Source organism: Dasypus novemcinctus, chromosome 10, assembly GCF_030445035.2.
Source record: "Dasypus novemcinctus isolate mDasNov1 chromosome 10, mDasNov1.1.hap2, whole genome shotgun sequence".
In the NCBI taxonomy this organism is placed as follows: Eukaryota; Metazoa; Chordata; class Mammalia; order Cingulata; family Dasypodidae; genus Dasypus; species Dasypus novemcinctus.
The window spans coordinates 16,467,875-16,528,822 of NC_080682.1; the positions used below are offsets into that span (position 1 = coordinate 16,467,875).

The 60,948-nt window shown below is 39.8% G+C and overlaps 1 protein-coding gene across 2 annotated transcripts; it reads left to right on the plus strand.

Annotated features, from left to right (window-relative positions):
- The first annotated feature begins 19,237 nt into the window (after nucleotides 1-19,237).
- Nucleotides 19,238-60,249, plus strand: PATL1 (PAT1 homolog 1, processing body mRNA decay factor). 2 transcript variants are annotated; one of them, XM_058305391.2, is made up of 19 exons: nucleotides 19,238-19,565; nucleotides 21,482-21,593; nucleotides 28,033-28,250; nucleotides 28,540-28,620; nucleotides 30,930-31,124; nucleotides 32,045-32,146; nucleotides 32,597-32,686; nucleotides 32,906-33,126; nucleotides 36,879-36,968; nucleotides 39,681-39,861; nucleotides 40,290-40,413; nucleotides 40,887-40,984; nucleotides 41,577-41,636; nucleotides 42,864-43,012; nucleotides 44,721-44,880; nucleotides 50,600-50,755; nucleotides 57,907-57,998; nucleotides 58,092-58,241; nucleotides 58,559-60,249. In XM_058305391.2, exons 1-19 carry the CDS (start codon nucleotides 19,551-19,553, stop codon nucleotides 58,578-58,580), a joined length of 2,316 nt encoding a protein of 771 aa, XP_058161374.1. In that variant the 5' UTR covers nucleotides 19,238-19,550; the 3' UTR covers nucleotides 58,581-60,249. The 2 variants fall into 2 exon arrangements, with proteins under 2 accessions (XP_058161374.1, XP_058161375.1); XM_058305392.2 differs by lacking the exons at nucleotides 44,721-44,880; nucleotides 50,600-50,755; nucleotides 57,907-57,998; nucleotides 58,092-58,241; nucleotides 58,559-60,249 and adding an exon at nucleotides 43,169-44,470 and having other exon boundaries at nucleotides 19,274-19,565.
- The last annotated feature ends 699 nt before the right edge of the window (nucleotides 60,250-60,948 follow it).

Here is a 60,948-nt window from a genome sequence, read left to right on the forward strand (position 1 = left end):
CCATCTTCCCTCAAGTGCCAGACCCATCTTCCCTCAACCACAACAGAATAGCTAGAAGGCCTACTCCCCCTAACCGGGAGGAAGTAGCTACAGAAGGATGACCATCACCCTTCAATGCCCCCGTGAGAATAAGTGTATAAACTCTCTGAGGGGAGTGTTGAGGCAGTTTAGTAGAGGGAAAGGGGATATTTGGGTCACAGCTGAGGCCCAGCAGACAACATGGCCAAAAGACAACATGACTGTGAGACCCCGCCCAGAAACCTCCTGAGGGATCCCAAAAAACTCCGTCCACAAGAATCCCACTTGGGGTCAAAGGAAGCCCCAGATACCTTTAAACAAAAGATCACACCATTGTCCCTGAGAGCTAACAGGTTGTGCAACCAATCAGAACAGCAAACAGCTGGGGCTCTGCCCCAACATTATGAAAAGGAGGAGGAAAGATTTTTAAAAGGCCGGATCTGGGGTTCCACTGGTGCATCTCACTCTGCAGCATGCCTGTGGTCCATGCCTCAGACTGTGTACTTTTCTTGATTTCTTGTTTTGTAATAAACTCTTTACTCCCTTGCCTACCCTATGGCGTGTCCTTAAATTCTTTTATGCATCAAAAGCCAAGAACCTAGAAGCCCAAAACCCAGAGCCTTCCACTAACAGTTGTAATAAAACCCTACATTGAACTAGTCCTTACAAAGACCTCAAAGTCTCCCATACTATGTGATATATTCTACCTTTCTCTAGAACAGGGGTTCTTAAGCTAATTTGTTCCATGGACCCCTTACTAAGTCCACACTATACTGTGCATTATTTAATAAACATATCACACCCACACTAATATGTCCCCACAAGAATTTCTTTTTTTTAGTTTTCAAATCAAGCTCTCAGATACCCTTAAATCTTTCCACAGACCCCTTAGGGGTTTATCAACTCCTGGTTAAGAACCCCTGCTCTAGAGCATGCAATTAAGAGAGTATTTGTCCATCATTGTGCATTTATTCATTTGTTTCAGTTTCTTAGCTGCCAGAGCAAATACTATTCAATAAGTTAGCTTAAACAATGGGAATTTTTAAAGTACATGGTTTGTTGTTTTGTTTGTCTTTTGAGGTACTGGGGCAAGGGATTGAAACTGGTATATTGTATGTGGGAAGCCAGCACTCAACCACTGAGCCACATTGGCTCCCTTGAGTTTGTTTTTCTTCATTTGTTTGCTTGTTGTTTGTTTTTTATTTTTAGGAGGCACCAGGGACCAAACCCAGGATCTCCCATGTGGGAAGCAGGCACTCAATCACTTGAGCCACATCTGCACCTGAGCTCACAGTTTTGAGCCTAGGAAAAAGTCCAAATCAAGGTGTTATCAAAGGGATACTTTCTTCCTGAAGACTGGCATTCTGGGGCTGACTGCCAGAAATCCTGGGTCCTGAGCTCCTCTGTCACAGAGCAATGCATATGGCAGCCTCTCTTGGCCTCTCCCTTCTCTTCCAGGTTCCACTGACCTTCAGTTTCTTGTTTCCCATAGCTTTCTCTGTCTGAATTTTATTGTGCTTATAAAGGACTCAAGTAATAGGATTAAGACCCATCCTGGTATTTGGAGGCAAGATGGTGGCTGCGTGAGCTTGCCTGGTAATGTCTCTGCAGGGGGCGGCTGGGCAGTGTTGAAGGCTCTTTGGGACCGCGCTGTTTCGGGGATTTTTGCTGGTTGGAAGGTGTCTGGACGTCAATTCAGTGGGAAGGTAACAGAGAGGATACATCTATAATATATAAACGGAGGTCCCAGCTGGGCACGGGAAGTTCCCTCCTTGGGTGAGCGGAGCCACGGTAGCAGGCGCTCCTGCAGCTCCGGAGCCGCGGTGGCCAGGGTTTTTGTTGTTTTTTTTTTTTTTTCCTTTTTCTGGAGGCTTTGCGGTGCTGAGAAATTCGCGGATACTGGGCTGGCTGGTGAGGGGTTGTTGGGACAAGACTCCTTTGCAGATCGATTTGGGGAGACAGACGGTGTTTTGTTGTGAAGCGGGGGATGTTTTCGTCGCCGGACAGGGGGGGTAGCGCTTCCGCCTGGAGCCCCATCCCCACAGGTCCGGCTGCCGATCTGCAACGGAATTGGATTTTGGGCAATAAGGGGACACAATTGGGAGACTGTTTTAGGCTGCAGTGAGGGAGGAGGACACGTCTGGAAGCTGATTGGGGAATATTTTGCGAAGTTTGGGATTTCGGATCTTAGAGTCTGTTTTCGGCGTTTCCAGCTGAAGCCCACCCCACCCGGCGGGGCTTGGGATCTGGGTCATTGAACTGGCTGTGGTGTAGAGGCACCCTCAAGTGGCCGTTGCGTGGGAGCACAGGGAGGGAGCTGTCCAAAGGCTGAAACCCTGAGGAGTAGGTGAATTTCAGGGATCAGACATTCAATATAGAATTCGCGGATCTGGCTTCCCCCACGGGGCTGGCACCCAGCTACGGGGATCCCTGAGGGCTGTGTTGCACTGCGGGGCTCCTAAGCTTTCTGTGGACCAGATTTGAGGTTGCCAGGTCTGGGTCCCCTGGACTCTGGTGGTCCACACCCCAGACTCACACCTCTTGAGTCTTCAGTGTCTCAGAATTTCCACCCCTGAATCCATCACGCCCTGGGGACTACCTGGGGTCCTTGAGTGCCCTGGACCTTAACGTTTGCATTTTATCTTTATTGGTTCACATTGTTTTGTTTTTATTTTCACTTTATCTTATTTTTTACTCTTTTTGATGCCCTGATTGCTAATATTGCATTAACCCCTAGTCTTTTCTCCTAGCGTGTCCCCCAAAGTCCTTTTTTTTTATACAGTTATTTAGGGGGTTTTTTGGTTGTTGTTTTAGATAGTGTTGCAATTGTGACACGTGTATACCTGTATCTCTCTTCCCCCTATCTGTTCCCCACCATTTGCCCATCCTCTTTTTCTTTCTTCCTTTGTTCTTGTCTTTCTTTTTTTCTTTATTATAATTAGTTTTTTTTTTTCGGTTTTCTCTTTCCCTCTTGTCCCTCATTTTCCACTTATTTTATTTTAATTCAAGTACACAATAGGTGCTACAGGGAACACTTCACATTTGCTGGGCTTTCCCATCCTCCACTGCCTCATTTCTGTGTGAACTGATTTAGGCTACCTACACTATCCCCCTTCCCCTGCATCTTGATATCCACTATCATCTACTGTCTCTCCTATATTCCACCCCCCCACCTCCCGTTCTTTGATCCACAAAGTGTCTAACTCTTAATTTCTAATACCTTTGTTCTGTTTTCTGTCTGTTATCCACTCTTGAAACTATTACCTTTCTTTTCTTTTTCCCTCTCTCATGAAAACAATAGCTTTGTAGTTCATACCATATTCCTCCCATATTCAGTCATCTACTTCATAAAAGGTACTCTACCTACAGCTATAACTCTATACAATCTACATGAATCTAACCTCCATCCTCCCAGATCTCATATTCTTGCTTTGTTAACATACATCATCAATACTGCTTTACACTTTTCCCTTGCTTACACAATTGCCTTTCCCCAACACTAATACTTTCCTCTAAAGTGAACTTAACCAACAACAAGTAACTAGAATAAGAAGAAAAAAGTGACAAAGAGAAGATATAACACCTATGCAAAAATATCAACTAATTAACCTCCAAAATCAGACAAAGAAGCTAAGGAACTGATTAAATTTGTCAAAATAAAGAGATGACCAGAAAGCAACAAAAATCTACAAACCAAACCAATAATCAGGAAAACATGGCTGAATCCAATCAACAAACCAATAATCACGAAGGGGAGCAAAACTTGGCACAAGCAATGAAAGATCTCAGAACATTTATCACCGACAAATTTGATGCAGTAATGAAAGAGGTTAACAACATGAAGACATCACTTGGAGGGGAAATTGCAGACATACGAAAAAACATAACAGATATGATGGGAATGAACACCACAGTTCAAGAAATCAAAAATACACTTGCAGCAAATATCAGCAGACTAGAAGAGACAGAGCAGAGAATTAGTGATGTGGAAGACAGTACATCAGAAATCAAACAGATAGTAGAAGGGGTCAATAAGAAGATAGAAAAAATCCAATTAGGATTTAGGGACCTGAATGACAATGCAAAACGCTCACACATACGTATTATAGGCATTCCAGAAGGTGAAGAGAAGGGAAAGGGGTCAGAAGGAGTGTTGCAGGAAATAATGGCTGAAAACTTCCCAAATCTACTGAAAGAGACAGATGTACATATCCAAGAAGCACAGCGCACTCCACAAGTCATAAACCCCAACAGGCCCACCCCAAGACATATACTTGTCAAATTATCCAATGCTCAAGACAAAGAGAAAATCCTAAAAGCAGCAAGAGAAAAGAAAACCATCACATACAAGGGAAGCTCAATTAGATTAAGTGCTGATTTCTCTTCTGAAACCATGGAGGCAAGAAGACAGTGGTATGATATAGTCAAGGTACTAAAGGAAAAAAATTTCCAACCAAGAATACTCTATCCAGCTAAACTAGCATTCAAACATGATGGAGAGTTCAAAATATTCGCAGACAAACAGAAACTGAAAGAGTATACCAACAAGAAACCTCCCCTTCAAGAAATTTTAAAGGGAGTTCTGCAGGAAGAAAGGAAAAAACAGGAAAGGCAAAGTTGGAGGACAGTATAAGACCAAGAACAACAAAAAAAAAGACAAAAAAAATATATACAAACAAAATATGACAAACAAAAATCCAATAAAAATATGGCTAACACAAATAATTCCTCGATAGTAATAACACTGAATGTCAACGGATTAAACTCACCTATCAAAAGATTCAGACTGGGACATTGGATAAGGAAATATGACCCATCCATATGCTGTCTACAAGAGACACATCTTAGACCCAGAGACGCATGGAGATTGAAAGTGAATGGCTGGAAAACAATCATACAAGCTAACAATAACCAAAAAAAGGCAGGAGTAGCTATATTGATATCAGACAAAATAGACTTTAAATGTGAAACAATTGTGAGAGACAAAGAAGGATACTACATTTTAGTCAAAGGGAAAATCTGTCAAGAAGATCGAACAATCATAAATATCTATGCCCCTAACAAGGGTGCCTCTAAATACGTCAGGCAAATGCTGGAAAAACTAAGTGAAAGAATAGATACATCTACAATTATAGTGGGGGATTTTAATACACCACTATCAACTCTGGAAAGAACATCTCAAAAGAGAATCACCAAAGAAACAAAACATCTGAATAGTATATTAGAGGAGCTCGATCTAATAGACATATATAGATCGCTACACCCAAACACAGCAGGATATACATTTTTCTCAAGTGCACATGGATCATTCTCCAAGATAGATCATATGCTAGGCCACAAAGAAAGGCTGAACGAATTCAGAAAGATTGAAATCATACAAAACATTATCTCTGACCACAGTGGAGTCAAGCTGGAGATTTGCAAGGGACAGAAGCCCAGATTTCACACCACGATTTGGAAATTAAACAGCACACTCTTAGAAAAACAGTGGGTCAAAGAGGAAATCTCAAAAGAAATCAATGACTACCGTGAAACAAATGATAATGATAACACAACATACCAAAATTTATGGGATGCAGCAAAAGCAGTACTGAGAGGGAAGTTTATAGCCATAAATTCATATATCAAAAAAGAAGAAAGAGCAAAAATTGAAGAACTAACTGCACATTTGAAGGAATTAGAAAAACAACAACAAAGTAACCCAACAGGAAGAAGAAGGAAGGAAATAACAAAGATAAGAGCAGAACTAAATGAAATAGAAAATAAGAAAGCACTTGAACAGATAAACAAGACCAAGAGCTGGTTTTTTGAGAAGATTAACAAAATTGACAAACCTTTAGCAACACTAACAAAGAAAAAAAGAGAGAAGATGCAAATACACAAAATAAGAAATGAGAAAGGTGATATCACCACTGACCCCACAGAAATAAAGACTATCATAAGAGGATATTTTGAAAAACTATATTCCAACAAAAATGACAATCTAGAGGAAATGGACAAATTCCTAGAAACATATAAGCAGCCCATATTGACGAAAGAAGAAATTGATGATCTTAACAAACCAATCACAAGCAGAGAGATAGAATCAGTTATTAAAAATCTCCCAACTAAGAAGAGCCCAGGGCCAGATGGCTTCACAGGTGAATTCTACAAAACATTCCGGAAAGAACTGACACCACTCCTGCTGAAACTATTCCAAAACATCGAAACAGAAAGAACATTACCCAACTCCTTCTATGATGCCAACATTACCCTAGTACCAAAGCCAAACAAAGACATCACAAGAAAGGAAAATTACAGACCAATTTCTCTAATGAACCTAGACGCAAAAATACTTAACAAAATACTTGCTAATCGTATTCAACAACACATTAAACGTATTATACACCACGACCAAGTGGGATTCATCCCAGGTATGCAAGGATGGTTCAACATAAGAAAATCAATCAACGTAATACACCATATAAACAGATTGAAGGAAAAAAATCACATGATTATATCTATTGATGCAGAAAAAGCATTTGACAAAATACAGCACCCTTTCTTGAATAAAAACACTCCAAAAGATTGGAATACAAGGGAATTTTTTGAACATGATAAAGAGTATATATGAAAAACCTAAAGCCAATATTGTTTACAATGGAGAAATCCTAGACTCCTTCCCTCTAAACTCAGGAACAAGACAAGGATGCCCACTGTCTCCGCTCCTATTTAACATTGTCTTAGAAGTACTTGCTCGAGTACTGAGGCAAGAACCAGAAATAAAAGGCATTCAAATTGGAAAGGAAGAAGTCAAAATTTCATTATTTGCAGATGACATGATCCTATACATAGAAAACCCTGAGAGATCTACAACGAAGATTCTAGAACTCATAAATGAGTTTAGTAAAGTCGCAGGTTATAAGATCAATGCGCAAAAATCAGTCGCATTTCTGTACACCAATAATGAGCAAGATCAGGAGGAAATCAAGAAACAAATACCATTCACAATAGTAAATTAAAAAATCAAATACTTAGGAATAAATTTAACTAAAGAGGTAAAGAACTTATACACCGAGAACTATACAAGATTGTTCAAGGAAATCAAAGAAGACCTAAATAAATGGAAGACTATTCCTTGTTCATGGATAGGAAGACTGAACATTATTAAGATGTCTATCCTACCAAAACTGATCTACACATTCAATGCAATCCCAATAAAAATCAACGCAGCCTTCTTTAAGGAACTAGAAAAACTAACTATGAAATTTATTTGGAAAGGAAAGAGACCCCGAATAGCCAAAGACATACTGAAAAAGAAAAACGAAATTGGAGGAATCACACTACCTGACTTCAAAACATACTATAAAGCTACGGTAGTGAAAACAGCATGGTATTGGCATAAGGAGAGACACATAGACCAATGGAATCGAATTGAAAGCTCTGATATAGAACCTCACATATACAGCCACATAATATTCGATAAAGCCACCAAACCCTCTCAATTGGGAGAGAGTGGCCTATTCAACAAATGGTGTCTGGAGAACTGGATAGCCATATGTAGAAGAATGAAAGAGGATTACCATCTCACACCTTATACAAAGATCAACGCAAGATGGATCAAAGACCTAAATATAAGAGCCAAGACCATAAAAACCTTAGAAAGCAGTGTAGGGAAACATCTACAGGACCTTGTAATAGGAAATGGATTTATGAATATCTCACCAAAAGCACGAGCAGCAAAAGAACTAATAGATAAATGGGACTTCCTCAAAATTAAAGCCTTCTGCACCTCAAAGGAGTTTGTCAAGAAAGTAAAAAGGGAGCCCACACAGTGGGAGAAAATATTTGGCAATCATATATCTGATAAGAAACTTATAACTTGCATATATAAAGAATTCCTATATCTTGAAAATAAAAAGATAAACAACCCATTTAAAAAATGGGAAAAAGACTTAAACAGACACTTCTCCGAAGAAGAAATACAAATGGCAAGAAAGCACATGAAAAAATGTTCCAAATCTCTAGCTATCAGGGAAATGCAAATCAAAACTACAATGAGATACCATCTTACACCCATAAGATTGGCAGCTATGAAAAAAACAGAAGAATATAAGTGCTGGAGAGGATGTGAAGGAAGGGGAACACTCATCCACTGCTGGTGGGAATGCAGAAGGATCCAGCCATTCTGGAGGACAGTATGGCGGTTTCTCAAAAAACTAGCCATAGATTTGCCATATGACCCAGCAATACCACTGCTGGGTATATACCCAGCAGAAATGAAAACAAGGACACCAACCGATATATGTACACCAATGTTCATAGCAGCATTGTTCACTATTGCCAAAAGTTGGAATCAACCCAAATGCCCATCAACAGATGACTGGATCAATAAAATGTGGTATATACACACAATGGAATACTACTCGGCTGTAAGAACAAACACACTACAAACACATGTGATAACATGGATGAATCTTGAGAACCTTATGTTGAGTGAAGCAACCCAGACATTGAAGGACAAATACTACATGACCTCAATGATATGAAATAACCAAGCTGCCCTAGATAGCAAGAGACTGAACGATAGGCTTACAGGAAATCGGAGGGTGGAGGAAGTATATGAACCGAGGTCTGCAGGGGTGGAATTTAAGACGAGATGGTGGTAAGTATGAACACAAAGAAGAGATAAAAGGGGGGCAAGGGGTTGCCTTTGGTTTGGGCTTTACGGGTTTGAGGGTGGCTGGGGAGGGACGGATGGGTAACGTTGCCCAAAAGTGGGGGGAGGGAGGGGTAGCATACGAACACAGGAGAGGGTCAGGAGTTGGTGGAGAGTAAAATGCCGAGAAAATCATATCAAAATATAATAAAGAAGATTACCTGTTTAGAATGCTCAGAGGGGAGGGTCTGATGCAGGACGGGCTCCTGGGGAATGTCTAAATGCTCATTCTGCCAGAGTGGGTGACACCATGGGGTAGAATCCCAAGTAGTGAGAGTGGGGGTGGACCCACATCCTGGGGAGGACTAATGCCATCAAATAGAGGGAACTGTATCCCTCGAGAGAAAGGGTGGCTCCCAGGGCATTGGGGCAGTTGAGCAAGTTAGGCCCTGAACACTATTCCATCTATCTCTGGAAGTGGCTCCTCAGGAAACGGAGGTTGGCTGTCACTGTGGGCACCAAGGTGGAAGGGAAAATGGACGTTAAATGTGTGGAACCAAAGTAAATGGGGGGTAAGAGAGGAGTTTCTTGAGAGTACACAAGGATGGATATAAAACATGTAATATTACACCATAACATATAGGAGATGACAGACTAATAATGTAAACCATAATGTAAAACATAGGATAACTAAAAATGTAAAGAACTGTGTATCCTAAAGTATGCACCATAATGTAAGCACAGATGTTACCTTGTTAGAAAGCTAATGTCTCAGACTCTGTACATCACCTTAAGTAAATATGATATGAATAGGGCGTAAGAGTATCACTGTGGAAGGGAAAAGGTTTTCTGGTGGATGTGTGGGAGTGCTGTATATTATATATATGCATTGCTGTGGTCTAGGACTCCTGTGAAGAAAAGCTGAATAATTAGGGGGGGAAAAAAAAAAGATAGGATGTGGAATTTTTTCAAGTCAACATTCTTTATCTAAGTTCTTTATCTAACTTTATCCAAGTTCTTTATCTATCCTTTAAACCCATTGCTATATGCCATTCCCTAGTAAGGGACCATGACATTATATTGGGCTTCAAATTTCGGGGAGTTCTGGATCACAGAGTGTTTCAACAATGGTAATGGAGGGATACTGGTATGGGATACCAATGACAGGTGATATATGGCTGACAGGGAGCTGTACAGAACATATGTCCAGGGTGCATGGTAATGTTTGGATATACTCATAGTGGCAACAATTAAAAACCACAGCAGGGGGGGTACTGGGTTCCTGGCCAGTGGTGCTCTGTCGTGGTCCCTAGGGGAGCAGCAACAGTCTCCCAGGTACAGCGGCGGGGACCGGGAGGGAGTGAGGGTTCAACAGTGAGCCCCTGATGCTAATGACTATGCTTGTGAGCTGATAAACCTAAAATAAGAACAAGGCCTAGAGCAACATTGTGCCTGGGAATTTCCTCCTGTCAGCCTTCATGTTACTCAAATGTGGCCAGTCTCGAAGCCAAACTCAGCATGTAAATGCAATGCCTTCCCTCCAGCGTGGGACATGACACCCGGGGATGAGCCTCCCTGGCACCGAGGGACCACTATCAACTACCAACTGATGATGCAACTGGAAAAGGACCTTATACGGAAGGTTCAATGCGGATCAGCAGAATATCCATGTCTACATAAAATAACATGACTTTAAAATGCTGTTTGTTTTCGGGACGTGGAGTTGTCCTGGATAGTGCTTCACGGACAATTACGGGACACTATAGATCCCCCCAGGGCCCACTGGATGGAACGTGAGAGAGTCTGGGCTATGATGTGGACCATTGACTATGGGGTGCAGTGATGCTCAGAGATGAACTTACCAGGTGCAATGGATGTGTCATGATGATGGGAGAGAGTGTTGCTGTGGGGGGAGTGGGGGGCGGGGGTGGTGGGGTTGAATGGGACCTCATATTTTTCATAATGTAATTAAAAAATAAATAAATAAATAAAAGATTAAAAAAAATGCTGTTTGACCTAAAGTAAGGGGGAAATGGAAAGGAGAAATGAGTTTATATGGCTACGAGTTTCTAATAAAGAGTCTGGAGGTTGGCAGAAGGATTGCCCTCATGCACAACTGAGCAGAGTCAGAGAGACAGATAAAGCAGATACAACCCCCAGATATTGGTTCCTTTGAAGGCTAAAGAGACCCATGAGAGTTATGGCCATGGCCGATGGGGTTAACTACCAGGGCAGATGGCCCCTCATTGGAAATGGTGTTTATGTGTGATGAATCTGGACTCAGATGGGATCTCCCTTCATAAGACTTCCATGCTAATGTGCTGGAGGTGCAGTTAATGTTGGGGTTTAAGATATATTTAGGGGATTTGAATCTCTGGACTGACAATGTGATAGCCAGGTCCTGAGCCTCAACAGACTCCAGCACCTACAATCTGATTTATTGGACTTACCACACTCAGCTAAGATGGAGTTGAAGAAGGACAACCACCACACCATGGAGCCTAGAGTGATTACAACTGAAAATGGGAGGATTGCATCCAGCATCCATGTGGAATCTGAGCCTCCTCTTGACATAGAGGTGCAATGGACACAACCAATCCAATGTCCACATAGAAGAGGTGGCATTGGATTGGGAAAAGTGGACATGGTGGACGATAGGTATGGGGAAAGGCAGGAAGAGATGAGAGGTGGAGGCGTCTTTGGGACATGGAGCTGCCCTGGATGGTGCCTCAGAGGTAATCACCGGACACTGTAAATCCTCACAGGGCCCACTGGATGGAATGGAGGAGAGTATGGGCCATGATGTGGACCATTGACCATGAGGTGCAGAGGTGCCCAAAGATGTACTTACCAAATCCAATGGATGTGTCATGATGATGGGAACGAGTGTTGTTGGGGGGGGGGAGAGGGGGGTGGGGGGGTGGGGTTGAATGGGACCTCACATATATATTTTTAATGTAATATTATTACAAAGTCAATAAAAAATAAAAAATAAAAAAAAAGACCCATCCTGATTGAGGTGGGTCACATGTTAACTAAAGTAACCTCATCAAAAGATCCTACTTACAATGGGTTCACACCCACAGGAATGGATTAAGTTTAAGAACATGTTTTTCTAGGGTACATAAAGCTCCAAATCACCATAACATTCATTCTTGTATTGTCTTCTCTATTCAGGAAGTAGGCACTGGGTGTGCAATTGTCTGTACAAGGTAGGAGAGCCACAGCCCCCTCCTTGTTGGAGAATGTGAATTAAGAGGAAATATAAACATAAAATCTATCAAGTGCAATAATTAAAATCCAGAAAGGTAAATATCCCTAGTCAGACCACACAGGAAACTTCTGACAGGATTAGGAATAACTTTTTGGTCACTGGATTCTTTTATGGGAAAGGATTTTCCTGGTTCAAACTGGAATAATAACAATGCCAGGCCAACATAGTTATACTTTGTTCTATGTATATAATCAGGTATAGGAAGACATATTATTGCACAGAGACTGAAAAGCAGGCAAAATGACCGGGGAATTTATACACTGTTATATGAGAAGAAGAATTTACGTTGTTTGTGGCTAGACTTAAACAGGGACATTAGTACAATTTTGGGTTTTTTAAAAAATCAGTCATGGTCATATCTAGTCTTTAATGAATACTTACCAATATGAGACACTATTCAAATCACTGTATAGTCATTACCTCATTTAATCTTTACAACAGCCTTATGGGATTGATGTTAATATCTTACTTTTCAGATGAGAGTACTGAAGTTCCTAGGGATTGACATGCCAAGATCACACAGCTGGTAAAAAGCAGCTGCCAGATGACAGTCCCACATCTCCTCAACTTCAGTACCCAAGTTCTTAACCGTGCTAAGCTTTACCGACAGTTTTGTCAACCAATCAGTCTGAACTGATTTGTGTTTTCAGTAACCAGTGACTGGTGTGTTTGGTGCCTGTAATCACAGCTTTAATTCCAGCTGTATCTGAACTCCTTGCACGCTAAGTCAGATCTCAACTGTGCAATTTTAATTTGAATCAGTAAGAGTTTTAAAGTAGCTCCCAATACTATAGAAACCATGTGAACCCAGGGGATTAGCTAGGAACTGGGTGGAATTCTTCTTATATCCTCCTCTGCATGATTAAAGTCATTCTTCCAAGTTTGTAATACCCATGACCTGGGTATCGTAACTGCTACCCATTTGCTCATTTATCCTGAGTTCACTGGGAGTGTCCTGAGGCCACAGCTTGTTCATGGTCCTGCGACAAGATTCAAGGCAAGGTTTGTGTAAGCATTGGTAAGTATCAGGAATGTTAGCCTCTCTTCTACCTCTTAATCACGATGAGATAAGTGGTGCGTTAATTACCTTCTCTTTGCCTCAGCTACAAAACAGAGATGTTGGTATCTAGCTTCCTACCTGCTGAGCATTTTAAGAAAAGCAAATGAAATATTATATCACTAATACACTGAAAAAGTATGAAGTGGTCTATAATAAGTTATCTTTGAGTTGCTGTTAAATATCCAGTCCCTCTCCAAGGTTTATGCCCAGATCATATCACTCTCTCTTCCCATGTGCATGGTGCTCTAAAATTTCTGCTTTCCAGGGCATGGCAGAGAAGCTGATTGACTCTGGCTAATAAAATCAGGTAAAGTGTTATCTGACCCTCTGAATTTACACTCCTCACTCCCAGGCATCCTTGCTCACATTTTCATTTTACTTTATTTTATTTTGAGGTAACCAGGGCCAGGTATTGAACCCTGGACCTCATATGCAGGAAGCCAGCACTTAATCACTGAGCCACTTTGGTTTTTTTTTTTTGTTCACATGTTGTTTGTTTTTTGATTTGCTTTGTTTTTAGGAGGCACTGGGAACCAAACCCAGGACCTCCCGTGTGAAAAGCAGGTGCTCAACCACTTGAGCCACATCCACTCCCACATTTTCATTTTAACTGAGTACATTTTCATTTTATTGGGGGGGAATATTTTTATGAATGTAGGTCTTTACAAGATCCTTCAGATCCTACACTAAGGCAAATGTCTAACCTTCCTTCTCATAAGAATGGGCCTGGCCCAGATCCAAACATAATTAACAAAGTATATGAGACTTTGGTTGCCTCTTGACCTGCTGTTTGTTGGACAGAGGGAATGTTCATGAGTATAACAGCAGCTTCAAAGCAGCTGAAACAAGATCCTGGTGGTTTTAAATTCTCTGGTTTACATTATTATATTATACAAGAACCGAGAGTAGCCTGCACATAAATTCGTCTCCATAATTATTAAAACATCATCATGAAGGCAAAATGTCATCACCTTCATCCTAAAGACACAGCACTTTCTTTTCTTTTGAGGGTCTGTTCTAGATTGATCTGCTCCCAGTAGCCCAGAGAAAGCTCTGCATTCAATGTTCAGTCCCTTTTGATGGTAGACTGGCAATTCACATCAGTCTGATTCCTTCAAGCAGAGTTGCAGGGAGACGGAGAGAAGATATTTTCCTCATTCAGAAAAAAAGCTCGAGATTTGAGCATTCAATTATTTAAAGTCAAATTAATAAGAACTAACAAGAGGGGTAACATTACAGTGACCATGCATTCTAAATCACAAAGGACACAGGCCATACCAGGAGGTAAAAGGGATGTTTTCCTTCCATTAGACCTTAAGTGACATGCTACAAAACTGTATAATCTGGGAAGCGGATTTGGCCCAGTGGATAGGGCTTCCATCTATCACATGGGAGGTCCGCGGTTCAAACCCCAGGCCTCCTTGACTCGTGTGGAGCTGGCCCACGCACACTGCTAATGCGTGCAAGGAGTGCCCTGCCAAGGAGGGGTGTCCCCGTGCAGGGGAGCCCCACGCGCAAGGAGTGCACCCCATAAGGAGAGCCGCCCAGCACAAAAGAAAGTTCAGCCTGCCCAGGAATGGCGCCACACACACGGAGAGCTGACACAACAAGATGACACAACAAAAAGAAACACAGATTCCCGTGCCGCTGACAACAACAGAAGCGGACAAAGAACACGCAGCAATATAGACACAGAGAACAGACAACTGGGGCGGGCAGAGAAGGGGAGAGAAATGAATAAATAAATAAATCTTAAAAAGAAAAAAAAAGACTGTATAATCTGCCCAAATAAAAGCTTACCCTGGGGAAGTAAATGTGGCTCCAGCAGTAGGGCGCCTGCAGGTTTGGTTCCTGGTGCCTCCTAAAGAAGACCAGGAGAACAGCAAGCTGAAGGGACAGGCTGGCATGGTGAGCTGATGCAACAAGATGATGCAATGAAGAGATAAAATGAGGAAACACAATGAGAGACACCACAAGCAAGACCGGAGATGGCTCAAACCATTGGGCACTGCCCCCCTCCTACATGGAAGGTCCTGGATTCAGTTCCTGGTGCCTCCTAAAAAGACAAGCACACAACCAACAGGCACAGAAAGCAGACAGCAAGCACAAACAAGGAGGAAGGGCATAAAAATAAATCTTAAAAAAAAAAAATTTACCCTGGTTCTGAAAGAGACTTCTTTCTTTATTCTTCATTCAACATTTATTGTTCACCATAGTAGGCATTAGAGAGAGAGGAATAAGATACAGTCCTTGCCCTGCAGGAGATTATGAGGAAAATAGAATATATAAAAAAAAAATTATCATAGAAATAGAAAAAAAGATAGTTTTAGGAAAGCATAAAAGATATTCTATTTAATACTCTACCATATATAAGAATGTGTGTGCTGAGATGTGATGGAAAAAAGATTTTCTCTCTATAAACTGCCTAAAACAAAGTCTATATTGTTGCTGTTTATAAAATTGCTGTACTTCTCAGCACTCTTGGTTAGCAGCATAGAGAAAAGTTATAAAAGGTCTGGGGAGGTTGTGAATATAACTAAGGGCCAGTGTACTAGAAGACTCAGAGCTGAATCTGCAATCACAAGCCAGCGCTGGGGTCATCACGCTTAGTGCTGTTGAATTGGCACTAGCTGACCCTTTTTCTAAGATGATGACCCTTCAAAGAAAAGCAAAGAACCCTTTATATGGTACAATGTGACCCCAATATATATTATAGTTGATGGAATCTGGATCATTTTGACTTCATATTTAATGGCCAGTAGATTATTGCCAGCCAGTGTATGGGTTTAGAAGCTCTGGGGTTATTAGTTCAGCTGGTTCTTGCAAAATAAAAATGAAGTAAAAGCCCTGAGCTCAGTTGTCACATGGGGCAAATTAACTTATCTTTTATTCATGTCATAGGCATTACAGTTAATTCCAGCTAACTCTCTTGAAAATGTGAGCTGACAAACACAAAGAATAGAGACTGTCTTGCACAGCATATATTTATTCCATAATTAGAAAACCTCTAAGTGGCAAAACGCCTGTATTATCATCCCCTTCCTCTTAAAGGCAGAGCACATTCTTTACTAACATATTTTCTCTTTGATCCTATAAAATCCAATATGTCACGTTTATGGGGGATGAAAACCAAACTGGATAGATCCAGTTCCATTTTCACTCATCTTGTAGGTGCAGAAGTTTATTTTTGTGGTTTTCTTGCTAATGTATATTGGCAGCCTTGTTGGTGATACCACAATCTTTCTCATGGTCTGGACTGAGCATTCACTCCACACCCCCAAGCATTTCTTTCTGGCTAGTCTTTTACTCTTCCATTCTTGCCCCTCTGGCCTTGGTGACAAATACCCACTGGCACACAGATGTTCTTCTTTGTCTTTCTGGGTAGTGCTGACTATATCCTCTTGGGGATCGTGGCTTATGATCAGTTTGTAGCTATTCAAGATTTCTTGGATTAAACCCTCATGAGTGGGGAAGCTGTGTGCTCAGTAAGTTGTGGGAGCCCCTGGCCTTGTAGTTGGCAAGGATGGAGAGTGTGGAGCAAGTTCTTACATGGTGCATCATGGGAACACAGGCTCAGGCACCACAGAAATTAACCTAAATACAAAACTGTTTCCACATTTTAGTATTTGCAATAGTAGCACACCATTTCTGGTACCACAATCTGTTTTAGTTTGCCAGCTGCTCAAAGCAGATACATTAAGTGTGTTGGCTTTAGCAATGGTAATTTATTAGCTGACAAGCTTGCGATTCTGAGACTGAGAAAAATGTCCAAATCAAGGCATCATCAAGGTGATGCTTTCTTTCCATAAACCAGCTGCCAGTGAATCTTGACTCTTCTGCCACACGGCAAGGTATATGGTGGCATCTGCTGGTCTCTCCCTTCTGGGATCCATTGGTTTTAGCTGCTTCCTTGGTTTTCTATTTCTGACTGAATGTCATTATCTTATAAAAGACTCCAGTAAAAGAATTAAGACCCATCCTGAATGAGGTGGGTCACATCTTAACAGAAGTAGGCTCATGAAAAGATTCTACTTACAACGGATCCACACCCACAGAAATGGATTAAGTTTTAAGAACATGCTTTTTTGGGGTACATGCAGTTCCAAACCACCACATCACTCAAGGGACAAACTCTAGTAGAGTTATTCTTTATTTCTAAAGAATCATTTGTGAAGAAAAATTGTCCCCTTTCCATCACAATAATGGCCCTATAATACAACTCAAAAACTATATTATTCTCTTAAAGCTACTCTCATAATCTCCCTCATTGGCAGGAGTTACATGAGAGAAAATGGGAATTTTGTTGATCCCTTATAGTACACCTTATTTTCTATTTCTTTAATTTCTGTTCTTAACTTCCTATTTTCTTTCCTTTTTACTTTCTTTGGCTTTATCCTATAGTTTACTTATTTTCAGACTTTCCTATTTTCTTATAGAAGCTACCTTAGCTGTATCCTACAAGTTACCCAGAACCTTGTGCAGGCACTCAACCACTGAGCTACACCAGATCCACTAAAAGTTTTGATATTTTTTATCATTCAGTTCTAAATGTTTTCTACTTTCTATTTTGATTTCTTAATTAATCCATGAATTCAAGTAGTGTTTTTAAATTTCTCAATGTTTAAGTTTTTTCCTAATTTTTTACTATAGATTTCTAACATAATTTCTAATGTAATCTGCAAAATCAGGGATCAGTGAACTTCTTCCTGCAATGTACCAACAGCAAATATTTCAGACTTTGCCGGCCTATCACATCCATTGTAACTAAATCGACTATCATTGTAGCTCAAAAGCAACCAAAGACTATATGTAAATAAGTAAGAGTGGCCATGACTTTATTTACAAAAATAGAGCTGGTCAGATTCTACCCATGGGCCATAGTTTGCCAGTATCAATTATTTAATAATTAACACTTGATGTTACCTAGTATATGAAGTTTTATCATATTCCATGCATGCTTAAATACCAATTATCATCTTATTCCTGGCCTACTCCACTTCCTTAAAGTTTAGGCCTGGCCCATGTAAATATTTGCTTTTGTTACTTTGGAACAGTGATTAAGAGACCATCTTAGGAATCAGACAAACTAGTTTGCCAGTTTCATTACAAGTTGCTTTGGAGCAAATTACTGAGTCTCTAATCCTCAAATTCTTTGACATAAGATTTCAATAAAGTAATCCATGTAAAGTATTTAGCAGAGTGCCAAACAGGCTTCAATCTTTATTACCACTATTACATAATCAGGTCATTAAACCCCTACTTTAGGAGGCAGGTATAATTACACCCATTTTACAATCAAAGAAACTAAGGCTCAGAGACGTTTAGATAAATTGCCCGCAGTCTCATGGGCATCATCAAAACACTGACTCCCACCCAGAACTTTTTTCCAAATGCAGTGCTTTCAGTATTCAGTGCTCTGACTAATCCAGGCGTGTTAACATGTGAGGAATTCACGGTATGCCATTCCTAGGCGAGGTTGCATCAAAGGTCACGCGCAAAAAGGGGTTACGAAACCCAATTCTTCGCAACCTTACGCGGAAAATTCGGGGAGCTCAAACCTGATTAAAAAGAGATGGGAGATGGTAGAAAAGGTAACATCACAAAACAGACTCCTCGGATCAGGGTGCCGAGGCAGCACAAATTCTTTTCTGGGCTTGATATCATGTCCCCCAGCGGGAACCCAGGCTGAAGCTCCAGATCCTCGCTGGCTTGGCTTTGCTGCCGTCTGTCACTGGGAAGGCCCGACCCCGGCTGTGCTGCCTTTGCGGCTTTCCAGCTCCACGTGCCCGAAGCACCTGACGCCTAAAGATACCATACGAGTAAAAACTCCCAGAATATGCCTTCGGCTTTTAAAAAAAAATGTCGCCGTCACCACTTTGAGGCACCTAAATCACAGCCATGACCTACTGTTGTTTCAGCGGGTTACGTCCGCTGAAAGTGGTGACAAATTCTGCCCCCTCCCATGACCATGGACTTTTCTATGCTTGTTTGTTCCCCTCCACTACGCGCGGGTCATCACACGAGGAACTCCGAGCAGCCTGCAGAGTGTGTAGGACGCTGGAAAAGTAGCCCAAGAATCACCCCTTCTCACATCCCAGGAAAAGGCCAGGACTCTTCAAAGCTATATCCTTCGGCGATCACAAGTGTTTTCTCCGCCCCGCAGCTGACGGAAAACTCGTGACTTGATTCTCCGCTACGACCTGAGCGCGGGGCGGGCACAGACAAACCGGAGGCGGAGCTGTAAAGCGGAATCGAAAGGAAGGTCTAGACGGGCAGCGCGTGCGCAGTCTCTCGCCACGGGACATCCTTCCCGCCGCTGAGAGTAGGAAGCGGGACGCCAAATCTATCCCCGCGCAGCCGCCGCCGCCGCCAGGAGCCAAGCGGTACGGCCGCCCTCCCCAAGGCGCGCCTGCGCACGCTCCCACGCACGCTCCTGGCGTACGGCGGCGGCCAGGGGTCGCGAACCGGTGGAGGACTCGAGCGCGGAGGAGCCCGGGGAGTCAGTGCTTTTTCCCTCCCTCCCCCATTCCCCTCCCCGCTCCCTCCCCCCCTCCCCAAGAATGTTCCGCTACGAGGTGAGCTGTTGCGACCGGAAGTGACCCCTCCCTCTCTCAAGCGCCCTTCTTCCTCTCACACCCCTCGCGCTTCTGTCCCGCGCTCCTGAGGGGTGAGGGGTGGGGGGTGGGCGCTGGGAGCCGCGGGACAGGACGGAGCGCGATGGGCCTTGAGTCTCTGGTGTAATCCGAGGGCTATGAGCTATCTTTGGGGGGCGAGACTGTCCCATCAATTGCCACTGGGAAGAGCTGGCCTCTGTTTTGGGGTGGGAAAGGCCCGTTAGCCTTAAGCAGACCACTACCACTCCACTCCGGGAGGAGTCAAGTCGTGGGCCGGATTGCACCGACCGGCGGCCTTTTATTAGAAGGAAGTCACGCGGGGATGCTCAGAGACGCGTTTCCAGCTCTGGACCCTGCAACCCAACCCCCCAATCCCATTACACAACACGCACACCCTACACACATAAGCACCTGGTCTTGGGAGCCTAGATTTGCCCTTTGAATGAGTACCCTATTTACTAAAGAGGATTCCGAGTTGAGAGGGGGGCGTGTCCAGCAGAAGTTCCTTCTGGGTGAATGGAAGGAGGCTTGAATTTGGTTAAGGTCCTGTGTATGGAGCAGTCACCGAGAGTCCTGATTGTCACTAACTCTCTGGGTGACCTTGAACACTCCTAATTTCTGGACATAAGTTTCTGATTTGTCAAATATAGAGACTAGTCTCCTTGATTCCTAAGTGTCTTTCCAATTAAAACAGTGATTTGGTTAAGTAGAGCTCTGATTTGGAAGGGAGTGCTGCTGAACTTTGTGAGGTGCAGTCAGTCGCATGCCTGCTTTATGTAAGTGTGGGAGGACTTAGGGGTGGGTCGAATTTCCTTTGAGAAGAGGTAGCCAGGCTAGATATATCACTATCCTATCTACTGAGGGAGTGTGACATTCCCTTTCTAAGTCTCTGGAAATTGAGAACGCATGTACTTGGTGCAAGTATAGCAGATAACTCGCTAAGAGTGGTCCAAGAGCAAACTGGGTTTGTGTAAACATTAAGAAAAATTGTGGAGTACCCTGGGAAGAAGTTGGGCAAAGAAAAAACTTGGAGAGTAAGCCAATGGACAAGAATGAAAATGTTCAAAATAGAGCACAACTAAAATGTTATGGTGATATCTAGCATTTGTTCAGCTATCCATATTTGTTCCCTCCTTTGATCCTCACAACTCTATGAGGCAGGTGGTATTATCCCTGCATTACAGCTTGAGTCCCTGTGTTACAGCTCTAAGCCTAGCACAGATCCATAGACAGAGTAGGTGCTCAAGAAGTATTCAATAATTAATCAGAAAAAAATGTGACTTGCCTGAGTTCATACCACTTGTAAGTGGTGGAACCAGAACTTGGACTTGCCTTTTAACAGCTTTTCCATAGTTCATTTAACTGGTTGAAAAATTAGCTTTCTGTTTTATCCAGAGTTTGGGCTTATAGGAAAAAAGTGGGGAAGAATGGAAAATGAAGAGAATGCTTTAAAAGGAGTTATAAAATAGCTGAAAAGGATGAATGATTCTAATGAGGAAGATGATAATTTTGTTGGAAAAGATGCATGTAACTCAGGCAAGATAATTGTTTATTTTCAGTTCTCATTACTGTTGCAACCAGTAGTGTAAAGGAATTTGCAGACCTAATGTCTTGGTTGCATGAGGAAATGCAGTTATTAGAGTCTTGATAAATTAGAGAAATAAAATGCTTGGAGAAAAAGATTCAATAAGGAATAAGAAATAGTAACCAAAAGAAAAGATACTGAAATCTTCGAGCGTCAGACATACTGGGAATGGAGAAAAAGCCGTCTTTTTACAAAACGTCAAAAAGAAATTATGTTCATTGGAAAGGTAAAATGAACATTTTTTAGAACCCTTTTAAACACTAAATAGCTTATCTCTTTTCTCCTGTGTTAGTCTTTAGAGGATTGTCCTCTGGATGAAGATGAAGATACATTTCAGGGCCTGGGAGAGGAAGATGAAGAAATTGATCAGTTCAATGATGATACATTTGGATCAGGTGCTGTTGGTAAGTGGTATCCTTGTCTCCTGATATATCTTGGTCTTAGAAGTAACCACATTCTCTTTTTCAGCAAGATAATTCTTCTGATCTTATTCTCAGTCAGACTAATTCAGTCTTACTGGAAGCATCTACCCTCCCCCTTTGGGCCTCTTTTTGCTTCACTTATAAAATCAGGTATACTCTAAGCCTGTCTCTTCCAGCTCTGTGACCTATGACTCTAGGTTGACACTATAAAGAATTAAAATGGCAGTGAAATAGACATTTAAAAGAGGTTTGAAATAATCCTAGAAGAGGTGAATTTTTATATTTAGAACATAAGACTAAAGGAAATAGAATATATAGTGTACTAGTATAAAATTCAGGTCCTGGTGTGTGTATATGTGTATGTATTTTAAAATTCAACTCTGGGAAGGGGATGCGGCTTGAGCAATTGAGCTCCTGCTTACCACATGGGAGGTCCCAGTTTTGGTTCCTGGTCCCTCCTAGAGAAGACAAGCAAGATAGCAAGCTAATGCAACAGGCAGGTGCAGCAAACAGATGCAACAAGGCATGAGAAAAACATAATGAGAGACACAGCAAAAGCAGGGAGCAGAGGTGGCACAAGTGATTAGGTGCCTCCCTCCTATAGCAGAGGTCCCAGATTCAGTATCTGGTGCCTCCTGAAAAGACCAGTGCACAGCAAACAGATAAAGCAAATGCATACAACAAGGGGATGGGGAGAAATTAAAAAACCTTTAAAAAAATTACAGCCTATCTATAGTATATTGCATGAATCTGCTATTGTCTTATAGTAGTTTCAATAAAATAAGTTACTTTATTCTAAAGAATTGTGGTGAGAGGAATTCTTCATGAATTAGAAAAGTACTGTGCACAGATGAAAATTTTCCCATCCCTGGGTAGAGAGAGATATTCTAGGAGCTGGAAAAAGTCAAAATCAGACTAAACTTGCAGACCACTGAATAATAATGACTGAGATGGGAAATTTAGGGAGCAAGCTTACATGAATAAGAATTGATGCAGGTACTTTTGCTTTGACTTTTGGTGTTGGAAAGCAGTAGCAACAGTGCTTATGTTGGGATGTGTGAATATTTGTGGATATTTCTTTGCAAATTTAAGTAAGGAAGAAGTAGTTTAGTGGTAGTGGGTAATCACAAGATACTGAATGTCAAAAACAAGTAAGAGGGAAGCAGACATAGCTCAAGCAATTGGGCTCCCATCTTCCATATGGGAAGCCCCGGGTTTGATAGCTGGGGCCTCCTGGTGAAGGCAAGCTGGTCCACACCCGTGGAGGCCTGGTGCAGCAAGATTATGCAACAAAGGGAGTCACAGAGGAGGGACAGTGAGAGGCGCAGCAGACCAGGGAACTGAGGTGACTTAAGCAATTGAGTACCTTGTCTCCCATGTTGGAGGTCCTAGGATCGGTTCCTGGTGCCTCCTAGAGAGAAGATGAAAAGACAAGCAGACACAGAAGAATGCATAGTGAATGGACAGGTGTGGGGGGGTGGGTAAATTAAATAAAATAAATCTTTTAAAAAAAAATAAATGAGAGATCTTAAATGGTTACAATGATTACTGGTTTTGCAGTGTCCTGAACAGCTTAAATTTATTAAAACTTAGATTGTGTTGAATGAACTGGCAAAAATGAAAAAGTATATTCTCGTCGGTCAGGTTTACAAAATTCAATAGGGAAATAAAACTTCACCACCATTGGGCGCAGGGAGAGAGGTTTTTAAGGTAGAAGGTAGAGCCATTTTAGAAAGGAACCAAAGACCTTTTGGATTATAGCCATAGTTGAGGAGATGAGGTCATCCAAGAGAATGACACACTCCAAGATGCTGTTGTCTCTCTCATTTCTCTCCACAGAGACAACAGAGAAAGAAATATAAAATAGAATTATAGAGCAAGGAACTAAAGTGGATTGCAAAAAGTGTATTTAGAAATTACGGTAATAACCTTTAGGACATTGTAGAAGCACAAAACTTGTGTACTTGTTTCTAGAACTCATTTTCTATTAAAATACTTTACTGGATGTTACCTTTTCTCACCAAGTTCCTCAATATTAAAAAGAAGTGGAGTTCATTTATCAATATTGAGACAAGACAGCATAGCGTTGTGGCTTCAGTTCTGAACCTGTACAGAAGTATAATCTCACCTTTTCATTGATTTCTAGAATTGCTATAGACAGTGTGTGTTTTTTTCTACGTTTTATGTCTTTACAAGATGGGAGTAATATTGCCTTATAAGGATATTAGAATGTACATAATTCTGTATGAAGGGAAAGCAGAAAAGTGCACACACAGTGAAAAAACTCCTATAGATGCACAGTAAAAGAACAGGTTATAGAAAGTAAAAGTAGTCAAATAGTATATGGTTAGTCACTTTTGTACCCTAGGACAAAAGGGTGATTAAGAAGGACTTTTTGGTCAACATCCTTTATAATGGAGAAAAGATTTCCAAAGGTGAGCCCTCTCCATTGAGAGCATAATATACTTGAATTGTAAAGTTTAAATCTTAATTCTTCCTAACATCTTAGCATAAATATTATAAATGTGTATAAAAAGAAAACTTGCTTTCTAAGTCAACCTGTGGCCTGTTTGATACACCTTTACAGGAAATTTTATAAGTAGTGTAGAAAAGAAGTTAAACTGGGAGGTAAAATGTCAGAATTTTGACATTGGTTTAATGGTTTTCAATTTAAGGACAGAGATCTTGAATAAAACCTTTTAGTACAGTGGGTATTTTAGGTTTTTAGTTACAGGTGCTGTGATGTCACCTTTCCCCAAGAAACTAGTCACTGTCTTCCATGTGAATAAATGTTTGCATTATCTTAGAGCAATAAATGGTACTATAATAACCCCAACTCATTCTTTAATAATAAAAGCTTAGTCTTATTACGTGCTAGGCACCATTCTAAATGCTTTACATATATTATTTATTCCTCACAGCAACCTTGTGAGGTAGGTGCTATTATTATCCTCATTTTTCAAATGGAGAAGCAGAGCCACAGAAGAGGTTAGGTAACTATAAATACAATCAGTGAAAACTACCAGTTATGTTAAAACATCTTTGGGGAATCTTTGGAAATCTCCTTCCTCCATCTGGAAGGTTTTTCCGTTCTTTCTACTCTTTCTTTTCTTCTTTTCTTTCTTTATATAATAAGCCTTATTTTTAGAGAAGTTTTAGATTTACAGATACCAAAAGTATAGGGAATTCCCATATAACCCACACACATAGTTTTCTCTATTACACTAGTGTGGTACATTTGTTAAAATTGATAAACTATTATTGAAGCATTGCTACTAACCAATGTCTGTAGCTTATATTGTGGTTTACAGTTTGTTCAGTACAGTTTTATAGCCTTTGACAAATATATAATGTCATGTGTCCATCATTACATTATCTACTTCCTTTTTATTGATAGCTACTATACTCTTCAGGGATAGGGATTGGCTTCAAATGAAATCTTCCTGTTTTTATTCACAAATATCCCTAAGGTGGGCTTCAGGGGAATTACTACAAGTAAAAGTTTGTAGAAGCAGCCAGAAATGCAATTAGTTGAAGGAAAATAGATACCTCTTTGCCCTCATTTTTCCATTATTCCTTTGCCCATACTTTATCAATTTCGACCGATATGAATTGATTCACAAGAAATCCATTCTAATAGAATATGGCTATTTAACCACTGGTTTTTAAATGTTATTATTAAGAGTAAATAGACTATCCATCTTTGGTATAGAATCTGTTAAAGTTAGCAAGCATTAAGTATGGAAAGGGTGAATGAAAACAATGCAAATTAGAACTGGATCAGAACCAGTCTGTTGGGGAGCAGATGTAACTCAGTGGTTAAGTGCATACTTCCCATTTACGAAGTCCTAGGTTCAATCCCCCTTATCTACTTAAAAATAAAAATTAAAAATATTTCTGTAAGATAAGATTTCAGAGGAAGAGTGCCTTTGACTCAGATGAGGAAGTTGTTAGGTAGGGAAGGGAATCCCACTTGACAAGAAAAAAGATCCATATTCTTAGGTAAGAATATTTTTATAGCTCTTGCCCACAGCCTTTATCCCAGTGAGGACAGAGTCATCCATGGCTTAACAGATCCCTTTACCAGAACTAGTCTGTTCAAATCTACCACAGTGCCCAGAGGCTAGACACTGGTTTTGATGATACCAAAATTATTAACATGAGAGTCTCACTGCCTTTGCTTTTTGTATCACAAGTGTAATGTGGTACATAGTACTATAATAATAATAGCAAGTTTTACATGTTTATAATATCACCCTGAAAGGGACTTAGAAAGATTTGCTTAAGGTATCAAGATGAGTAATGTTTACTACAGTATGAATCACTATATTGAAAAATTGTAAATAATCCAAATATTCATCGGTAGAGGATGTTAAATTACAGTTGATCAATAGGATGAAATCTTTTATAGGTATTAAAAAGAATGAGATAATATCAATAGTTATATGTACCTAAGATGGATAGTTTAAATAGAAAAGTGAGTTAAACTTTATAGTTTTTGCATTTAAAAAAACTGAGGCTGATGGAATTATGGAAAACTTTCAAAGTTATGTATTTATTTGATATCATTTTTTAAAAACATGTATTTTCTTTCCAAGCAGAAAAAAAAGAATAAAGATAACTTATAGATGTGCACATGGACCCCTCAGAAAATTACCAATAATCTAAATCTTTTTTTTTTAAAGTTATCATTTATTATACCTTTATTATGTAACTTTTTTTTACCTTTTAATAGTACCTTCAATTCTTCCTTTCAGTCATTTCTTTTAATGAGGTATATAGAAATATTAAATCAGAAGAATTGTCAATGAAGACAGTTTTTCAGAATTTTATGTTAGTTATAAAGGGATTTATAGCTTATCCCTGTTGAAATATATAGGGCATATGAAAGATATAACTTAAAATACATACTATATACAAAAGAATGCATGGATTTTTTTGTAGCTTAGGAAGTATTCCATGTTTAGGTGAGGGTGGAAGTACAATTAAATTAAAAAGAGTATTTAGCAGAAGCTTCAGTGAGGAGAAAAAAGACTTCCAAATTTGACATCTGAAATAAGCAAAATTGTGAGTAGAGCTTTTATGATGGAAGCAGAATGGAATGATTAGACTGCGGAGCACTGGAATGAGAGAAATGTGATGGTAGTAAGAAGGTCTAGATCTGGAGAAACTGATAAAGGGTTCTGAATATTTTAATCTGGGCATGTGGTAATACTCAAAAATAATGCTATTTCTGCATAATAAATGAGGAAGCAACCCTCATGTCAGTGCTACAGACTGTAGTGTAGTATTTCAGAATAGCAAAGACATGTTTAAAATAGAAGTGGAATTGACCCTGTCTTGTCCAAGTCACCATTACCTTTCCCTGACTTACTGCAGTAGCCACCTGACAAGTTTCCATGCTTTCAAAATTGCAACCCCCCCCCACACACACACTGTTTTCAACACAGTAGCCAAAGTGATCCTTTTTAAACATTAAGTCACTTCCAGAGGTACCCCAAAATAGAGTGGCCCAAAATGTCCTGAATGAGCTCCCTTTTCAGCCTTCCTTGACCTATCTTGTATTCTTCTCCTCTTGCTTTTCCTGTTCTCAACACAGTCCTCTCTGCTATTCAAAACCATCAGTTTCTCGCCTTAAGGTCTTTGTACTAACTGTTCCTCTGCCTGGAAACCCTCCTTCCAGATATCAAGTGGCTAATTCTCTAACTCATTTGAATCTTTGCTCAAATGTCACCTTGTCAATAAGGGCTACCTTTGATCTTCTATTTAGAACTTTCAATCTGCTCTTTCCCCATACTCCTGTTCATTTTCATCTTCTAATGTAGTATCTAATTTATTTATTCATTATGTTTCTTGTTGATTTCTCTCTCTTCCTCACTTGAATGAAAGCTACAGGAGGGCAGGGATTCTTGTCTGTTTTGTACATTGATGTATATGAGAATGGTGCTTGACATATAATAGATATTCAGCAAATATTAATTGAACAAAATGCATTCAAAAGCTTGTAAATAAAATGACAATTATAATCTGAAAGAAGATTGTTTGCTAATGCAATGGATATTAACTTTCCTTTAAAGTTCTGTCTTAAAATGACATAGAATGTCCAAACCAAGAGGTAGTATGCGTATCTATCACCAGTTTAGAAACCAATTTCAGAATATATTTAGACACTACTAATAATATATTAAACTACTAATCCATTGCTTTAATTTTATTCTTTGTTGGGTGTTACTTGTTCTTAATAATGAAATGCTCACTTTAGTTCGTCCTGTAGTTTAAACTTTATTTCATATCTTTAAGCAGAAACTCAAATTTCTACCTGTTTTCTGGAGTTGGAATTGTTCATTTGGTTAACAAAGAATTTTATAAAACTTTTTAGATCCAGTATGAAATGAACTTCTTTGTTATGAATTTCATATAGATGATGATTGGCAGGAAGCACATGAGCGCCTGGCTGAAATGGAAGAGAAACTACCAGTGGCAGTTAATGAACGAACAGGCAATGGAGAAAAGGATGAGATGGACTTGTTGGGTGACCATGAGGAGAATCTGGCAGAAAGGCTCAGTAAGATGGTGATTGAAAATGAACTAGAAGATCCAGCTATCATGAGGGCAGTGCAGACCAGGCCAGTTTTGCAAGTGAGTAAGTTACTCTGATTTGAGAACTATAGCAGACTATATACTTAAAGTGAAGTATTGAGCATTGCCTTTATATTTCATCTAATATAATGAAAGTTACATTTGCCATAGAAAACTGATAATTCTGATGATAGCAGATCTAGAGATGAAGTTGGGGAATAGCATATATTCTAGAACATTATAATTTCTTATTTTCAAGCAGTTGAGGCTCTTTTGGAGCCTTTTTCACCAACAAGGCACCCAGAGAGCCCACACTACTCCAGATGTATGTGTTTTCTATTTTTGTTAGCCCCAGCCAGGAAGTCTCAATTCCAGCATCTGGGATGGATCTGAAGTTCTGAGGCGAATCCGAGGACCACTGCTTGCTCAGGTATTGAACATTTTTTCTTCATAAATGAATTCCTAATATTGGAAAATGTCAAGTTGGCGCTTATTGTCTCATCCTTTCCTAACTGAAAGAATGCATAGATATACATGTTTGCTAGCTATTATATTAATTACTGCATCCAGCACTTAATACATATTGATTTGTACCCTTTTTCAGCCTCTAGTAATAATCACTTGACTATGCTTTACTTTGGAAAGGCTGAAAGGGAACCACTGAAACTCATTTGTCAGTTTACAATTTGTATTACTTAAAAAGTCATTTCTTTATACATATGATGGAATACTATGTTGCCATAAGAAGAAATGAAATTGGGACACATATGGTAACATGGATGAACTTTGAAGACATTACACTGAGTGAAATAAACCAGACACAAAAAGACAGATATTGTATGGTCTCTCTAGTATGAACTAAATATGAAGAATAAACACATAGAGTTAAAATCTGGAGTATAGGTTACTAGGAGATAGGATGAGGGCTGAGAAGGGGTACTGATGCATAATTTATGTAGAATTTTTAATTAGCTTGACTGTAAAAGTGTGGTAATGGATGTAGTTGATGGCAACACATTATAGTGAGTATAACTAATACAGTTGGTTTGTAAATGGAATTGTGGCTCTGAGGGGTAGTATAGGGATATAAATGTCAATTGAAAAAAATGCTAGAGGATAATCTAGGGACTGAATAATACAGCGAACCTGGAAGTGGATGAGGATTGTGGTAAAGAGTACAAATACAAGAAACTAGAACAAGTGTATGCCACTATTACAAGGTGGTAAGAATATGGAGATTTTTTTTTATTATTATTAAAATAATGAAAATGCTGTAATAATTGAAGTGATGAATGCCCAACTATTTGATTATACCAAATACCATTGATTATACACTTAGGATGGATTTATGCTTTATTAATATCTATCAATAAAATTGATATGTTAAAAAATATGAAGATACATGGGGAAAATAGGATTAATATAACTTACAGACTATAGTTAATGACAGTATTATAGTATTCTTGCATCACTGTTAGAGAAGGTACTGTTAATAATGGGGGGGTATAGAAAAAAATATACTAAATGAATGCTATAGACCGTAGTTAGTGGTAATAGTCTGATGATGTTCTTTCATAATCTGTAAAAAATGTTCCACAATAATATAAGGTGTTGGTGGAGGGATATTTGGGAATTCTGCATTTTTTTTTTTAAGTATTTTGCCAAAACAATCTCTTCATGTTTTTATTTATTTATTTATTTCTCTCCCCTTTCCCTGCCCCCAGTTGTCTGCTCTCTGTGTCCATTTGCTGTGTGCTCTTCTGTGTCCACTTGTATTCTTGTCAATGGCACTGGGAATCTGTGTCTCTTTTTATTGTGTCATCTTGCTACGTCAGCTCTCCGTATGTACGGCACCATTCCTGGGCAGGCTGTGCTTTTTTCGCACAAAGGGGCTCTCCTTGCAGGGCGCACTCCTTGCGTGGGCTTCCCTATGTGGGGGATACCCCTGCCTGCCAGCACACTCCTTGCATACATCAGCACTGCACATGGGCCAGCTTACCAAACAGGTCAGGAAGCCCTGGGTTTGAATCCTGGACCTCCCAGGATGAGGTAGGCAGACGCTCTATCCGTTGAGCCAAATCTGCTTCCCAAGGGAATTCTGCACATTATGATGCATGATTGTTTTTTAAGTTCACAACCTCTCTAATGAAAAGTTTATATAAATTTTTAAAAAGTCGTTTTTAGGCAAAAATTTTGGAACTAAGAACAGACTGGTGTTTGCCAGTGATTGGAGTGGGAGGGGAGGGAGTGTGACTACAAAAGAGCAATACAAAGGAATTTGGGGGAGTTATGGAACTCTTCTGTACCTTGATTGTGGTGGCAGATCCATGCCTCTGCATTTATCAAAACTGAAAGAACTGTGCACCAGGAAGAATGAATTTTACTGTGTATAAATTAAAAGTAGAAATTTGAAAAGTAATTTGTTGGTTGGGGAGTAAATGTAGCTTAAGTGGTTGAGCTCTTGCTTCCCGTGTACGAGGTCCTGGGTTTGATCCCCAGTATCTCCTAAAAACAAAAAACAAACAAACAAATGAAAAAACCATCTCTCATTGGGAAGCAGATGTAGCTCAGTGGTTGAGTGCCTGCTTTCCAGGTACGAGGCCCTGGGTTCAATCTCCAGTACCTCCTAAAAAAAAAAAGTAATTTGTCAAGATATTGTAGCATCTTTACAAATTATTAAAACATTTCATGTTAACTCATTTCTTTTTTTCTTTCTTTTTCAACCACTTCTTCAATTAGGACATGCCCACAGTATCTGTATTAGAATATGCCTTGCCTCAGAGGCCCCCACATGGCCCAGAAGATGATCGGGACCTTTCTGAGCGTGCTTTACCAAGGCGGTCAACTTCTCCTATCATTGGGAGTCCTCCTGTTAGAGCTGTCCCCATAGGCACCCCACCTAAGCAGATGGCTGTACCCAGCTTCAACCAACAGGTACCTCTCATTAACAAGCACTCAGCCCAGGATATTGGGAAGCTGGGCAAAATTGTTTGGAAAATTTGGTGGTGCTGGGAGGAGGGTGGGAGTTTGGGATAGGTATTAGGTTAGAAAGAAAACTAGTCAATTAGAGAAGTTAGTATAAATAAGAGACACATACCCTAATACCCGTTGCTGCTGCTGCTGCTGCTGCCTTTTAATTGGGGGAGGAAAAGGGTAGATAACCATAGGTAGTATACATATTCTTTTTAAAGTGTTTTGCTGGCTGCCCAAAAACATTGGCAAGAGAGATAACTGAAAGCTGGGGGGAGTGGGAACACACAGTATTGTCCACATCCCTTTTTACCTTTAAGATATCCCTGCTTTCCCTAGAGCCTGTGCAGTCCTGTTCCATAGACTTTCCTCCACCTGAAACCAGCAGCTGAAAAGGAAGGCCAATTTGGAAGGTATGGGGGGAGGGTGGTGTTGGTATGGCCTAGGTAGGCTCAATATTCTATGAAATGGTATCACAACAGTGCTGAGGATGGTGGCCATATCACAGGGGCTTCAGAATAGGACTTAGTTAATCCTCCAGCTTTCTTATCATTCCTTCTCCCTTGCTACTACCAAAATATTTCCTCTTGGAGAGAATTTGCAAGTCAGAATATCTGCTGGTACCTCCCTGAGATAGCATGGAAGGGTGGGGATAACTGGAGAATTAGCTAAATCTTCCTCAGTTAAAACTGGCATTTTATTCCATATTTGTGAGAGGAAGTAATCAAAGGTTCCCTGTATTTGAACCCATAGCCATAGCAATTTGCATAGAAATAGGGCTTTTATTGAGTTTTGTGTCTCTACCAGTACTTGAGGGGAGGGAGTGTAGGTGGAAAAAAAACTGATTTCATTGAATGTAGCTGCATATATGTTTGTCTTGATAGATTCTGTGTCCGAAACCTGTTCATGTTCGGCCCCCAATGCCACCACGTTATCCTGCTCCGTATGGTGACAGGATGTCTCCAAATCAGCTCTGCAGTGTCCCAGTAAGTCACTTTATAATTTAATAGAAGAGGCAGTATATAATTTCTGATGATACCTGTATGATCACTACCATGTGTATACATCTTGAAAAATGTACATAATTGATATAATCTATATACTTTGAGTTTAAAGTTCTGATGTTCCCAGGTCCAGAGGACATAGGCCATCATACACAATTGTTTCTTATCTCAACTCTTTCATATCTTTAAAAATCTAACCATTAGTGTGGACATGTCATCTGCTATTTCAGTCTCTCATTCTATTGCTTGTTTTCATGTTACATGATCAGAGTGCTTCATAATTTCTAGCATTCCTTTTTGTGATATTCCCTCAACTGTCTGTAATTTAAGAATTTTTATGTTCAAGTTTATTTTTTATTTTTACTGAGTTATTATATTGATTTACCTGTTGATAGTCTAATTTTTTCCCTTTTTTTTTTTTTTTTTGCTTAGAACTCTTCTCTCCTAGGTCACCCTTTTCCTCCTAGTGTTCCTGCTGTTCTCAGCCCTCTTCAGAGAGCACAGCTTCTTGGAGGAGCTCAGGTAAGCCTTTGATTATCTTGACGATATAGAGCCTCCTACTTTCCTCAGAGTCATTAGATGATACCTGCTTTTTTTTTTTTTAACCATTCACTACTTCTTCTCATTTTTTTCCTTTACTTTTTAAAAACATAGTTAAGAGAAACAGGATTCACTTTTCTGTGGATAAAAACAGAGGTGTTTGCTGATTAACTTAATCTAAGGTCTTGCCCCTTTTTGTAGCTACAGCCTGGACGGATGTCTCCCAGCCAGTTTGCACGGGTCCCTGGATTTGTCGGTAGTCCGCTTGCGGCTATGAATCCCAAGTTGCTGCAAGGGCGAGTTGGGCAGATGCTTCCCCCAGCACCAGGTTTCCGTGCCATCTTTAGTGCTCCACCCCCCACTACACCACCTCCTCCACAGCAGCACCCTTCTGGCCCAGGACCTCACCTGCAAAACCTAAGGTATATAATACAAATGCTTCTGCTCTCATCCATCTTGAGCCAGGTTTATTGGTTGTTAATGTTTAGTTTTATAATATTGAAGTCTCAAGTATATTTTGAGATGTTATTGGATCCAAACATGGAAATGTTTGACAGGTTCTAGGCTCTCTTATGAACATTTCCCTTAAGAATTGTATGCTTCCTATGGATGTTCTCACATTATAAATTAATTACTTCTTTTATTTTTTCTAAAGTTATGTCTTCATTCCATTTTACAGAAACACTAACATATATACATAGTGCTTATCACTTAATAAGAACTACTGTATTCTCAAGGAACAGAAATACAGATGCTGAGAAGGCAGCTAATCTCAGCACTAGCTAGCTTTTTTGCTTCTACTCGATGGCTTTATAATTAGAGGGTTCAAATTCCTGCTTCAGCAAAACTATTTTTTACTATGTATCATATATTCTATGTCATTCTCAAATAGTTGAAACTGAGCAGGTTGGATCTACTTAGATACTTTTGTTAAATAATGTGATAGTTAAGTTCATGTGTCAACCTGTGTAGGTTATGATATCCAGTTGTTTGGTCAAGCAAGCACTGGCCTGATTGCTACTGTGAGCCTGGCTTGATAAATCCAATCTAACATTCCAATCTCTGAGCCTTTGGATCACCTCATCTACATTATACCAGGGCAATTCTGGCATTTTGACTTCAGGCATTGTAGGCCACCATTTGGTCCATACTTCAGTCAACCACCAGAATAAACTGTTAGAGCTATTTCTGACCCCTCAAACTACAACATTGACTACAGAATTTCTGCTTATTGTGTCCAAATCAATAAATTCAGTCTGATCCAAGTTTATGTTCCTTCTACCAATATCCCATGCTCTAATACTCATTCCCACACACATGCTGGATATGGATTTGCCTTCCGTCCATGCAGTGATTGTGCCAAAACTATCCATTCCACACAGCATTGCTTCTGATCAAGGAACCCACTTCACATGCAAATGAAGTGTGGGAATGGGCACATGCTCCTGGAAGTCACTGGCCTTGCCATGTTCCCCAACATCCTGAAACAGCTGGATTGACAGAATGGTAGAATGGCCTTTTGAAGACTCAATTATGGTACCAACTGGATGGCATTACCTTGCAGGCCTGATGTAGTGTTCTTCAGAAGGCTGTATATGCTCTAAATCAGCATCTACTCTAGTGCTATTATTCCTATAACCAGGATTCAAGGGTTTTGGAATCAAGAGATGGAAACAGAAGTATGCCACTCACTATTACCCCAAATGATCCACGAGAAAAATTTTTGTTTCCTGTCCCTGAAACCTTAAGCTCTGCTGGTCTACCAGTCTTAGTTCTAAAAGGAGGAGTGCTTCATCAGCAGACACAACAATGATTCCACTGAACTGGAAATTAAGACTGCTACCTGGCCACTTTGGGCTCCTCATGCCTCTGAATCAACACACAAAGAAGGGAATTACTGAACTGGCTGGGGTGATTGATTCTGATTATTAAGGGAAACTAAGACTCCTACTACTGCACAAGGGAGATATAGAAGAATTTGGGGAAGCGGACTTGGCCCAATGGATAGGGCGTCCACCTACCACATGGGAGGTCCACAGTTCAAACCCTGGGCCTCCTTGACTTGTGTGGAGCTGGCCCATGTGCAGTACTGATGCGTGCAAGGAGTGCCTGCCACGCAGGGGTGTCACCTGTGTAGGGGAGCCCCACACACAAGGAGAGTGCCCCGTAAGGAGAGCCACCCAGCACAAAAGAAAGTGCAGGTTACCCAGGAGTGCCACCGCACGCATGGAGAACTGACACAGCAAGATGGCTCAACAAAAAGAAACACAGATTCCTGATGCCACTGATAAAGATAGAAGCGGTCACAGAAGAACACACAGTGAATGGACACAGAGGGCAGACAATGGCGGGGGGGGGGGAGGGGGAAGAAATAAATAAATAAAAATAAATCTTTAAAAAAAAAAAAAAAAAGGAATTTTCCTGGAATACAGAAGATCCTTCAGGCACCTCTTAGTACTATCATGCCCTGTGATTAAAGTCAATGGAAAACTACAATAGCCCAATCCAGGCAGGACTACTAGTGACCCAGAAACTACTAGTGTCCCAAGAATGAAGATTTGGGTCATCCTACCAGACAAAGAACCATGACCATCTGAGGTACTTGCCCACAGTAAAGGGAATATGGAATGGGCAGTGGAAGAAGGTAGTTATAAATATGAGCTATGGCCACAGGACCAGTTACAGAATGAGGACTTAATGGTTATAAATGCCTTCCTTGTTTTATTATGTGTTTGTATATATACATAAAGCAGATATCTTTGTTTTCTTCCCTGACTTATCCCCATATCATACAACATAAGTTGTATGTATTATGTCATAATATTTAAGTTATAGGATACCAAGTTTAAGACTATTACCCAAGAGCTTAAACCTTCTTCTGGGGAAAGAATTACTGCATTTCCTCTTGTGCACAGGACATTTGAGTATTGTTAGGCAATTGTTTTTGTTTAGAGATTAAGTAAGGTTTAAGGAGATGTGTATGGGGAAGCGGACTTGGCCCAATGGATAGGGCATTCGGCTACCACATGGGAGGTCCACAGTTCAAACCCCAGGCCTCCTTGACCCATTGGAGCTGGCGCATGTGCAGTGCTGATGCACGCAAGGAGTGCCGTGCCACGCAGGGTGTCCCCCACGTAGGGGAGCCCCACGCACAAGGAGTGTGCCCCCTAAGGAGAGCTGCCCAGCGCAAAAGAAAGTACAGCCTGCCCAAGAATGGCGCCGCACACACAGAGAGCTGACACAGCAAGATGATGCGACAAAAAGAAACACAGGTTCCTGGTGCCGCTGATAAGGATAGAAGAGGTCATGAAAGAACAGGCAGCAAATGGACACAGAGCAGACAGCCTGGGGGCAGGGGGGGGTGGCAAGGGGAGAGAAATAAATAAAAAAATTAAAAAACAAGGAGATGTGTATGGGTGCCAAGTTGACAAGGGATGGATTGTGATGGTTAAGTTGATATGTCATCTTGGCTAGGTCATGTTGTCCAATTGTTTGCTCAAGTAAGCAGTAACCTGCTTATTACTGTGAAGATGTTTTGTGGATTTAAATCATCAGTAAGTTGATTGCATCTGTGACTGATTACATCTACAATTAACTAAACAGACTACCTTCAACATTGAGAAAAGTCTCATTCAATCAGTTAAAGGCCTTAAATGGAGAGTTGATGGTGTTTTCAGCAGTTAGAAGGAAGAATTTCCATCCCTACTTCAGCCAGCCAGCTTCTCCTAGGGAATTCATTTAAACTCTTCATTTGTTTTCCTAGCTACTGAATTTGATTTGCCCATCCCCACAGTCACATGAGTTAATTCCTATAATAAAGCTTCTAATATTTATGATATGTCTTCTGTCATTTCCATTTCCCTGGAGAACCAAAGTAATGCAAATGTTAGGAACAAAAAGAAAACAAATTATTCTTTTTTATATATTAAAAAACATTTTTTTTAATACTTTACTGCTAATTCACTCAGATTTTATGATCATACTTTTAATATTGGGAATTGACTTTTGTGAAGACATAAAAATATAACTGTCTTTTGTTTCAAAGCCAGATCTCCTTAGAATAGACTTTAATGTTCCCTTGGTTGAACCTCTATAAAGTTAACTTGTACTGACAACATTAAAAACTTCAGATCATCAGGATAACATAATTGGTACCTTTTTTCTTTTTCATTAGATCTCAGGCTACAATGTTTAGACCAGACACAACTCATCTTCACCCACAGCACCGTCGACTCTTACATCAGAGACAGCAACAGAATAGAAAGTAAGTATTTATTGTATTTCTTTGTGGTTTCTTAATTTGGCTTTTAATGTTGACAGTGTAACAAGATGCTACTAATTAGTAATTCAGTTTATTTTTTTAATAAATTTAATTAGTATGAGATTATTAAGTCAAATCATAAATTATGTCATTTTGTTTTTATACATTAACTTTTTCTTTTTTTTTTTTCTCTCCCCTCTGTCCCCCACCATGGTTGTCTGTTTGCTGCATCTTGTTTCTTTGTCTGCTTCTGTTGTTGTCAGCAGCATGGAAGTCTGTATCTCTTTTCTTGTTGCGTCATCTTGTTGTGTCAGCTCTCCATGTGTGCGGCGCCATTCCTGGGCAGACTGCACTTTCTTTCGCACTGGGTGGCTCTCCTTATGGGGCGCACTCCTTGCTCGTGGGGCTCCCCTACGCCGGGGACACCCCTGCGTGGCAGGGCACTCCTTGTGTGCATCAGCACTGCGCATGGGCCGGCTCCACACAGGTCAAGGAGGCCCAGGGTTTGAGCCGCAGACTTCCCATGTGGTAGACGGACGCCCTAACCACTGGGCCAAGTCCGCCACCATACATTAGCTTTTAGCAACTAGTTTCTAAACTACCATAATTTTGTAGATCATAAATCTGAATTAAAATTTATATCTGATTTTTTTTATATTTATATCTGATTTTATCCTCACTCCTTACAAAGTTCTTACCAAACTCTTAACTCCATTTTGTTTACATTTCAGCTCAGAGGTGATTTTGAAATATAGTGACTAACCTTGCATTTGGATCTTATGTGAAGCCAGTCATCATTCTTTATTTTTGCCTTTAATTATTTAATCTTCATTCAGCAACTGTATTAAATATTATGATATACATATCTCCAGGTATATATCAAACACTGTGATAGGTTTTGGGGATAAAAAGAACAAGACAATGAAAGCCCCTGCCTTCATGGAGCTAATAGTCTATGGCCATTTATCTATATAAACTGAGGAAACTAAACGTAATTATTAGTTTTCTTCATCCTTTCTATTTATGGTTCTGTATGAGTAATTCCTTCTCACTTTCAAAGATGTTCCAGGATATTTTTGCAGGGAAAAGAAGCCAGTATGGACTTATAAGCAAGACATAGAAAGTACAAACCATTAAAGAGACAATTAATGCATTCAACTGTGTTGAAATATTAAGTTTCTGTGTAACAAGAGACTGCATACACACACACACACTTCCCAGTAGAGGTAACCCAAGTGGCTCATAAACCTGAAAAGGTTTTCAAACTCACTTGCAATCAGAAAAATACAGATTTGGATGAGATAACAATTTTACACTATCAGATAGGCAAAACTTGAAATGTCTCAAAACTGGCATTGTTGGCATACATGGTATGTACAGCTTCTTGAGAGATAATCTGGCAATAAATAAGGTTGAAAATATGGATACACTATATCCTAGCAGTTCTATTTTTAGGTATATGCCTGGGTATATTATCAAAATGGATAAATATGAAAAGCATAATGTTGAGTGAAAAATGAAAGGAATAGAAATATATATAAGTCTAGGGCTATTAATGTAAAACTCAAAGGCATACAAATTAATACTGTATATTGTATATATATACTATATATTTAATAATATATATATACTATATATTTAAAGATGCACCCACAAGTAGTAAAAGTATAAAAAAATTTCAGGGAGGATACATACCAAAGGCAGGACAGTGGTTCTTCTAGGAAGGATACTGGAATGCTGGGGTAAAAACAGACCTTCAAAGAGTTAAAAAGTATATAGACTTTGGAGTCAAATTGGCCATGTTCGAATCTCTTACTCTGCCACCAGATGTACAATTTGGACAAGTTCTTTTTTTTTGCGCTGGGTGGCTCTCCTTACAGGGCACACTCCTTGCGTGTGGGGTTCCCCTACGCGGAGGACACCCCTGCGTGGCAGGGCACTCCTTGCGCACATCAGCATTGTGCATAGGCCAGCTCCACACAGGTCAAGGAGGCTCGGGGTTTGAACTGCGGACCTCCCATGTGGTAGGCAGATGCCCTAACCACTGGACCAAGTCTGCCACCCTGGACAAGTTCTTTGATCTCCGTTGACCTCCATCTTTTTGCCTTCAGGGAGAAAATAAAACTACCTACCTCATAGGGTTATTGTAGAGCATATCCAACGCTTATTAGTGAAATTACATAGCATATAGTACATACTTAAGTCTTAGTTTGTATTCTTTTAATGAAGGCAAAAGGAAATATTTTCTTTTAATTAGCCCTGATTTACTCCTGTATATAAGGCATAATTAATTAATGTAACCACTTAGAACAATGGTTCTTAACCAGGGGTCCACAGGCCCCCAAGGGATCTGTAGAAAGATTTCAGGGGGTCCATGAGCTTGAATTGAAAAAAATCAGCTTATCTTATTTTCTCTGACCTCTAACTGAAATCTAGCATTTCCTTCACTTAAGAATGTAAAAAATAAATTACAGTAGTATTCATTTCATATCACATTACAGTTGTTGCTTATCTCGAAAAATCGCTTATGCTTATCCATACTTTTAAATTCTGGTAGTTGTTAAACCTGACGCTGGTTGAGTGTCATAAAACTGTCTGCTGATACATTCTGAGAAGGGTTCCATGGTTTTCACCTGACTGGCAAAGGGGTCCATGGAACAAAAAACGTTAAGAACCACTGACTTAGAGTGAATGTGGCATATGTTTGTTTTTCAGTCAGCATCGTAATCTCAATGGGGCAGGAGATAGGGGAAGTCACCGGAACAGTCATCAAGATCATCTCCGCAAGGATCCATATGCCAATCTCATGTTGCAGCGAGAAAAGGACTGGGTCTCTAAAATCCAGATGATGCAACTGCAAAGCACTGATCCCTACCTGGATGATTTTTATTACCAGGTAAATGCTGTATGTTAGTTTTGAGGATAACACTTGGTCCCCTTGCTCTGGTGAGGGCAGTCATTTGCATATTGGTAGAATTTTTTGACATAGTCTACAGGTAGGTAAGAATCGACTAAACATATTCCATCCTGTTTTCAACCTGGTGAGCTTCTCCTCGTCACTAAAAAGTATGCTTGTGTTCTTTTTACTTATTGAATATAGAGGCCCTTTGGCATCTATAATATGATTCTTTCGTTTAAGAGTACTGGCAGTCTAGCTTTAAAGACATTTTTATAAAATAAGCTTATTGCAGTCTAACAAAAAGTGGACATCAGTATATTTCCAGAATTCAAGTTGTGTTGCTGCTGCTAGTATAAATCAGTTATTTAATAATAAAGAGCAGCCATTATGCATGTTTCTATTCAAATCATCTTCTCCTGTTATAGAATTACTTCGAAAAACTGGAGAAACTGTCAGCTGCTGAAGAAATGCAAGGTGAAGGCCCTAAAAAGGAGCGCACCAAGCTCATTACCCCTCAGGTGGCCAAACTGGAGCATGCCTATAAGCCAGGTGAGGCCCTTAACCCCAAGCCCATGATAAGAGAAACTTGAGATACTGCCAATAAGATAAAATTTAAATAACTATATATATAGATAGATAGGTAGAGATGTTTGAAACTGACTTGCAGAGTAGCTTTGCCCTTAATAAATGCAAAGATCAGCCTTTCTTTAAGCGTGGAATGAATGGTTTGACAGATGACCTTTTAGTATTTACGCTTCCATGATTTTTTAAGACCTATTATAATTTCTAGTGCCCCTAAAATACATAAGGAGGAAATACTTCAGATTTTGGTGATGATTACAACAAAAAAAGGAGGAAGGATACATCTTATTTTAACAAAGGATTGCTTTGGATAATGCATAGAATTTCATGATAAATTGCCAGACTGTGAGTAAAGAATAGAGAATATAAAGATCTTTGTTGAAAACTGTCCATCTGCATTGTTGAGTTTTTATTTTGTTGGAAATTTTTTGTCCTTTCAGTGCAGTTTGAAGGCTCTTTGGGAAAGCTTACCGTCTCTAGTGTTAATAATCCCCGAAAAATGATTGATGCTGTTATGACATCTCGGAGTGAGGATGATGTAAGTGTTAGCCAAATTGTGTGCTTGAGAAAGTCTGGGTTATCGCCACATCTTTAGGAGTCATCGAATGGGATCAGGGATGATAGAGTTTTTTGTGGTCTCTCCTGGAGATTCCCAGCTGGTATGTCCTGGAATTCTCATCCTGGCATTTCCACAAATGTACTGAGATATTGATAGCCTCATCTGTAAGACAGCTAGGCAGAGTTTGGGGTGGCTGGAGTCCTTGGACTATGTAACTGATTGCAAATAGCATCATCTGTTTATTCCAGTTTGCTATTTGAAAAACTTACCTTTTTCTGTGTGCTTTAAGATTTTCCTATGGTTAGCACCATCCTTTACTGCATTCCATAATTACCTTTTTCCTGCGTATGAATTCAGTTTAATAGTTTCTATGGGAGCTGATTCAATTATCTCTGTGACCCTGTCCAGATTAGTGTTTTAGCTTATTAACTTTGAGAGTCAAGATTCTCTTCTCAAAGTATTGCTAGACATGAACCTACAGATGCACATATAGTGAAAAAATTTTTCATAGTAAATTATTTTTTACTGTGGTAAAGAGTTCACATTGAATAGGTTTGTCTGTATTTTTTAGGAGACGAAAGAAAAACAGGTTCGGGACAAGAGAAGAAAAACCCTTGTAATAATTGAGAAAGTAAGTTTTAGGATATGATGCTTTGGCTAATTTCACATAAGGAACTATCATATGTATGTGTATGCAAGGAGTAGAAGAGTAAGCAAGTAAGTCAGTGGTCCGTGATTTTTAATTCATGAATATATTCCTGCTTAGTGCCTGATGTATACCAGAGCATTTTAGAAAAAAACTGCGGTACAGCTCACTTAGGTTATTGTGGACAGAACACTGCACTTAAAGCTAGAAGTACTGGATCTTTGTCCAAGATGTTGAGTTAATATCTGAGTATCTTCGGGCAGATTACTTTCCTAAGCCTAGTAAAATGGGACTAAAATTTTACATTGTTACTAGAATTAAGTCATTTAGTCCATTCATAGATATTTGCTGGGCACTGTGCATGATGCTAAGAAAATTGAGGTATTAGATGTACGAGTGGTTTGTAAAGCATAAACACCTTTTTGCAAGGCCGTAGAGCATAATGGTTCAGAGCATAGACTTTGGAACCAGGCTGTAAGTCGTGTCTTTTCCATTTCTAATTGAATATGTCCCCTGGGGCAACTTATTTAACCTTTATGCTGTCCTCAGTTTCTTTATCTGTAAAAATGGGGATGAAAATAGTTCTTTCTCAGTGGATTGGGGTGAGTATTCAGAATGTGTACATGCGAAGTGCTTAAAATAGTGTCTGGTACCCAGTAAAATTTACTATGAGTAGTTTTATAAATATAGGGCATTACTTGTGGCAGAGATACAGATTGTTTATTTTTTTGAGGTACTGGGGCCAGGGATTGAACCCGGGACATGGTATGTTGGAATCCAGTGCTCAGCACAAACACTGAGCCACATCGGTTCCCCTGAGTTTTTTTGTTTTTGTTTTAAGGAGGCATCAGGTACTGAACCTAGGACCTCACATGTGGGAAGCAGGCACTTAACCACTTGAGCCACATCCACTCCCCCAGATTGTTTATTAAATACAGTGCTACTGTTGCTGCTGGAAAACTTGATCCATGTGTTCATTTTACTGTCACTATATTCTGAATTAGAGATCAAGGAGAGACTTAAAAATGGTGTTGGAAAAAGTTATTCTATGATGTTTCTGGATTTTAAAAGAGTGCTTTTTTTCTCTTGATCTTATTTTAAGTGAATGTTCAGTCTTTTGTCTATATCTAGTTGTCCTAAACTGTGAAGTTGCTTATCTAATACTGTGATCCTGACCTAGTATGCCATGGCGGGCTTTTGTGTCTCACTTAGACATACAGTTTACTCCTTGATGTGGAGGATTATGAAAGGCGTTATCTCCTCAGTCTAGAAGAAGAGCGACCTGCTCTGATCGATGAAAGAAAGCTCAAAATCTGTAGCATGTATGACAACTTAAGGGGAAAATTGCCTGGACAAGAGAGGTAAGAATTGTGTAATCTGAAGTAAATATGAGACCAGCTAGACTCCTTCCACTGCTAAAATTGAGCTTTATACAGCTCTGCCTTTTTAGATACTGTAAGTTCAAAGTATGCTTTGGCCTAATCCAAATGGCACTTTCCTTTTTTTTTTTCTTTTAGGAGGTATCAGGGGATGAACCCAGGACCTCATACATGTGAAGCAGGTGCTCAGCCACTGAGCTATACTTACTCCCCATACTTGACATGCTTTTATTTCATAATCATCCCAAGACAGGGGGAAAAAATCTCTTTACCCTGAGTACCTGTAGTATTCATTTATTCAGCAGTACACATTCATTGTCTTCTGTGCATTGTTCTAGGTATTAGAGATACAATGGGGAAATTATTGGGTTTTTTTAAAAGACTGTCTTTTTCTCTGTATCTCTGTCATCTTCCTCCCAATATCTGAAACAGATAGTTTAAATTGACAAACTATCAGTTATGTGAGAAATGGTTTTCGAACAAATGGTAAATGTTCTGTACAACACAAATATTTAACAAAGGCAAGGAGATTATGTCTCTTGATTATTCCCTTTTCTTTTGCCCATTCAAGAGAATTGTTTTTATGCATGACCATTCTATAAACCCAAAACTTCTCTAAAAAAAAAAAGAGAGAGAAAGAATTCCTTGTTCTTCTAAACCAAGATATGCACACACACAACAGAACATAAGAACAAGCACCTTCTTTTCAAATAGTCTTTTTTGGAGTTGCACTAACAAAAGGGGACTGGCTGAATAAATGTAGTTTACCATAGATTGGAATGCTGTGCAACTATTAAAACATTTATAGTTTGATGGGAAACGGACTTTGGCCCAGTGGTTAGGGCGTCCGTCTACCACATGGGAGGTCCGCGGTTCAAGCCCCGGGCCTCCTTGACCCGTGTGGAGCTGGCCCATGCACAGTGCTGATGCGCGCAAGGAGTGCCGTGCTACACAGGGGTGTCCCCCGTGTACGGGAGCCCCACGCGCAAGGAGTGCACCCATAAGGAGAGCCGCCCAGCGCGAAGGAGGGAGCAGCCTGCTGAGGAATGGCGCCGCCCACGCTTCCCGTGCCGCTGACGACAACAGAAGCGACAACAGAAGCGGACAAAGAAACAAGACGCAGCAAAAAGACACAGAAAACAGACAACCGGGGGAGGGGAGGGGAATTAAAATAAATAAAAATAAATCTTTAAAAAAAAAAACATTTATAGTTTGAAGTGTGTTACAAAGCCAAAATGAATTTTATGGGCCCATTTTTTATGAAAGAAAAAAAATATATAATACAGAGCAAGAATATTCTTTCTAAAATAATGCTAATAAAATTATATCTGGTATTATGATCTTTTTCCTTTGTTCTTATATATATTTACAGGTTTTGCTACATTAACCATGTATTATTTGTGTAATTACTTAAAAGTTAATAAAGGAAATTGATGCATATAGTTTGATCAAGTTTTTTAACATAGAATTTATGAAATGATATTCTACATTTGTGAAACTTAAAAACTGACTTTTTATTACTTGATTGAGAGTTGGGGAAGTAATTCTGACCATTTTTCATAGTACAGGTAATTGTAGTGTAAATACAAATGCAGTATGTTCATTCACTAACATCTTAAGAGGTAAAAAAAAATGAGAGTTTCTTATATTTCTCTTGCTGACCTAAGCCGACATTTTTATTCCCCTGCAGGCCAAGTGATGACCACTTTGTACAGATCATGTGTATCCGAAAAGGGAAGAGAATGGTTGCCCGTATTCTTCCTTTCCTCTCCACAGAGCAAGCAGCTGACATTCTCATGACAACAGCCAGGAACCTCCCTTTCCTTATCAAGAAGGACACGCAAGATGAGGTGATTCTCCATGCAGGAAATTTTCCTTTGGGTCCTCATAGTTGTTAAAATTTCTAGAATCCAAACTTCTTTTTATCCCTCTCCTCCCTTTTCTGTTGTTTTATCTAATGTTTGGCAGTATGATTTGATTATTTAAAGAAAATCTTTACTCCAAGTCTTGTTTTTAATCCTATTTTTTTTTTAAGTCTTATTTATTTATTCCCCTCTTTGTTGTTTGCGCTCGCTATCTGCTCTCTGTGTCCATTCCTGTGTGCACTCTGTGTCTACTTGTCTTCTTTTTAGGAGGCACTGGGAACCAAACCTGGGACCTCTCATGGGAGAGTGGTGCTAAATCACTTGAGCCACCTCCACTCCCTGCTTTGTTGTCTTTCTCACTGTATTTCCTCTTTGTGTCTCTTGTTGTGACATCTTGTCTTCAGTTCACCATGCCAGCCCATCGCACCAGCTTGCTGTCTTGCTCGTCTTCTCCAAGAGTCACCGGGAACTGAACCCGGAACCCTCCCATGTGGTAGGCAGGAGCTCAGTCGCTTGAGCCACATCCACTTCCCTAATCCCACTTTTGACTGAACAGACCTAGTAAACTAAAAATGAGGAAAGCAAGACTTCGGTCATACTTGACATAGTTATGAAGTTGTGATTTGTGTCAATATATATATCAGAATTACTTGAAAGCACATAATCAGTCTTATCCCAAACATGCTGGATCCAAATTTGCAGAGAAAGGATCAGGGCTGAATCTGATACTCACTGAAGTTTGAAAATGTCTGGTCTTGGTCACTTTGTTGGCTCTAAAGTATCACTCATTAGGCTGTTACCAGTAGCTTCATACTAGCCTGTAAAATTTGTTGAGTGTTGTCCCGCAGGAATCTGGCTAGTACTTTTTTTTAAATCAATTTTATTTATACATATTAATAAAGCATACAATCCATCCAAAGTATATAATCAATGATATTTGGTATAATCATGTAGTTGTGCATTCATCATATCAATCATTGTTAGAACCTTTTCATTATTCCAATAATAATTAAAAAAAGACAAAAAAGCTCTACCCTTTAATAGTCATCTCTCAATAGTAATATATTAATAATCTTCCAGTAAGGGTTAAAAAAAAAAGGAAATATACTAAGTGAAAGAAATTAGACAAAAAGTACCATATATTGTTTGACTCTTCCTGCACAAAATATAAATACTAATAAATTAGAAAGGCAGAAAGAAAATAGCATCTATGTATGGCAGGGAAAGTATTGAGAGATTGGCCAGTGCTTTTATTTTATTTTATTTTATTTTTAGATTTATTTATTTATTTCTCTCCCCTTCCCGTCCCACCCCGGTTGTCTGTTCTCTGTGTCTATTTGCTGCATCTTCTTTGTCCATTTCTGTTGTGAGCAGCACAGGAATCTGTGTTTCTTTTTGTTGCGTCATCTTGTGGTGTCAGTTCTCTGTGCGTGTGGCATCATTCCTGGGCAGGCTGCACTTTCTTTCGCACTGGGCGGCTCTCCTTACAGGGTGCACTCCTTGCGCTTGGGGCTCCCCTATGCGGGGACACCCCTGTGTGGCAGGGCACTCCTTGGCGCACATCAGTACTGCGCATGGGCTAGCTGCACACGGGTCAAGGAGGCCCGGAGTTTGAACCACGGACCTCCCATGTGGTAGATGGACGCCTTAACCACTGGGCCAAGTCTGCTTCCTGGCCAGTGCTTCTAAATAATTTTTATCCTGCTCTAAACTAGACTGAAATTTGAAACATGATTAGCAAGTTTACAAGTTAACTCTTGCTTGGAGTTGCTCTTTGCATTCCCCTGTTACAGAACTTGAAAAATTAGCAGAATTTAGAATAGTTTTGGGAAATTCAAAGCAAGAAATTGACAAGAATAGGACAAAGGGGTAATATTAATGAGTGTCAGTTTCAGAATAATCAGCCTATAGGAGGGAGCTGGTGTGGCTCAAGTGGTTGAGTGCCCACTTCCCAAATGGGAGGTCCTGGGTTTGGTTCTCAGTGCCTCCTAAAAACAAACAACAGGCAAAATAGACAGAGGAACCAACTTGGGGGATCTGGTGTGGGTCAGTGGTTGAATGCTGGCTTCCCACATGCAAGGTACCAGGTTGATCCCTAGCACCTGGTACCTCAAGGGGGGGGCGGACTATGAGTGTATACCTGAGGAATTAATAGTAGACTACTACTTGAGTAATAGCCATTTGATAATAGTCCCCAGAAAACATAGGATGCTGGGACACCTTATAAGTAGTGCAACATGAAAGAGTTGGAAATTATTCCTTCTGTAGACCTTGAAATTCTAGGATTTGAAGAAATGAATAAAAAGTTTATGTCTCCTCATAGAAAAAATGAAGTGGGATGAGAAAAGTACATTTTTAAAATATTCAAAAAATCAAAAATATGTTAGAACAAAGTTTAAAGATTTGAGGTTTTTCCTAGAAAACAGAAGACCAGATTAAAATGTAACTGCAATTTCAGAGCATGTACATTGTTGCAGGCAATGGGGCAGAGGAATTAGTTAGTAGAAACAAGTTGGAAGAGCATCATTCACACAGCAAATATTTATTAAACTCTTATGTACCAGGCACTGTTTTTTTGTTTGTTTTTATTTATTTCCTCCCCCCCCCTTGTTTGTGCTCGCTGAGTTTTTTCATTGTGCGCTCATCTTTTTAGGAGGCACTGGGAACTGAACCTAGGACCTCCCATATGGAGGGAGGCACCTGATTGCTTGAGCCACCTCAGCTCCCTGCTTTGTTGGGTCTCTTGTTATGTTTTCCTCTTTGTGCCTGTTGTTGTGTCATCTTGTTGTGCCAGCTCTCTGCATCAGCCCACTGTGTCAGTTTGCTGTCTTGCTCATCTTTAGGAGGCACCAGGAACCGAACCCAGGTCTTCCCATAGTGGTAAGTGAGCTCAATTGCTTGAGCCACATCCGCTTCCCAGCAGGCACTGTTTTCAGTGCTAGAAATACAGCATCTAGTTTTAAGTGCTAGGGAATTAAAAAAACATCTAACTTTGAGTTTACCTGCTAGTGAAGAAAACTTTGTTAAATGTGGTAAGGAAGTTCTTAACTATATGTGTGAAAAGTAATAGACCATTTCCTTGACGTAATAGCTGGTTCCAGGACTGAGACATGTACAATATAATCCTAGAATAACATGTGCCAGAAAGCAAGGAAGTTAAAAAATTACTAGAGTCCTGTCTGAAGGATGCAGACACCAACCTGAAAGGGCTCCTATTGGCCAAAAATGGGGTAGTTTGCATCAGAAAGAAAAATTACTACAGTGGATTGAAACCTACCAAATATATTTAATGAGTACATAATGATACCAAAAAACTTACTGGTTACCTTTGGAGATGCTAGGCTATCTGCTCATTCTGAAAATTGAAAAGAATTATGTATTTGTCCTGCCTTTCCATTATGAACCAAATTTCATGGTAACTAGCAAGTTGATAATACAGAGTTCTTTATAGAAGAATTCCAGCTAACAAGTGCCAAAAAAAAGAATGATAAAATTAGAAAATCACCATTTTCTAACCCATAATGGAAAATCAGACCATCACAGATCACAGAATCAGTCTGGACAGTGATCATTACTGGCTGCTAAAGGCAGTAGATAAAAGATTAATAGAGAACTTTACAGTGGATGGAGCAGAGTGCCAAAACTGAACCCAGTGATCACTCACCACACCACTAGGAATGGAACAACCAGTCTGTGGTGTAATGCAATAGAAAGCACACGATTCTAGCCATAAAATTTTCTTATCTCCCTTTCCCTCAAAAATTGAACCTGGGGAAGCAGATGTAGCTCAACCGGTAGAGCATCCACCTACCATAACGGAGGTCCAAGTTCAAACCCAGGGCCTCTTGGCCTTTGTGGTGAGCTGGCCCACGTTGCACTCCTGCCGTGCACAAGGAGTGCCATGCCACGCAGGGATGTCCCCCGCATAGAGGTGCCCCACATGCAGGGAGTATGCCCCGCAAGGAGAGCTGCCCCGTCCAAGAAGCGCAGCCTGTCCAGGAGTGGCACCGCATGCACAGAGAGCTGATGCAGCAAGATGACGCAACAAAAAAAGAGATTCCCAGTGCTGCCTGCACCTGATGAGAGTGCAAGCAGACACTGAAGAAAACAGAATTGACACAAGAGAGCAAACAACGGAGGGGGGCAGAAATAAGTAAAAAATAAATCTTAAAAAAAAACTGAACCTCAATCTAATCAAACTTCTAACTCTTGTCCGTTTATGGGGTAAACAGGTTGGAGGAACCTATTAAGTGATACCACAGAGGTGCAGTTAGCAGATCCAAACTGTGAGACAGATGAGCCAGTTTCAACAAATGAATGGCATGAGAAAAGGGGATGGGCAGTGGCAAAGGATCTCTTACAAATTTTAAAAGCCTTATCAACCAAATGCAATATATGGACCTTGCTTGAGTCACAATTAGAACAAATTAGCTGCCAAAAGATATTCTTGAGACCACTGGAGAAACTTAAAGTAGATATAAGATAGTATGAAGGAATTTATATTACTAATTTTGTTACCTGTGATCATATATTGAGGTTTTTGGGTTTTAGTCTTTTCTGCTAGAGATAGAGGTGTATTTATGGATGAAATGATATGATGTGGGAGGGCCACAGATTTAATAAAATTGGCCAAATGTTGGTAATTTGATCATAGTTGAAATTTGATGATGAATACATTGGCTTCTTTTTATTATTCTTAGTACTCTTGCACATAGTTTAAAATGACCATAATAAAAACTTTATTTCTTTATAGTAGTAAACCACAAAAGTGATCTACTTTCCATCCTTAGATCCCACTTATAGTAAACCAGTAGTTATTTTTTATACCACAGGTGTGTAAAGTTCCTGGAAGCACACTTGATTTCCTTTCATATGTTATAATCCAGTTATATTGGTAGCTCTGTATTTTAACTTTCCAGTTTGGGCCACACTAGAAAGGTGTAGAATTCAAGAACGTTGGCTTCTGGTTCTAGCTAATTAGTTATGTAACTCTGAATACATTATTTAGCTTCTCTAATAATCTATAAAAGTTGAGTAATGATTTCCCCATTTCCTTGTTGAATTTTTTTTTTCCTTCTTTATTTTTTTTTTAACATTACATTAAAAAAATATGAGGTCCCCATATACCCCCAACCCGGGGTTGGTGTATACTCAGGGGACCTGAATCCTTGTTGAATTTTTATAAAGATGAAACATTAACAATTAAGTCTGGAAATACTTCTCAGTTATTCTTTAAAACTCTGAAGTTAATCTTTGAGTATTCATAATGTATTGAAATTGCCAGTTTACTCATGTCTTCCCCATTATACTTTAGATCCCTGAGGGTCTGTGTCCTGTTTACCATTTGCTTTTAGCCCTCAGTGCCTGGCACACTATTGACATTTAAGTATTTGTGGAATGAGTTAAAATGTTGATGTTTTATTATGAGTCTTGCTGTGTATTTGAGAAATGATTTGACACTCTTGTTTCACACAAATCATGATGTTTCTGGGGAAAATTGAGATGAAAAAAGCTTCTCAGTAGATGTCTTAGAATCCATTGTTAAGATCTCCAGTATCTGCTAAACCTATTACCTTTTTTTGTTAATCTTTTCTTAGGTGATTACCACTGAGCATACTTCCATTCATGCCCTGAGATGGAGGATATTTACTGTCTTATGAAGTAGCAATTGCCATGATAATAATGACCTTTTTATTTTTTGTAGGTGCTGCCATGCTTAATGAGTCCCTTCTCTCTCCTTCTCTATCATCTTCCATCAGTGACTGTCACCAGCATCCTGCAACAGCTAATGAACCTACCTCAGAGTGCAGCTGCACCAGCACCTTCTAATCCTCACCTCACTGCTGTGCTCCAGAACAAGGTGGCCTTACCCTTTACGTTCCTGAAGTTTGCAAGACTTATACATTTATAGATTATGTGTAATAGCTGCAATGACTATAATGACTTGTTGTGGTTTTTGTTTGTTTTTTTAAAAGATTTATTTTGGTCAGGAATGGCATTATAATCCTATTAACAGAGACTAGAAATAACAGTGATTTCAACAAAATAGAATTTTATGTATGTCATTCAACCTAGTGCTGCTTGTATTTATTTGTGTTTTCATTCTGTGCCCTTTTAGACTACATGTTTCCTGCTTTTACTGTTCACTGAGTAAAACAACTTGTGTGTTTCAAGCTTTAAAACATGTTGCTAAATTTTAATAATTTTATATTTGGAGAATCCATTTGTTTATCCTTTTTTTTTTTTTAATCCCCTCCCCCTTGTGGCTTTTTGCATGCTGTTTGCTCTCTGTCCATTCGCTGTGCGCTCTTCTCTGTTTTTGCTTTTTGTTGTTGTTGTATCACCTTGCTGAGTCAGCACTCTGCAGAGTCTGCAGGCCGGGCAGCTCTCCACAAGGTGCTGGCGAGCCTGCCTTCACAAGGACGCCCCAGGACACAAACCCATGGCCACCCATATGGTAGACAGGAGTCCAACTGATTGAGCCACAGCTGCTTCCCTATCCTTTCTTTTTATTTTTCAGACTCCTCTTAACATCCTCTCCAAGCATTTATATTTCCAGATAGAAATGTTATTTTTAAGGAGACTCTGTCTTTATAGTATGGTCATTTCATTTACCTCTTCTTCGTACATTTTCCTGCAGTTCTTAACACCTTTTTTCTTAATTCAAAATATCCTACTCTCAGTTTTTTTTCTTATTTTTTCCATGAACTTCACTTTTCCATATCAAAGTTTGTCTTCATTCAACTTTTCCCTTTTTCATTTGTTTTTAAATTTATTGTAGTGTATCACTCATACATAAACATTCATAAACAATAAGTGTATAGAAATAGTTGTGAACATACAAAACAAACATATATAGTATCATACAGGGCTCTCATACCTCACCCTACCACCAATACCTTATATTGTTGTGAAACATGTTTAACTAATGATTGAAGAGCATCTTCAAAATATTACTACTAACCAAAGTATTCTTCCCCCAACCCACCCTATTATTATTATTTTTATATCACTTATACATGAACATACATAAGCAGTAAGTGTATAGTAAAAGTTGTGAACTTACAAAGCAAACATGCATAACATCATATGGTGGTTCCATACGTCAACCCATCACCAACACCTTGCATTATTGTGAGAAATTTGTTAAAAATTATAAAAGAATATTGTTAAAATCTTACTACTAATTATCCTTATCTTACATTTGGTATATTTTCCCCCCAACCCACCCTATTATTATTTTTAAAATATATTTTTATGACAGAAGTTGTAAACTTGCAAAACAGTCATGCACATGTGCAAAATTCCTAAACAGTACCCCTCTAGCGACACAAACATCATGGTGGAACATTTGTTACAGATTATGAGATTATATCAGATTATTACCGGGTCCATAGTGTACATTTGGCACACTTTTTCCACACTCTCCCGTTATCAACACAGTACATCTTTGGCATAGATGCATGAATATTACATTATTACTGTTAACCACTGTCCATAAGTCACTCCAGTTATATTTTTCCCATGGTTTTCGACATTTCCACCACCCTGCAGTAGGGATGTAAATCTCTTCTAGCTTGCAAAGGACCCTTTTGCATCTCTACCATCAACCACAATTCTCATCCACCTCTGGGTTTACTGTGCTATTCAGTTCCTAGATTATTCTCTAGCTTTGTTTTAATTGGCATTTACATCCCTAGACTACCATTTTCAGCCACATTCCCATTTATAAATCAGCTGTTATTCACTATAATGTGTTACCATCAACTCTGAACATTTTCACACTTTTACAGTGAAGCTAATTAAAACATCTACACACTTTAAGCATCAGTAGTCAATCTTAGTCCTTCTGTTATCTCATTTTCTTTTAGAAGCTTTATGGTTCTTGCTTTTATATTTAGGTTATTGATCCATTTTGAGTTAATTTTTGTATAAGGTGTGAGATAGGGGTCCACTTTCCTACTTTTGGCTATAGATATCCAGTTCTCCCAGAACCATTTGTTGACTGGACTGTTCTGTCGAACCTGGGTGGGTTTGACATGCTAGTCAAACCATAGATGTGAGGGTCTGTTTCTGAACTATAGTTTGGTTCCATTGGTCTATGTGTCTGTCTTTATTCTAGTATCATGCTGTTTTTACCACTGTAGCTAGGTAATAACGATTTAAAGTCAGAAATGAGAGTCCTCCAACTTTACCTTTCCTTTATAAGATGTTTCTGGCAATTCAGGACCCCTTACCCTTCCAAATAAATTTGGTAATCATGTTTTCCATTTTTAAATTGCTGGTGGATGTTTTGGGTGGGTGGGGGATTGCATTGAATCTGTATATTCATCTGAGTAGAATTGATTTCTTAATAGTATTTAGTCTTCGAATCCATGAGCATGGAATGTTGTTCCAATTATTTAGGTCTTTTTTTTTTTTAATTTCTTTTAACAGTGAGTTGTAGTTTTCTCAATATAAGTGCTTCACATCATTGGTTTAGTTTATTCCTGAATATTTGGATTTTATCTGTCATATTTTAATTTCACCACTCTTTTGACACTTTCAGTTACTTTTCCTGATATAATCTTCATTTCTAGATGCTCTTCCAGGCCTCTCTCTCCTGTCGTTTTTTTCAGGCTGTGGCACAACATTTAGTATTTCCTGCAAAGCCAGTCTCTTGGTTACATACTGTTTTAGTTTCTGTTTATCTGTGAATATTCTAAACTCACCCTCATTTTTGAAAGACAGTCTTCTTGATAGATAGAAGATTTTTGATTTTTGGCTGGAAGTTTTTCTCTGTAGCATCTTAAATATATCATACCACTGTCTTCCTACCTCCATGGTTTCTGATGAGAAATCGACCCTTAATCTTACTGGGTATCCCTTATATGTTATGCATGGCTTTTTTCTTGTTGCTCTCAGAATTCTCTCTTTGTTTTTGGCATTTGACATTCTGATTAGTATGTGTCTCGGAGTTGGTCTATTCAGATTTATTGGGGTGAGACCACATTGTTCTTCTTGGATATGGCTATCTATGTCCTTCAGCAGGGTTGAGAAATTTTCTACCATTATTTCTTCAGGTATTTCTTCTGCCCCTTTTGCCTTCTCTTCTCCTTCCGGGATACCCATGACACATATGTTTGCACCTCTCTTGCCATCATTTAGTTCCCTGAGACCTTGTTCAGTTTTTTCCATTCTTCATCTGTTCTTTTGTATGTTCACTTTCAGAGGCTGTTTCCTCAAGCTCACAATCCTTTCTTCTGCCTCTTCAAATCTGCTATTATATGATTCCATTGTATCTTTAATTTCATTTATTGTGCCTTTCATTCCCATAAGATCTGCTATTTTTCTATATACGCTTTCAAATTCTTTTTTGTGCTCATCCAATGTCTTCTTTTTTTTTTTTTCTCCTATTTTTTTTAAATGTTACATTAAAAAAATATAAGAGGTCTCCATATGTCCCCAACCCCTCTCATCCCACTCCTCCCACATCAACAGTCTCTTTCATCATCATGGGACGTTCATTGTATTTGGTGAATACATTTTGGAGCACTGCTGCACCACATGGATAATGGTTTATATTGTAGGTTACATTCTTCTTCAGTCTACCCAGTGGGCCATGGTAGAACATACAATGCCCAACATCTCTCCCTGCAGTACCACCAGGACAACTTGAAATCCTGAAAATGCCCCCACATCATATCTCTTCTTCCTTCTCCCTACCCTCAGCAGCTACTGTGGCCACTTTCTCCACATCAGTGCTACAATTTCTTCCATTACTAATCACAATGGTTCCATAGTAGAATATCAGTAAGTGCCCTCTAATCCATACTCTATTCCTCAATCCTGTGGACCCTGGGATGGTTATGTCCACTCCACCTCTATATCAAGAGGGGGCTTAGATTCCACATGGATAATGGATGCAATTCTCCTGCTTGCAGTTGTAGGCACTCTTGGTTCCTTGACCTTCTTCACCTCCCTCTTAGCTGGCAGGGGTAAGTCCAATAATCCAGAGGGTAGGAGTTGCAAGTCTGCTGAGACTCAGGGCCTGGCTGTCACATGGACAGTCCACAGATTCAGGTCTCCTGAGTATACACCAACCCCAGCACCAACCATAGGTCAAGTAAAAGTCACAGAAGAGGCATGTGTAGAAAGGTCACATCTGAATCCAGCTCCATCATATTCAGGAACACAAACTCCAAAGTAGGGCCAACTAACATGGCACTGAACTCCAGAGCCATCTGCCGTGCCCATAGAACCTGCGGGTCTCTGTAGCCCTCAGGAGAACCAGTACCTGGGGTTGTATCTACTTTGGCTGTCTCTGGGACCCTGCTGAGGCATGCGTAAGCACAACCCTTCTGATGACCTCCTGGGGAAGGGACAAAGTGTTTGATGTTGGATATGTGGGAGTACCCTATATTGTTATATGTGAATTACTGTGATCTAAAAGTTTTGTGAAGACAAACTTAATAATTAGAAGAAAGAAAAAAAAAGGGATGTAGACACTGAGGAAGAAATGAAAGAAATTGCCTTGCTACTGTACATACAGGGCAACACCTATTGTAGTGATGAAAGGCATAACATCAGAAACAAAGTTTTTTCATTTTGTCATTTTTTGACACACCAATTTTTTTTAATTTTTCTAAATTAGTATGTATCCTGTATCTAACTTTAAACCCATCACTATATTACATTTTACTATTAATGGAATTTGGCAATATATTAGGCTTCATTTCTGAAGAAGTTTTGGATCACAGAGAGGTTCAACTATGACAGGGGAAGAACACTGGCGTGGGGTGTTATTGATGGGGGCCACATGGTTGGGAGGAAGTTCTCTAGGGTATGTGTACAGGGTACATAAAAATGTTTGAATATTTTCTTGGCAGTTATAGTTAAAAATGACAACTGAGGGAGTGCTGAGTTCCTAGCCAGGGGAGCTCTATCACATTCCCCAGTGGAACAGCAACAGTCCCCCAAGTGCAATGGCAAAGACCAATAAAGAAGGATGGTCCAACAATGAGCCTTTGATGCTGATGACTATGCTTATGAGCCTGTGCACCTGAAATGTGAACTAGGCCTACAACTGCAGGGTGCCTAAGAGTTAACCTCCTGAGAGCTTCCATGTTACTCAAATGTGGCCACTCTCTAAGCCAGTGTCTTCTTAATAGCCTTAATCTCTTTAACCATCTCATTTATTAAGGAGATTTGTTTGAACATCTGTGATTAGTTCTCTCAAATCCTTTGTCATTTGAAGGCTTATCTTGTTCTTTTAACTGGGTTATATCTTCCTGTTTCTTGGTGTGGATTGTTACTTTTTGTTGGTGTCTTGGTATCTGGCTTACTGGAGTATTTATTCTGGGTGCAGTTTCTTTAGTTTAGGTCTTTCTTGCCTTTTCTCCCCAGTTGATTGTGTAGTAGGAGCCAAGGATGTAGTTGGTGCTACAATCTGTGGAGCCTCAAGCTGCCCTTATTCCCCCAGAGAGCAATGAAGCTTCTCCCATCTTTTTCCTTTGCCAGGGATAGGGACAGAGCCACAGCCGTGTGTAATAATCCAAGTCATCCAGGCCTAGGCTCTAGTTGCCCAGAGAGATTGATGAACCTTCACACCCCTTTCCCCTCTGCCTGGGGTGGGAACGGACTGCAGGTGTGGTCAGCATTCTATGCCATGTGTGTCCAAAATGACCACAGTTTCCCCAGTAGACTTCCTACTGTTGCATCTGTGCCAGCTGAATGTACCTGCAGTTACTTGGAGAGACTGGTGCAGGGCCTACAAACTTCCTCCCTGCTAGAGGTGGGGCTGAAAACTAGGCTAGGGCTGCAGGCCGATCTGGGTGAAAGAAACAGGTCTCTACTGTCACTGTGATTTTCAGTCAGCCCAGCTTTCCCTCATGCTGGGGGCAGAGTCAGAATGGCAGCTACCAGCCTCTTTCCCACTTGGACAGTTTCAAACTTTAGCTGTTCTTAGAGTTATACTTATAGGCAGCCTAATTATTAATCAGTAGCTGAAGTTGGTGGCCGTCTCTTCCTCCCCTGTTTTTGGGAAATGGAGCTTCCAGCTCCAGCCACAGAATAGCTCCTGAGGCAACCTGTACTGCCAGAGTAGGATGATCACCGGCCTCCAAAGCATGGCCTGTATTTTCCTGGAGAGGCTAGGGCTTGTGCTAGAGCTGCAATCTGACCTGGGTGGAAAGAAGCTGGTCCCTACCAGCACTGTGATTTTAAGTCAGCCCCGTTTCCCCTCATGCTAGGGGCAGAGTTAAAATGGCGGCTACCAACCTCTTTCTGACTTGGACAGTTTCAAATTTTAACTGTTCTTAGGATTATACTTTAGCCCACTGAATTTACTAATCAGTAACCGAAGTTGGTGCCCAACTGTCTCTTCCTCCCCTGTTTTAGGGAAGCGGAGCTTCCAATTCCAGCCGCAGAATAGCTCCCCAGGCAGCATGTGCCACCAGTAGAGGATGGGCACCAGCCTCCAGGGCGTGAAGGGTTCTATCTACAAATCTTCTCTGCAGATGGGCAGTCTCCTCCTTCCATTCTTTCAAGGATGTTGCAGGATGTTCTTCTGGTCTCCTGGAGCCCCAAACAGGTGCCATAGATAACTCCAGGTGATTACTAACTGCCCTGTAGCACAAGCTGACTCCTGGAGCGCCTTATTCTGCCTCCATCTTGCTGGTTATTACTCGGCTTTCCCTTTTAATCCATTTCTCTGCCAGTATATAGTAGAAAAGCTAACTGTTATGACAAGGAAAAATCATCTTTTCATCTCAGGGTAGGATGAGAAAAGGTAGAGTTAGACATGGTGACTTTGACTTTCCATTTGCTACCCTTGGTCACTGCTATACTCAAAGCCAGAAGAAAGACAGCTTCTTGGTCATGGTACCCTGGTCCTTGCCTAATTTCACAGAAAAGAACAACATGGGGTCATTTTGATTTCATACTGTTCTCCACCTACCATGATCCCTTCAGCAGTAATGGAGGAGGATTAGATGCAGTGTTGAGTTTGATTCCTTCTGTCTCCTCTTATAGTTTGGCCTGTCGCTGCTCCTCATTGTCCTGAGCCGTGGGGAAGACCTACAGAGTTCAGACCCTGCTACAGAATCAACGCAAAACAACCAGTGGTCAGTCTGAGCTGCTGCTTCTCTTCTGTTAAATTCTTTTAGTTAATCTTTCATTTTTTTTCTCATGTTGTTGTTATGGGTTTTCCCTATCAGGACAGAGGTGATGTTCACGGCAACCCAAGAACTTCTGCGGATTCCCCAAGCAGCTTTGGCCAAGCCAATCTCTATACCCACAAACCTAGTATCCCTCTTTTCTCGCTATGTTGACCGACAGAAACTGAACTTGCTGGAGACGAAACTGCAGTAAGTTTGAAACAGGAGAATTCCACATCTCACTAAAGTTAGCACTTTATAAGTTATGATGAGGAAGTGGGTGGGGATAAAACAATCTGGTGGAAGAGATTAAAGACTATTACCAAATATTTGAGTATCTACTAGATATAAAACACTATTCTGGGAGTAGGAGCGCCCCCTCCCCCAAAAGTTGATTAAATGTCAAGGATAGATTTCTTCTTTGTTTTGAGAATTCTTATAAGGATTTAACTTTAATGCAAAAGATAACCTTCTGTTTGGACTTATTTATATAAACATGTTTCCTTTCTCTCTTTCTTTACCCTTAGGCTAGTTCAGGGGATACGATAAAAGAGCTCCATGTGTGTCCTGTACCTCCTTTTGGCTGCCACCTGCACTGTTGCCATCACCAATGGAGTGTTTTTAATGAGGGAGGGAAGGTAGCTTATTTCCCAAAGCAAAGTCTTGTGGGATTGATTCCTGTTTACAGGGATTGTCTCTAAATGCCAGGTATTTCCCCACTGCTCTATGAAATTTGGCTGGGCGATACTTCTGCTGGTTTCTTCTTACTTTCTGTTAAAATCCTGCATGCCCTATTTTAACTTAATCCTCCTTAATTTTGTGTTTTCTTTGCCATAAAGACACAAATATAATCTCTCCTTTATTCCACTGCCACTACTCCAGTTCAGAGTAGATTGTAGCCTACCAAAGGATTTCTTCCCTCATCTTTTTTCATTGCCCCATATTAATATAACTATAGGGGAGCCAATTTCATAGAAATATATATACATACACACAAATGTGTACACCCCTATACGTAACATTTATATGGTCTCCAGAGGGTCCTTAAAGAAACAAGTTTTGGTTGAAAAATATTTGACACTTCCCTCCTCTAAACACAAATCAGCTGGTGTATTTTTAATCTGCTTCTGTTCCATCTTGTAATTAATTTGATGGGTTCTACTTGTTTTATTATACACACAGGGTATGCAGCACATTTAATAAAATCAGAACTCTTAATTAGCTGATACCCAGCTGTAAGCTGAGAAGTCCTTATTCTCCTCCGTATCTTTATCTCCTTTGTTTCTGTCCGCCTCGGTAGAAACAGCACACGGTTAAGCCTTTTCTTCCCTACTACAACTACAGTGTACTTGAGCCCATCCCCTCAAGTGCATGTGAGATTACCCAGGATGATCCTAATTTATAGTCTGCTTCCACACTGTAGCTTTTTGCACACTCACCCGCTTTTCCTGAGACTACTTCAATAAGCCATGCTTTTAGTTCTCTCTTCCCCATTTTCATTTGGTGGCTAGAGTAGAAACCCCCAATTGTAACCATGGAAGCTAAATTTGGTCTGCTTTATTCCTTGTTTCCCTCATAAGCAGAACTGCTGTCCTTGCTACTCTGTCTCATCCAAGTCCCATTCCCAGGCAGCCAGGGGCCTGGGTTTGAACCCTAGCGGGACAGCCCACCATGATCCTGTTCACTTACCCCTCTCCCATTTACCACTCACCAATCAACCAACATAAGGGGTTTTAATCCCTAGTGATTACAGCCTTCAAAAAAAATTAAATCTGAGTTAATTTTACATGATCATCCTGATCTACTTTCTGCTGTTCTCACTTTTTGGAATGTAGTGGGGAGGACAGGTTATGATATTTAAAGAGAATAAACATTTTGCACATACATGTATTGTACAACAGTAAAATCCTCCGTTACAACCAGCTATCTTTGTTTTCCATTCTCTCCCCATCTCCATTTCTTCCCATTCTATAGCCAGACCCAGGCTTCACCAGCCTCCCCAGTGACATGTCGCTTCCCTCTACCATTACCTACTGACTGTTTCCACTATGCGCCTTTCCTAACTTCCCTTCACAACTGATCAAGTGAATACTTGATTATTATTTCTTCCTTTCTGTGCTTTATCTTTTTTTGTTTGGTTCTAATTAATGAAGATAAAAGTTTCTAAATTTACATTTTTATAGGGTATTGTAAATAAAAAATTGTATACTTGAAAAAACGTATCTGCATTTCTTTTTTTGCAACTTCTAAAACATGATTTTTAATATATTTCTAACATATTTAGATAGACTGTAAAACCTTTTTGGTTTTGGGGATATCTCTGCCTAATGTTTTTACCTTTTTTAAGGGAGACAGATCAAGATCTTAGGTTTACATGATTAACTTTTAAGAAACCTAGAATACGTTCAGCCTCCCCCCACCCCCATTCTAACTACAAAACAATTATACATTTTAGTAGGTCCCCTACAGTTCATCTTCTCCATCTCATCTATCTCTAGGTATATGTGAATCTTTCCCATGACTTTTACATTTTAAGAGATTCTTTGTATCCCAGTTTGACATTTAGCTGCCCTTATAGTTAGTGTTTCCTTAAATCTGACCTACATCTCACCAGTTCATCTCCTCAAAGGAGATAACAAATTTTTTGTTGATTACTTCAGACTTGAATAGTATCTTGACTCTAAAATACTCAATATATAAGATTCAGCAAACAATTTAAAGTACAGAAAGTTTAAATGGGTAAAGGGGGAGGTAGATAATTTAACATTATTTGGTGACTACATACCTAAAGCTTACTCTTCCCTGATCAGGGGACCAGCTCTTCCTTAAGTTAAATAGCTTGTTTGAGCTGACACAACTGTGAGTTACAGAGCAAAGGGTCTCATTCAGAATATTAATGCTCTGAGGAAGTAAAATC

Coding starts and splice junctions, on each gene's coding strand:
- PATL1 (XM_058305391.2), top strand. Junction 32,147..32,596: donor ATCAGCTCTGCAGTGTCCCA/GTAAGTCACTTT, acceptor TTTTTTGCTTAG/AACTCTTCTCTCCTAGGTCA. Junction 50,756..57,906: donor CTGCTGTGCTCCAGAACAAG/GTGGCCTTACCC, acceptor CTCCTCTTATAG/TTTGGCCTGTCGCTGCTCCT.